This window comes from Populus euphratica, unplaced genomic scaffold, assembly GCF_000495115.2.
Source record: "Populus euphratica unplaced genomic scaffold, PopEup_1.0 scaffold197.1, whole genome shotgun sequence".
NCBI lineage: Eukaryota > Viridiplantae > Streptophyta > Magnoliopsida > Malpighiales > Salicaceae > Populus > Populus euphratica.
Genome location: NW_011500022.1, coordinates 391,819 through 456,924, shown reverse-complemented (window position 1 = coordinate 456,924; position 65,106 = coordinate 391,819). Strand labels below are relative to the sequence as shown.

At 32.0% G+C, this 65,106-nt stretch overlaps 7 protein-coding genes across 8 annotated transcripts; 2 read left to right on the top strand and 5 right to left on the bottom strand.

Moving 5' to 3' along the window:
- The first annotated feature begins 7,751 nt into the window (after positions 1 to 7,751).
- LOC105141981 (glutaredoxin-C9-like) lies at positions 7,752 to 8,709 on the top strand. The gene has a single exon (XM_011049407.1). It carries the CDS (start codon positions 7,877 to 7,879, stop codon positions 8,336 to 8,338), a length of 462 nt encoding a protein of 153 aa, XP_011047709.1. The 5' UTR covers positions 7,752 to 7,876; the 3' UTR covers positions 8,339 to 8,709.
- LOC105141982 (uncharacterized) lies at positions 8,487 to 13,096 on the bottom strand. Of its 2 annotated transcripts, XM_011049409.1 has the most exons (4): positions 12,712 to 13,096; positions 11,914 to 12,015; positions 10,693 to 10,797; positions 8,487 to 10,160 (listed from the first exon to the last, which is right to left on the bottom strand). In XM_011049409.1, the coding sequence occupies exons 1-4, from the start codon at positions 12,772 to 12,774 to the stop codon at positions 10,077 to 10,079; spliced, it is 354 nt and encodes a 117-aa protein (XP_011047711.1). In that variant the 5' UTR covers positions 12,775 to 13,096; the 3' UTR covers positions 8,487 to 10,076. The 2 variants fall into 2 exon arrangements, with proteins under 2 accessions (XP_011047711.1, XP_011047710.1); XM_011049408.1 differs by lacking the exon at positions 11,914 to 12,015 and having other exon boundaries at positions 10,693 to 10,760.
- Positions 13,097 to 21,133: 8,037 nt separating this feature from the next.
- Positions 21,134 to 24,066, top strand: LOC105141980 (zinc finger protein NUTCRACKER-like). The gene is made up of 3 exons (XM_011049406.1): positions 21,134 to 21,555; positions 21,754 to 22,150; positions 22,669 to 24,066. Exons 1-3 carry the CDS (start codon positions 21,429 to 21,431, stop codon positions 23,576 to 23,578), a joined length of 1,434 nt encoding a protein of 477 aa, XP_011047708.1. The 5' UTR covers positions 21,134 to 21,428; the 3' UTR covers positions 23,579 to 24,066.
- Positions 24,067 to 32,059: 7,993 nt separating this feature from the next.
- On the bottom strand, positions 32,060 to 32,939 carry LOC105141979 (homeobox-leucine zipper protein ATHB-52-like). The gene has a single exon (XM_011049405.1). The coding sequence runs from the start codon at positions 32,892 to 32,894 to the stop codon at positions 32,355 to 32,357; it is 540 nt and encodes a 179-aa protein (XP_011047707.1). The 5' UTR covers positions 32,895 to 32,939; the 3' UTR covers positions 32,060 to 32,354.
- Positions 32,940 to 39,788: 6,849 nt separating this feature from the next.
- LOC105141978 (NAC domain-containing protein 8-like) lies at positions 39,789 to 42,108 on the bottom strand. Its single transcript, XM_011049403.1, has 3 exons — positions 41,640 to 42,108; positions 41,360 to 41,549; positions 39,789 to 40,789 (listed from the first exon to the last, which is right to left on the bottom strand). The coding sequence occupies exons 1-3, from the start codon at positions 41,787 to 41,789 to the stop codon at positions 40,233 to 40,235; spliced, it is 897 nt and encodes a 298-aa protein (XP_011047705.1). The 5' UTR covers positions 41,790 to 42,108; the 3' UTR covers positions 39,789 to 40,232.
- Positions 42,109 to 50,738: 8,630 nt separating this feature from the next.
- LOC105141977 (NAC domain-containing protein 8-like) lies at positions 50,739 to 53,056 on the bottom strand. The gene is made up of 3 exons (XM_011049402.1): positions 52,590 to 53,056; positions 52,310 to 52,499; positions 50,739 to 51,739 (listed from the first exon to the last, which is right to left on the bottom strand). Exons 1-3 carry the CDS (start codon positions 52,737 to 52,739, stop codon positions 51,183 to 51,185), a joined length of 897 nt encoding a protein of 298 aa, XP_011047704.1. The 5' UTR covers positions 52,740 to 53,056; the 3' UTR covers positions 50,739 to 51,182.
- A 3,892-nt stretch (positions 53,057 to 56,948) lies between these two features.
- On the bottom strand, positions 56,949 to 60,705 carry LOC105141976 (receptor-like protein kinase HSL1). The gene is made up of 2 exons (XM_011049401.1): positions 57,820 to 60,705; positions 56,949 to 57,689 (listed from the first exon to the last, which is right to left on the bottom strand). Exons 1-2 carry the CDS (start codon positions 60,386 to 60,388, stop codon positions 57,298 to 57,300), a joined length of 2,961 nt encoding a protein of 986 aa, XP_011047703.1. The 5' UTR covers positions 60,389 to 60,705; the 3' UTR covers positions 56,949 to 57,297.
- Between the last annotated feature and the right edge of the window lie 4,401 nt (positions 60,706 to 65,106).

Below are 65,106 nucleotides of genomic sequence, written 5' to 3'. Positions count from 1 at the left end.
ATATATATATATATATATATATATATATATATATATATATAGATACAAGTATATTAAATACCATAAATAACATGCAGTTGAGGCCTTTAAATGTGAAATCAGTAACGTATTGTGATAACAAACTAATTATAATGTCTTATGTTCATGTGATGATGGGGTTCTTATGCGTTCTTGACTACTTATAATGTCTTGCTTACGGAGTTTGGTGCCCCAAAAAATAAAAACAAAGTAGATGTGTTTTTTGCGAGTTATCTCAATCTAACCGCACGCCTTTCATTATTCTCCCTGTGCGGAGTGCAAGGCTTGTGTAAATCTTTCCTTGTCGGGGGACAAAACATATAATAAACCCATCAGGATTGACTGATCTTAATCTAATTAACGTTTGATTTAATGCAAATGGTTTTAAGCAAACATAATTTAGTAGGAATTCTACTTGTTCAGCCGTGCTTCGTGGGTAACCCTCTAGTTCAACTTCTTGTCTAAACTGTAAAATTCTCTGCTTCTATTTCTTACCTATCTTATATTCAATATTAACAGTATGTTAATTGATTTGATATAATTTAGTTGATTTGACCATTTTAAAAGTAATTTGGTTGGCCAAAAAAAATAATAAAATTAATAGAAAAAACTTTTCAACCTAATTTCTTATTTAATGTAGGTTTAAGATTGATATATGTAAGTATTGTTATAATATAATCCAATTAATTTAACCGATCTAAAAATTAACTAAAAAAATTTATAAATTTTTTGAAAATGAAACTAAAAAATAAAAAATAATTTAACATGACTTTTCCTAGCCTGAATTTTAAAATAAACCATGTAAGAATTGTTCCAACATAATTTAATTGATTTAGTAAAAGATACTGATAAAATTAAAAAGTAAAATTAAAAAAGAAAAGAGAAGAGAAGGTGGCTAAATTAAAACTTGAAAAAAAAGGAGTTTTTCTAAGTTTTTTTAGTTGTATTAGGTAATTTATTCATTAATTTGGTCTTAAGTAAATTATTCTCATCCTCAATGATGTGAGATGGAAAGTACAAATTGTTGCATTGATTGTCCGTAATGTCTGTTATTTAAAAAGATGCAATTTCCTTTGCGTGCGTGGACACCTACTTGTAGCAACATTCATACTGTTGTTCTTCGATGGTTCAAAGTCCTGGCCCTTGAGAGGGGATTATCTTGTTTCAAATTTAAGCTGTGAATGAATAGTTCAGGATTGAAAATGTAGGTAGTGTTTTGCACAATGTTAGTAGCTGTTATTTTTTTGCATCAAAATAATCTTTTATTATTATTTTTTATTTTTTATATTAGCATATTAAATTGATCTAAAAATATTAGAAAAAAATTAATTGAATGTAAAAGTAAAAATTAATTTTTCAAATAAACATGGTATTTGGTTAAAGATTTGCTAAAATAAACGGGCTTTTAATTAAGTAAAGATTTTGTAATGCTGCTCCAGCTCAAGACTCGATTTGGTAGGTTGATATGTAAAATTTAGAGCTAAACTCAGGGGCTGAACATTTAATTAAATTGGATTAGACATTAACTCAGACAAATATATTGTACTTTGATTTGGTTTTTAATTAGATTTTTAGTGATTTAATTGAGCTGAGTTTATTTGTCTGAGTTTGGTGCCCCAAATAAAAAAAAATAAAGAAATAAAAACAAAATAGGTGTGTTTTTTGCGAGGCATCTCAATCTAACCACACGCCATTCATTATTCTCCCTGTGCGGAGTGCAAGGCTTGTGTAAATCTTTCCATGTCGGGGAACAAAACATATAATAAACCCGTCAGGATTGACTGATCTTAATCTAATTAAGATTTGATTTAATGCAAATGGTTTTGAGTCAACATAATTTAGTAGGAATTCTACTTGTTCAGCCATGCTTTGTGGGTAACCCTCTAGTTCAATTTCTTGTCTAAACTGTAAAATTCTCTGCTTCTATTTCTTACCTAACTTATATTCAATATTAACAGTATGTTAATTGATTTGATGTAATTTAGTTAATTTCATCATTTTAAAAGCAATTTAGCTAGCCAACAAAAAAAATAAAATTAATAGAAAAAACTTTTCAACCTAATTTCTTATCTAATATAGGTTTAAGATTAATACATGTAAGTATTGTTATAATATAATTCAATTAATTTAACGGATCTAAAAATTAACTCAACTAACTAATAAAAAAAATTTGAAAATGAAATTGATAAAAAAAAAATTTAACATGACTTTTTTCCTAGCTTGGATTTAAAAATAAAAATTGTTCCTTGGTAATTCAATTAATTTGGTAAAAAAACTGATAAAATAAAAAAAAGAAAAGAAAAGAGAAGGTGGCTAAATTAAAACTTGAAAAACAAAGAAGAGCTTTTCTAAGTTTTTTTAGTTGTATTAGATAATTTATTTATTAATTTGGTCTTAATTAAATTATTCACATCCTCAATGATGCATTCATGCATTGTTGTTTATTTTTAAATTTAAAATTAAATTTTATGCGCCAACTAGTTTCTTTCTCTCTTTTTTCCCCAACGAATTTAAAGATATGCAATCATATCAGCTGCATAGCCACCATGTTCAAACTTTAAAAAAAATAAAAAAATAAAAATAAGAACAAATCTTCTGAACTATCAAACCTAACTTTTAAAGCTTAGATAAGCTTAGATTATGGTATATTAGACAACAATTCCATTTATCACCTAATTAATCGCGTGAATGATGGATATATTCCTCTTACAATATGTTACGAATTTAATCATACCATATATACCATTTTATTAATTGAGATTAATTTATCTTAATCTTAGGTTAGATATTGAGGTAAGGATCCGATGTGAGGTGGTGGGAATCTCCCAAATCCTTGCGTGTTGACAATTATATCTTCTTGGTCAATTCTTGATGTTTCAGGTCTTGAATTAATGTTAGGCAGCTTGTTCATGCTCCTATAAAACTTCGCTACGTGGATATGCTGGCCAAATTTGGTTGCCACTGATGCATCTCAACAGCTATTTTGCTTTGCAATTAAAATACCAGTACACCTACAATTCCCATATTTCAACAAGATCAAAGATTATGTTATTGATTTAATTTCTAGTCTACCAATCTTTTTGATGATGATGTTAGAGTTATTAAACTTAACCTAACTAAATACCCGATCTAGATTATTGATAGGACAAGTAAATTAAGGTTGACCTGAATTAATTAATTGAGAATATTATTAGATTTTAAAAAATATATATTATTTTTTAATTTTACTTTTAAAAATAAAATTAGATGTCAATAGTAATGAAAGTTCACTTGATTAATTAACTAAATTAATTTTTTATTAAGTTTAATTTAAAAAATAATTCAAATTAAATTAATAAATCAATATATTAATTGGTCGAGACATGTTTGACTAGGCTTGTCTTGTAAGTGTATAATTTATCAAATATATCGGCCGTGTTTCTATTAAAAAGAAGAAAAACTGCAAGTGGCTTCCTGGAAACACCCCTCTGAAAATTGTAAACAAAAAAAGGGTTGGAAAGCTACCTGTGACAAGAGAAAAGGATAAGGTGATGTAGTTATTCCAACTTAAAGGTTGCCATTGAACAAACTGATAAAAAGCTCTCATGAACTCACTTATTGATCTAAGAATAATATTGTGAAAAACAGTGAATCTAATTATTCCAACTATGGTAGCGGTGTAGTGATTTATAACTCAACAACTTTGAGTTATAAAATTAAACTAATTAAATGTATACAAGTTATAATATTTTTTTAATTGATCTAAAACATTTGAATTTAGTGATTAAAGGCATTTAATTAGTTCAACTTTACAAAAAAAGTATGTGGTGATTTTTTTTTTATTAAAATTGTCATCTCTCTCTCTTTTTTCACAAATAAATTCATATTCATCTTATAAATAATAGATTTTCTTCTTACATCGCCACTGATTAAAGGATTTTTTTTTTTTAATAAAAACTGATCAACTGTATTGAGTTGGCAAGGTAGAACTTATGTAAATAAATTTTAGGAATCATACTTTATTTTTAGATAAAAAATATATCAATGTGTACATTTATATTTATTTAAGTATAATGGAGATTGGCTAATTTAATCATGATTCATGTTCTATATTTGATACAGATGGTAAATGAGAAAACCTCATGAAAATCAAGTTGTTTTTAAAACGGATAGATAGATTAAAGGTTGGAAATGTTATATATTTGAGTTGAGTAGCACAAATACATAGAGAACAAGGTTTTCAAAGGTTTAAGGGAGTCATATTCGAAGCTTAACATCCATGGTGGAGGAAAATAGTTTTTATTAAGGCTACGATGTGTATGTTTATACCGTCTAGTTTAAAGAGAAAGAAGAAGAATTTCTTGTCATTAAAAGAAGATCTCTTACCATGGATTTTAAGGTTGTTTATTTATATATCTTTTGAACTTATAAAGCATGTTTATATAAAAGTAGATATATTTAGAGTTTTTTAATTATTTAAAGAAGCGATTCGGAGTGAAAATAAGTCATTGTAAAAGTTGCACTAGTTATAGTTTTTGTGGGTTGTGTATTGTTAATAACAAGTAAAAAAGAAAATAATATTTATGATAATTTTTGGTTATTATCATAAAATAAAAACAATAAAAATAAAGAAGATGAGAACTATTTTGGTAGAAGACACACAAATATAAAAGTAAATATGTTATTGAGAAAATGATGGTGTAATTTTTTGTATTTTTAAATTTAGAGATATGGAAGGAATGTGTTTTTTAAGAGAATATTTATTATTTTATATTTTTAAAAAATCATTGTAAAATTCTTTTAATTATAAAATGATTGAACTAAAACATATAAGAAAAAAAAAAGTAGATTGGACTGGTTAACTATTGACTGAAGTCAGCGTAAAAATTAAAATTGTTATCATTATAATTTTAACACCTAATTTAAAAATCTAATCAAGACAAGTCATGTGTCTACCCAGATCATAATTTTAAAATCTGACTCAATATTTTGATATAGAATAAGGCCTGAGGCATGGATTCTAAAGGACAACCCTGGTTAACCCAAGTTAATATAAAAATAAAATAATTATTATCATAATTTTAAAATTTAACTTTGAGGTTAGTCAGGATTTTGACCGTATCAAGTCATATTAATTATTTTTTATAAACCTAGATTAGTTCAAGTATTAAGTTAACTGGTTAGATTAGTCAAGTTTTATAACTTGATTATTATAATATTATAAATCTCTACACTCAATATAAATTAAAATTAAAAATAAATAAATTTAATTTTTTTTAAATATACAAGTTAGATAATAATAAATATTAAAAGTAAAATAATTATTATTAAATATAATTTTGTTAGATAATAATACATATTAAAAATAAAATAATTATTATTAAATATGATTTTTTTTTAATCTTTATTATTTCCGTCTCATCTACAACTATCAGTAACGATCCATGTTGTTAACAGGTATGACTTAATTTAATGTATAAATGTTTTATGTGTTGGTTCGACTATATCAATCATGTTCAAGATTTTGTCTTCATAAATTATACCCAAATTATACCCAAGAGTATTATTGTTTTCATTAATTATTTATTTTAAATGGGATCAAAATGAATGGATTTAGTATTGACACAAAGTTTCATGAAAAAATAAAAACCCTAATTGTGTTAAGTGTCATCTAGATTTAATGCAATCTTGTTATGTCAATTCATGGTAACACAATTTGATAAATAAATTTAAGATCTTTTAAATAAATATTTTTTTATTTAAAGAAATCCCATTTTCTTTGCATATTTTGTAGGTTTGGATAAAAAAATAAAATCTCAGTTATTTCAAGTTATTTATATTTAATTATTTATTTAAATATATTATCTTTTAATTAATTTTTATTTTTTAAAAATTATTTTTTATATTAATATATCAAAATATTTGAAAATATTAAAAGAATATTAATTTAATATAAATAAAAAATAAAAAATTAATTTAAAAAAAAAACTTGTAAAACATAGAAAAAACATGGCCGTAATCCACTTGATACTTTTTATCTTTTTCTAGAAGCCACGGAGCAGCCGCGAAGCGCACAATCGTCATCCGTAAACTTGGAACACGTGGGCGTGTTTTTATGACGTGACCCCACGTCATAACCGCGGGAGAGGGCCGTCCGATCCACGTGGAGGGTCCCGGGTTTGGCGTCACGCGGACTCTTGATGATGCGTCTGTAAGGCTAAAGTTTGTCGCTTAGCTTTCGTCAGCTCTCGCGCCAGCGGCATTTTTCTTTCGCGTGTATGGTCAAATACGTGGCAAGAGATTAAGTAGTTAATTAATAATAATAATTAATGATTTTTAGATATAAGTATATTGGGAATAAATTATAGTGTGATCCAAACGTAATTGTTAATAATTATTTTGCATAGAAGAGAGACGAGAAGGACAAAGAAGAAACAAGAAAGAGAAAAAAAAATATTTTTAAACTTAGATAAAAATATTCTTAGATAAAGATTAATATATCATTTTTTAATATTCTTAGATAAAGATTAATATATCATTTATTTTTGTTTTTTTGTGTTTGAAATCGTATTTGAGCATGTTTATAAAGTATTTTTGTTTTTTTTCGTATTTGAGCATGTTTATAAAGTATTTTTTTTTTAAAAAAATAAAATAATGATTTTGTATTTTCGAATTATTTTGATATAATTATATAAAAAACAAAAATACTATAAAGTACTATATATTTAATACAAGTAAGATGGCGAAATAGGGAGAGAGAGACTTGAATTTTACTTAATTTACCTCAGTGTTCTTGATTCGATGTTTGGATTGAAACTCAAACAATAACTTAGAAAATAAATTTACTTAAAACTTAATCTAACAACTCATAATTATTAAAATTTGAATTAAAAAAATTGACGTTTACAATTTGTAAAGAAATCAATATTCACGCCTAACCCATAAATAAATCCAATCAAATAAAGCAGTGACTTTTAAGAAAGAGCAATGGGATGCTAAATAGTACTTCTATACATCATGCATGGAAACCAACCTAAATCTAGAGTAATTATCTCCCTTCAACCTAAAGAAACAGGAAGAAAATAAATAAATTCATTCATCATGTAAACCAAAGCACACTATAATGTTAGAAATCTTCCATGGTTTGCTACTATATATATATATATATATATAAACGTTATACATTCTATTCAATTTTGATTCTGCTTGGTAACACAATTTAATATTTTTTTAAATTATTTTTTATATGTAAAAACATTAAATATTATGGTTTGATGTGTTAATGTTGTATTTTTTTAAATAATATGAGAAAATATTATTTAAAAATATAAAAATATATTATTTTGATATATTTTTAATTAAAAATATTTTTATAAAAGTATATTACATTGTATTACTAAAAACACATTTCATAAATAATATTTAAAATAAATTTAAAATAATATTATTTTAGACTAATTCGAGTTAATTTAGTTATTTTATAATATAAATTTTAGACGACTAAATTATATATAAAAAGGGGTGATCAATTTACTAAGATCAAATCCAATAGAATAATTCGAGAACAAACACATTTATCATTGAGACAAGAAGATAAAAGATCATTCTTAATGATACGTAGCAACATTACATGCTCTTATTTAAAAAATAAATAAATGCAAATAGTGAAGGATGACACAAATCCAACGTAAGCCACAACCATCATGCAGCGTTTAACCAAAAAATAAGGCTAACTGCCGTTGACGCCTGACTCTTTCATATTTATCAAGTCATCCCCTCTCCATTTTCTTATATACCCTTCTCTTCTCGCCATTGCTAGGCACCTTAGTTCAACATACACAAAACCTTCTCCTCTCTCTGTCTCTCTGTGTCTTTAACCATGCAGCAGGCAATACCTTACAAGTCATGGCAACCTTTATACACCAACAACAAGCCTCTAATAAGCCCTTTTCAACTTATTTCCCACCATAACAATGGTGGGGTGGTTGCAACTGAAGAAGTGCTAAAAGGGTCAGGAAATATGAGCAAGATGGTACAAGAAAATGCAATCATAGTGTTTGCTAGACGTGGATGCTGCATGAGCCTTGTAGCGAAACGTTTGCTTCTAGGGCTTGGTGTGAATCCAGCAGTTTATGAGATTGATGAGGCTGATGAGATTAGTGCCTTAGAAGAATTGGAAATCATCTGCAATGATGGTGGAAAGGGGAGTAAGAAGAAAGTACAGTTTCCTGCTCTTTTTATTGGTGGAAAGTTGTTTGGTGGATTGGATAAACTTATGGCTGCTCATATTTCTGGAGAATTGGTTCCTATTTTGAAAGAAGCTGGAGCCTTATGGCTTTGATTTTTCTGCAATTTTGTGCTTGTCTAGCTAACTAATTGATTTCCTTTTTCTATCCTTTTCTTCTTCTTTTTCTTTTTTCCTGTTTTAGATTTGAAAGTATAATTTTGTTATAGAAAGAAAGAAATACACAGTGGATTTTTTTTTTTTTCTGTTTTCTTCTCCTTCCAATGATTTGTGGAACTTTAAGGAGATTGGAAGATCAAGTTCTACCTCTCTCTATTTGTGATGCCAGCCTGACTTCTGCTGGCAATTTTTGTCTTTCATAATGTTATGGAAGCAAAATGCTACAGAACTTGTCATGCCCTTGTTGACTTCTGCAAATTAAAGTGCACAGCTGGTTCTAGGTAGACATTTTTCTGCCGGGGTTGAGGGAAAAGACTTCTTTGCACCACATGGAACCACTTATTTACATCTCACCTCTCTTACATGACAGGCCACCTAACATTTTCCACTAGTACAAGGAAAGGTGGGAAATACGTTATTGAATATCTAAGGTGTCGAGAAAATGCATGGCAGAGTGGTTGAAAACCTTAGCAGCAGATGTAACATTCGAAATGCCTAAATATTTTTTTACTTGTAAAATATAGAATCCATGTAGCAGCTTGGAAGTATACATCCTTGTATTGCATTAAGCACAACAAATAAAGATACATGGTTGAGGTTTGGTAAAATTACAAGCAGTTAAATTGTATCCCACGATGAATCAAAGTCAATCCAAAACTTTCGACTTACTGACAGATGGAATGAAGAAGATTGAATTTCATAAGATGCAGCCTTCATTTCTAGAGGCTGATGCAAATTGTTTTGGTTTGACAAATTAGATGTTACCTCAAGTAAATCATCAAGTGCGTCATCTTGAGTGGCAGAAGTTGAAGTGGTTTTTGCCGAAGCGACAGACATTTCTTGCAAGTAGTGGCAGAGGCGTAGCAACCTCTTTCTCTTGTAAATTAGATGTTTCCTCAAAGTAAATCAGGTATGCTGTCATCAAGTACATCATATAGAGTGGCAGCAGTAGAATTGGTTTTTGCATAGGCAAGAGCATTTCTTGCAAGTAGTGGCAGAGGTGTAGCAGCCTCTTTCTCTTTGTAAATTAGATGTTTCCTCAAAGTAAATCAAGTATGTTGTCATCAAGTACATCTAGAGTGACAGCAGTAGAATTGGTTTTTGCATAGGCAAGAGCATTTCTTGCAAGTAGTGGCAGAGGTGTAGCAGCCTCTTTCTCTTTGTAAATTAGATGTTTTCTCAAAGTAAATCATCTAGCATGCTGTCCGGGGTGGCAGCAGTGTACGAGTTTTTTGCTGAACCAGTGGATTTCTTCTAACTTCTGGCAGTGGTGCCAGGAGCATCTTTCTCTAAAATGGGTAAAGTACCAGACCCAAAACAAGAAGAATCAAGTAGCTTGGTCTCACTAAGCGAGCCAGGAAGCATATACAGGTTAGACTCAGCAGCTTCTGCTTCAAACGTGGGCAGCCTGCTTCTAGAGACAACATAACTCACATTGAACTGTTCTGGGGGCTCAGGAGCTGTGCTTTGATTGGATTTCCCACACTGATTGCTATTCAAATTACCCTTGACATCCGATCCCTGAACAAATGAAAATGGGTCTGTATGGCCTACGGTCAAGCCTGATTCCAAAAACCTTGGTATTTTGATTGACAGCCTTATTCTTCTCAGAAAAATCTTCCAAAGCCGATTCTTCAGAGATTGTTAAGGTTGCTCTAGTTTGAGTTGTTGGTTTTCAGTCAGGTCCATGACTGCTGCTTGCCTCTGATCCTGTTGTTTGCAATTGGTCATATTCCTGGCTGCTGCTTTTATTTGATCCCTGACCAGATTGTCCAATAAACCATGTTACACGTAGCATAATATATCCTATCTAGAGAATAGACAAGCAATTTTCATCCTAACCTTATTTTATTACTATGCGACATACAGTGACAACTTTGGAAACAAGAAATGACCACACCAGTTAATAATCAGAGAGAAATTATTTAAAAGAACGCAAGCAAAACAAGAACCAAGGGTGATTAACCATTTGTGGAAGTGCCTTGTGAAACAAGAAACAGATTTGAGTGAAGAATATTTTCAAGCTGCTAGTTCTTGATCTAAATATTACTAGCAAGCAATCACTGAGATCTTCTTCTATATATCTTCTAACTGAATATTTTGTACATGTTTATGAAGTACAAGGTAAATAAAGGAAACATTTTCCGTGAAGCATCATAATGTTACTCATACACCCCAGTTCTGTGAGACCCTACACAATTGGACAAACTTTTCTTGACGTCAAAAGTGATAATAACTGATAAGCCATATAAAACACACATTCAAAGGTCATATCAGCATGTAGAGCATACCAATTCTGTTGCTAATAGATCTGCTTCAATGAAGAGCCTCCCTGATACATCTACTTTAGCTAGTTGTTCTGCAAGAGCATGCAAATTAAGGAAGAGAAATGATGCCTGATAAAAAATGGGTAAGGAAACTTTAGGAGAGTATATAAAGAACTTGGACAACCAATATGAAGGTAAAGAAAAGGAAAGTAGCATTCCAATAAGATAGTAACAGGAGTAACCGCATTAGCATGAAGATAATGCATTGTACTTGTACTACTATATGCAAGAATACCACTTTATTCTAAACTGTGGGTACTTCTGCACTTCCAAAATTTTAAATGTTTAAGCCTACAGAAATGGATAAATTTGACAACATTAAATCGCATTTTGGACAAGTGGCACACCTTTATACAAATATTCCAGGCAAGGATTGGACTCCAAATTTTTCTCACAATCTCCTATCAACAAGGATTGAGTTCCTTACTCTCCTTGTTAGATAAGGAAATGCGGACATAGCCCATACCAATAGCAAAGCACTTTAAACTTTTCTTTTCCAAGATGCTCATTGAACTTCACAAATACAGTAAGTGTCAATATAAAATAAATCACTCATCCATCAAAATAAAACCTAGGTTTGAGCATATGTTTTGGGTGTTAATATTTCCTGTAAAAATGATATTTTGTTTGTCCAACAAGCTATGAACAAACAGGAACCAGGATCAAGATACAATTTGTCTGACTTGCATTTAAGGAATGTGAAGTTGAAGAAAACTAAAGAAGAGAGCCCTACATAAAGTGTCCCAGTATAACATCTCTACCCTTACACTACTGCACATCAATTTTCAAATTTAAGATTATCGTTTGCTCTTGGAGTAACAGGGGAACCCAACACAAGCTAAATTACTTTTATCACCACAAAAGGCACTTTCAAAATTAGCACATAGCCTAATGGTAAGCCATGGTTTCGTTGGCATGAACTAGTGTCCGGGTTCTAACAGTTCTTCATCAGACCATTTTCAGGTGGGCAGAGAATGGAAAATAAAAACTAAAAAAGGTGATAGTAAATCTCTTTCTACAATTAATGGCATATCAAGAAGCTGCTTACGTTAAATATTAAATTATTAGATGAGTTAACACATTTGAATTGAATTGCTATACTCCTTTCGCTATCATTTTAATATCTTACTCTAAAAAAAAACGAGAGATAATATTTAATGAACAAAATGAAAAATAAGCAATTACCTCATGAGTTGAAGTAGTTTTATTCTCCACAGAAAAATTATCATCCCCGATCCATGATAGAATGCTTTCTCCCTGACTAAAATCAAGGGGTCTACTCCATGCCTAAATTCCTCTTTCATCAAGCACTTAAAGTCAATAATTTACCAACATCAAAATAAAAACAATCTCAAAAACAGTGTGCCTCATGCAACCATTTCTTCTACACAAAAACCAACTGTCTAAACCAGGCACCAGAAGGACCAGTAACCTTGCCAACAATACAGTCAGATTTATAAGTCAATAATCATCAGCAACAAGTAACAAATGGATTGTGCAGAGTCAAAATGCTAGCTAAGTGAGAAATTGGCAACAATTCAGACAAGAGTATAATCAATTTCCCAACTTTACAAAGTGATTGCAAAGTGCAAACGACATGCTACGGAAGCAAATCGAAATGGGAAATGTTCACAGCAAATAAACAAGAAATAAAAACCTGAAGCCTAAACTGAGAAGATGTTTCAAAATATACGAAAACTGCAACCAAACCTAAACAAATTACCATGTCAATTAACCTGTTGAATCCCCACCACACACAAATTTGAAAGCCTAGTCCAGTTACTGATCAAGAAAGAACCTTTATACTTGAAACAGATTAAAAAAAATAAAGAAAAAACTTCAACTTCAATTCCATACAAGTATCCATCCAAATTTCATTGCAAAACAATTCAAATTGCATTATCAATTGCACATTAATTACTATTGCTTATCATCATTCAAGTTTTTAATTCAAAAAACTTAGGTACATATTCTAAAACATACCAGCCAAGAAGTCCTCAAGAGAAGGAAAGCTGTCAACTTGGTGACATTTTGATAGAGCTTCATCTAGGAGGTGCTTCAAGGTCAGCATAAAGGTCAGCACCTTTTCTCTTTGGCAAAACAAGACCATCATCCTCAAAGTTTGGTTTTTTAAGGTTATCTCCATGTGGGTTTTCAAGATTGACTCCAAATTCATCTTCATCATCATCTCCACAACGATCCCAGTTTGAAGGAAGTCTTGATTTTCGGGGTTTTTGCTTCTTTTCAGTTGACGGGGCCTTGTTGGGTTTTGCTCTCTTTCATTTTGCTAAAGCCTTTGTGTCCATTTCACTTCTTTCAAGTTTCAACCAGATTTTGGAGAATTTTCTTTGCTTTGTTTCTTCTTTGGTTCAATAAACCGGCATGTCATCTCGTAAAGAGGGGTCTAAGCCCATGATACTCAATGTGGTAAGGGCCCACATGCAATTGATGCTCAAAATAAAAGCCCAGCTCATGATACACAGGCACGAAGAATTTAGTCACAAGGGCCCAAACCGGAACTGAGGATCAAAACAAAAGCCCATTGAGCAAGAGATATTGAAACTCACAACTTGACCACGCCATAAGAGTTTAAAACTCCTGTGATCAACGCCCAAAAGATTATTTATACACAGAACTGGCATATCGGCGCGTGCTACAGGGTTGGATCAGCTGTTTTTTAAAACAAAAAAATGTAAAAAAAAAATTAAAATATAAAAAAATTTGATAATATAATTAAACTTAGTCAAATGCATCAATCTTAAAATCTTCCAATTTAATTCTTCATTTAACTTGAATTTTTAATTAAACTATATAAAAATTAACCCAATTTAAATTGATCAATTTCATGGGTTGAAGCGGCTTAACTTTTAAAAAATATTTAAGATGAAATTTTTTTAAAAACAATGTTGAGACAATGACATATTAGATGAGTATTAATCTAAAAATAAATATTTATCTAAGATAATAATAACTTTATATAAAAAAATAAATATCAAGCATGCAATCTATTTTCAAACTAATTTAATATTAAAATAAAAAATAAAAAAATCAAGTAAAGGATAAAAAAAAACATATCTAGCTAATTTAATATTAAAAGATAAAATAAAAAAAATCAAATAAAGGATAAAAAAAACATATCTAATCGATGGGTAAAGTCATTAAACCAATGAATCAGATAACCTAAGCTAGTATGTCAAACTTATAAAGAAGGTTATTAACTCTAATGAGATTATAATTTATGTTTTCTTTAAACTACTTTTTATTTAATTATATAATAACAATAGATGATCATAAAATTAAATACCAATACAATATCAAGATTTTTTTGTTAAGACCGCAATAACTTTATAGAAAATGAAACAAAACCAATTATAAAATTGAATTTTGAAATTAAAAAAAAAATAAACTAGCTAAACCTGCAAACTAAGTCAACCAGTTAAACCTGGAAACAAAACCAATTATAAAATTGAATTTTTAATTAACCTAATATATAATAATGAAATTAAAAAAAAAATTAAACTAGTTAAACCTGCAAACTAGGTCAACCAGTTAAACCTATAAATAGATTCATGAACTTTATAAAATTTAATAATATGGATTTTCTCAAAAAAAAATAATTTAACTATATAAAAAAAAACTATAAAAAAATGAAGTTTAATTAAAAGAAAAAAGCACCTCCCCAAAATAACCTAAATTACCTTAACAACCTTGCAAAGCATATAAATATTATAAAAATAAAAAATAAAAATAAATAAATTATAAAGTTAAAATTTTAATTATTTTAATTTAAAAAAATAAAATAAAAATAAAAATTCAATAAAAAAATAAACAGATAAGGAGTATATTTATGCATCAAATAGGAATCAATTTGGAGGGAATCACAGACGATGATATTGAATATATATATGCCATTAATGAAATTTATTATCCAAAATTTGATTCAAATCAAATTTTAAACTAAATAAAAAAAGATATTAACAAGATAAAATCTAGCTGTCCAAACCTGATTTTTAGAGACATGATTTAATATCTAACCAAACATGGTTCAAACCTAATTGGATCAACTTCAATCTTTTTTAAATAAATAAATAAACAAAACAATATCATATTAATAAAAATAATTAATCTATGTTAATCCAATTTAGATTATGTTATGGGTCTATTCCACGATGGTGGTGATGCTTTTGACATCATTTCCACTCACCATTAATATTTACTAGTTGCAATTCTTGAAAAAACTCTGTTCACGCTGGATAGTATTAAGTAGATCATCTATTTAAACGGATGTTAAAAAAAATTACGTGTAGACATGGAATTAATATTATAAAATGAAGATATCTTACTAAAATTGGTCATATATATGCAATTAAATCGAGGTTAAAACCATATTTTTCTAAACTTTTTTAATAGATTTTGTTGATTTCTCCCATCATCTTAGTTAAGAGAAGGCCACAAAATCCAGGAATGAAATATTTTGAAGAGGATCATGAAGAACGAGTTCTTGAAAGTGAAAAACATCATGTCGGTAATGTTAAATGGAGATTAACGACATGAAATCTATGTCAGTAATTACTAACAGAGTCAGCAACGAGATTTTTATTATTTATGTGAGAAAAAAAATCAACTTTTTATTATTTTAATATGTGCTAAAACCCCATAAAATTATGAACAATGGATAATTTAGTACCAGTGGTGTAGTAAATAAAGATTATAGACCATCCATTCACAAGTTTCTGTGATAGGATTTGACGAACTTGTTTTATTTTCACGTTCAAGATTCATAGGATCCCCAGTCAATACACAACAAATCTGTAGTCTCTTTATGAGCACATCATGTTGCATGCAATTAAATCTTGCTCTATATAGCTAGTTAATTTGTACTCTGTAAATGTACCCTAGGGTTCTGTTTTTTTCATGGAGAGCACCATCAATTTGGGCACTAGCACTACTCAAGATGATAACAAAGACCACTTTCTGATCAATTTGCTCTGTCATCATTGCTTGCTTTTCTTCTTTGAATACCATATTCGTGGCAAACCGAGTGGAACCGTGTATATCCCTGCTGCATGCCTTTCTTTTGAATCATCCATGTTTGAATTCCTTTAGAGCAGATGGCTTTGAGTAAGTTCTTGTCTTTTCTTTGCTTCCTCCTTTTTCTCTGTGTGATATATGTTTGCTTATTGTATATATCAATGATTAACGATGGATATATACTCACCAACACAATTGTTATCATATTACATTCAAAGTCCTTTTTTCTTAGTGGGAATTTAGTGCCTGTCAAAAATTTGATGGCGACCTTGTTTCTCCTCAATTCATAATTCTAGATATGCTTTCACATGAATACTTAATTAATTACAGGTTTAGGCATTATATGGACCAGCAATCTCTCTCTTTTACTCATATCATATATATATTTCAAGGTTGAGGTTTTATATATTTGTCTGTGCCACTACATAACCAAACGACGAGCACTTAGCCAAGAGATAAGTGAGTTTGTTCTTCAAAAATTATCATTTAGAATTTAAATTTTCAAGAGAAAATTGATTTTTTTTCTTCATCTATTTACTCTGAGCATGGATGATTTGCTTAAGAATTGATGGGAGGAGGGATCAGGACTTGGTACAAGAAAGTTGATCCGAGTATATATCTCACCGTTAAGGCAAAGAAAAGGAACATAAAAGGTAAAACATGAATAGGTTGATTGGTTTCCTATTTAAGAGAAGAGAGGGGCCATCCATAGCATTTGTAGAGTGAGCAAGTGGGGTGCTTTAACTTTGCTTTCCCAGCCAAAAAGAGAATCTTCATGTTGTTATATATTGTGGAATTGAAATATTAATAAATACATTATCATCTGCTACGTTGAATGACTTCATAGTGGTGAGTTTATTCGTGCCAGTTACTTGTTTGAGAATAATATTATATATTAAGATTTTATTTAATAATTAATTTTTTTTTATTAAAATAATTTTTTAATATAATATCAGAGTTTTAAAAATCAAACGGTAATAAGTTTGAATTTTAATATCTTTATTTATTTGATAAAAATTAAATATAAAACAATTTAAGTTTATGTAAATTTGAAACTTAAAAAATTTTCATTAAAAAAATATATTTAAAAACAATATAAATTATTTATTAAAAACTTATCTAATAATTTAAATTTTTAAATAAAAATAATTCTTTAAAATATACTAGCAAATAAAAATGTTAATGACTTGGTAAATAAAAGTAAAACAATAATTGATTAACACATCAAAATAATTTAAAAATACTAAAATTATATTAATTTAAAATAAATAAAAAATAAAAAAAATTATTTTTAAAAAAAAATACTTTTCAGATCAAATAGGACAAGCTATTTATCTTCTTCCTTTGAAATCTTAAATTCTTTGATGCTATGATCACTAAAGCATTAGAAGACAAAATTGTTGTTCTTTTCTTTTACTGAACTTGTCCTCCAGGTGGAATGACCGTGTCTTGGTGCTTCTTTTTCCTAATCAAAGTTACGTGAGACATTCAATTAGTTATGTTCATAATAACTCGTTAACTTTCGGATCGTGAGATTAATCATGATACATGTAAACTAGTTCGAATATTTATATTAATTTAAAAAAAAAATTATATTCATAATAATACATATAATAATACATGCAAGCATTTCCTAATCAAAGTTACGTGAGACATTCAATTAATTATGTTCATAATAATTCATTAATTTTAGAGTCCATAAAATTAGTTGTAATGAACATAAACTAGCCTAGTCTAAACATTCACATTAATCTAAAAAAAGAAATTATATTCATAATAATACATGCAATGCAAGCATTTTTAAACTCGTGAAAGAAATAAAGTTAATCAATCTTCAGATTGCTCAAAATCTCTCCCATCACGCCTCTGTGAGACCAAGATTGGGTGTTTGTAATTTGTAATATTCTTTTTTAATTTGTTGACAAAATATATTCAGCATCATGACGACTGGGAATGATAATGTCGTGATGATTAGAGATGATAATGCCATCAATATTCAATCGACGGATATAAATCCAAACCGACTCGAATGAACAGCTTCCTTTAAAAGATAATTACCTTACAAACCTTCATTAATTGGAACTTTCAATTTTAGAAGAAACTAATTAAGGATTAACATTAAAGCTTGTTACCACCATGCTCGCTCAAAAAAGATACAGAAACACTGCAGAAGAATATTCATGTCAATATTATTTTATGTTTATAAAGCTAGCAGGATTAAATGTAATTAGCCTGATCTGTTACTGTGTCGCAACCAAGGAAAAGGAAAAAGGAGAGACCAAAAAATAAAAAAATAAAGAAAGATAATTGAGATAGGTTTGGAAAAGGGCATCTATTCTTCATCTTTTTATAAACCAAAGCATGTGGATTTCTGTATAGGATTCCTAGATCCAAATCTGCTCTCCTTTTGGGATATTGTTTTTCAAAAGCAACACTAACATTTGATGGTACCAAGCATACTATACTATATCAAGACTAAGAAGAAACAAACGCAATATAGTTATTATTTCATGGATTTTTTTTTTCGTGTAGTATTTGATTATTGTTTAGAGATAAAATAAATTAATGAAGATATATAATGGAGAAAAAAAGAATTGTTCTTTTATTTTTAAAATAATAAAAGTTTACTCAAAACCCGTCTTAGAGATAAATTTATTTTATGTTTATATTTTTGTTCCTCCAATTTAATACATTTCTGACCCTTTATATCTTCTTCTTTTTTTTTTAATCAAAACACTAATCCAACATAATATTTAAGTACAGCTACATGATTTCACGTGATCAGTATAGGATTTCTCAGGATTTTCCTTGAATTGGAACCAGCTAAGAACAAGTTCATCATGTCTTGTAATTAGAAAAGCTTGGGGCGGGGGGATATCCTAGAACTGCACAAACAATCAAATGTAAAATACCGTTGTCTATCCTAAATTTCAAACTAAAAGAGACAAGCAAAGGAACAAACATAACCTTGGTGACAACATTTTGCTTTTCCCTGAGCCCTTCTATTTTGAAATATTGCCTATGGTTTCTAACTCAGACAACTTCTCTTTTCAAATCTCTACCAGCAAAAATAGATGTGGGGTTTGTATAATTAAAAACCCCATTAAACCTTGAAAGTTGAAGCCTTTGGGAGTGTTGGAGGAGGAGAGAATATTCTGAGGCTGCCACAGTTCAACAGCTAAGTTCCAAAGATTATTTACTAAACAAAGTTAGAAAGCAAAAACATGATTAGATTATGATTAAGGGGTTAGCAGGAGAAGTCAGCCCACAAGGAGACGACCGCTAGCTCTCAGTTCTAAAAATTCACTGCCTTTGTCAGCTGGCTGTTTCTTAACCTCTTCCCTATACTTTGATTATTTATCTATTATCATAGCATAATTAATTAAGATTAAGAAATAAAGTTAAATCAGAATTAGCTAGGGCATCTCAATTATATTCCCATCTCAAATTTTCTATTGACTTGTTGTAGATCTGAAACAATGTTTACTATTCACATATGTGTGTCTCAACTTAAAAACTAATTAAATGGTGATGCAGTTGATCATGTTCCAAAGTTAATTTAATTTCACTCATGTAACAAAAGAAAGATTTTACTTAAATATATTCAATAGTAAGTGAGCTTCCTTTCAAAACATTCATTTCTAATTTGAATCCAAGAAAAGTACTCTATAAAAAAAAATCTCTCGTAAATATATATGAAATTATAATTATAAAACTTGGTCCGTATCATGAATAAAATAGATCAATTGAATCCAAATCAATTCAAAACAAAATTGTTTTAAGATTTATTTAAAAAATAAATTAAAACTATGTGTCTAATAAATTCTCAACTAAATTTTAGGATTTTAACCAGATTATATATATATTGATTGATCGAGCTAAACTTAATTTTAACAGATTGTGCATGGCAGATTTTGTTAAACACCCCAAAGATTACTAACCATTATTTGCACATTTAATTATATATGTAAATGAGGCATGACATGATCGATACCTTCTTTGAAGGAGAAGACTAAAATTTTGACTGGCAGCGGCCAAGAACGAGAAAAATATTTTACTTTTGTGGAAGATGAGGATGCATAAAGAACAGAGGGTGGCTAGTTGGGCGTCTCGAGTCTTATGATAGATAGTCACTCTCAAGGACATGTTAATTCATCTTTTTGACAAAAACAAAATATAGTACATGATACATTGCGTTTTTATGACTTGTAGTTTTTCAATTCATACTATGTTAATTGAGAAAAATGGATTTCTTTTGTGGATACAAGGAACCATACCTACCTTCAAACTTTTGAGGGCAAGAATGCTACTGGGTCTTTGAGTTATATATTTTTTTTTTTTAGGTTAATGTGGGTGTATAGGTTAGCTTACGAGCACCACGACTAATCCCACGGGTCCTGAAATTAACGACCATGTAAGCATCCAGTGACCATCATATGAACAATCAAGAACTCAAACCTGAAACTACATAGGGAGCAAATCTCTTTATCCCAATCTTTGAGCTATATTTGTTATGAGTAGTGCATGCATATATTGAGTACTTAGGTATGTAGCTAGTCTGTTTAGGAACACGAGCACGCCGACCATGTAAGCATCCAGTGACCATCATATGAACAATCAAGAACTCAAACCTGAAACTACATAGGGAGCAAATCTCTTTATCCCAATCTTTGAGCTATATTTGTTATGAGTAGTGCATGCATATATTGAGTACTTAGGTATGTAGCTAGTCTGTTTAGGAACACGAGCACGCATTTGTGCAACCTGCGTTCCTAAACTAAAAAGGCATCACTATGATGTTTTTAATTTTAGAATACGGGTTGTATTGTAATCATGTTCGTGTTTCTAAATAATCACTAAATTAATAAAGTTAATTGTTCTAGAGTTTACATATGACGATGTTGTAAAATGGGATATTCTTGATCATGCACCTCAATGAGGCAAAAGTCACTAATGAACATTTGTGAGTATAATTAATTGAAGTAAAATCTAATGTTTTCTTTGAGTTCTATTTGCATGGTTCCAAAATGGCTATGTATAGTAGCTAAAAAACAAAGAAAACAATCCAAACTATTTGCTTTGTGCAAACCTGTGGCTATGAATTAGGATAACCTAGGGTTCCATTCAAATGTTTGTGGGGTTCTTGGAAATAATCAACTCATATTTTATCATCCAATGCACAATATTTAAACATGATAGATTAGAAAAATGAGAGACACAAAAAGCAAACAAATTATGTGATAATCATTCCAAATGGAAAAGGGCATGGAGATTTGCTTTCTCACACACTCGTCATATGTGTCATCATGCACCTTTATGTGTTTTTCCCTTCACTCTTCAAGCATCCTTTCTCCCTCCCTCCCTCCCTCTATGTCCCAACTTTAACTTTTCACCACCTCCCAAAAACATTTTTGATTATTCTATCCTAGCCTTGGCTGAAAAGCAAGTACTAAATAAAATGACTGCAGCAAGTATATTAGAGTTAGAAAGAGAAGGGGGGAGAGATCAAATCATCCATATATCTTCTTATGTTGCTAGGGTTGAGACTTGAAACCTCATAAGAAAGAACTTTTTCTCCTGGTTCTTCTCTTAATCATAACTTTAGTTGCATAACTAGCTAGACTGAGTCATCTACGTTGGTAAGAGAAAGGAATAGAAAATCTTGAGATATGTCAGGGAACATCATGGCAGCAGAAGAAGCAATAACTAGTAGTTATAATGGTTCTGTCGAGAACCCTGTTGATGGATCCAATCTCCCTGTTCTAAAGAAGAAGAGAAACCTTCCAGGAACTCCAGGCAAGCTAGCTAGCTTGTGTATTTAATTTTCTTCCTTTTGAGTTTTTGTGTTAGTGTATTTATCATTGTTCTTTCTTTATGTCTGCCTTTCTCATTCCGTCTTTATGATCATGATCTTCTGTATATTCAAAGTTATTCATGTCTAATCAAATTTTAATGCCATAATATTTTTATGGGACTATCTGTTCTTCTATGCAGATCCAGAAGCAGAAGTCATAGCTTTATCGCCAAAAACTCTCATGGCCACCAACAGATTCTTGTGTGAAATATGTGGTAAAGGTTTTCAAAGGGATCAAAATCTACAACTCCATAGGAGAGGACACAACCTTCCATGGAAGCTGAAGCAAAGGACAAACAAAGAAGTAAGAAAGCGCGTTTACGTCTGCCCTGAAAAGACCTGTGTCCATAATCATCCCTCTAGGGCTCTTGGAGACTTAACAGGTATAAAGAAGCACTTTTGTAGGAAGCATGGTGAGAAGAAATGGAAGTGTGAAAAATGTTCGAAGAGATATGCTGTCCAGTCAGATTGGAAAGCACACTCAAAGACTTGTGGCACTAGGGAATACAAATGTGACTGTGGGACTCTATTTTCAAGGTATAATTTCTTTATTAGTAGAATTTACATTGATCGCGCTACTGAAATGATACTGTATGTTTGATATTATACTAGTAGACAAGGGTTTTAAAGAAGAAATTAATCAAGTAGGACTAGCTAATTAATAAAGCATAGATGATAGAGCATCACTTTTTTTTCTTGTCAGCAACAAGAACAACACTCAAACATGTCAATGTAGAAAATATGTGAAGCATGAAAGTGATTTTTGTGGTTGTGATATCTTTGTCTGTGCAGCCCCCTCACTTTCTATCTCTCAAGTTTGGAAAATAAAGAGAAAAAGGAGGTATAGTGAGGACAAAGAGATAGGTGGAAAGGCAATATCTTTCATTTCCATCATCAATTCTTACAATAGATGCCTATTCATCTTTGAATTTAGTGCCTAATTAACCTTTTTTAGTACCCTATTACTAGCTATGCAATACCAAGTTAATTTGTTTTTATTATTATATAGTTTTAATTATCATTTGAGTTGATGTTCCAAATTTTTGATTGAGCAGGAGAGATAGCTTCATCACTCATAGGGCCTTCTGTGATGCCTTAGCAGAGGAAACAGCAAGAGTAAATGCAGTATCCAGCATAAGAAACTCAACTGCTGGCAACATAAGTTATCATCTAACGGGGAACCCATTAGGGCCTAACATGGCACAACATTTCTCTTCAATTTTCAAGCCAATTCAAAGCAATGATCGCCACACAAGACAAGGAGGACTTTCCTTGTGGATGAGCCAAGGAGGCGTACCCCATGCCAGTGAAGCAATGGGCAATAATATTCAAGAGATTCATCAAATTGGCGCAATGACTAGTTCAGGAGCTTTATTTGGTGACCCCCATGCTGTTTCATGCTCAAGTACTCTACCGTCTGATCATTATCAGTTAAATTGGCCAGTGTTTGGAAACAAGATCTCTTCAAATAATGCGCACGAGGAGCTGACAAGCACTTTAGGACTTCCTTTAAGCAATGTTAAGGAAGCAGCTGCTGCAAGTCAGCTAGTAAGTGTTCCTTCATTGTACAGTACCCAACAACAACAATCCCATCAAACAACTTCAGCAAATATGTCAGCCACTGCTTTGCTGCAAAAAGCTACTCAGATTGGTGCAACCTCAACAGATCCATCATTCCTTGGGTGTTTTGGGCTAAAGAGCTTCAGTACTACAGCTCAAGATGGGAACAACAAGTTCTGTGGACTGTATGGTTCAAGCCCTATAAGCACTAACCCAGCAAGTGATATGGAAAACTCAGGAAATGATGAGATTCCCACTTTGAATCAGCTTCAAATGTATTCTGCTAAAAGGCAGAAAATATTTCAAAGTGATCAAGACAGTCCTGCAGGAGGGCAAACTAGAGACTTTCTTGGTGTTGGTGTACAAGCCATATGCCACCCATCGTCTATCAATGGATGGATTTAAATTTCACGGGGTTGCATATTTTGACAATAAAGTGGAGGAATCTAAAGAGAAATTAAAACATTTGATAATTTAGTATCGGGAAACTTTGCAGCAAGGAAAAGGTGGAATTCATGAGTGCTTGGTGGAGGGCTAAAAGGTTATGCTTAGAAAACTATTGAAGAGTACTAGTTGTTGAAGGATTTAGAGATCCATGCATATTCTGCTGAACCCTAAAAGCTGATCCCTCTTCAGTTTTTTGAGAAAAGGAAGGTGGGGTGTAGTAGTGGGAGCAAAGCATAGAGTACTACAGCACCTTTTGAGCTCCATTATTGCTTGGCACCACTGTTGTGAGGGTATCCAGTGGCAAAAGGCTTCATAATTTCTAGTAAAAGTCGGGTTTATTTAGCCTATTGTTTAAATAAATTAATATATAGCTTTTCTATCAACAATCTATGCATAAATATTGTATTATAGCATTACAAGATTAATTATCTATGATTTCAAGCAGAGATTAGAGGGAAGCACATTACAGTTTTCATATTGTCCCCACACAGTTAGTTCCCTCTTTGTTATTGTTTTCCTTTTTGATAGGATGATTTTCAATTACTTTGATCTATCTATTAGATAAATTTATAATTTTATAATCAGATTGATCTCCATCGTTACGTTAAATATTGTTGAAATAATTTGTAATTTAAATTAAAAGGATTTACCAATCCGACTGTAATTGTATTTATATTTTCTTATCTTTGAAAAAAAATAACCATGTTAATATTTATATTTTATTGGTAATTTTTCGAGTGACTATTTCCTAATAAAAACTAATTAACCAATAGAGGGCCCAAAACATCTTTTACTATAGATTAATTGATTAATGGATTACTATATTCTTAATCATTCGCTTAGCTTCCTTAATTGTGGTTCAAAAGAATTTAGGAGTACATGATAATGACATAAAAAAAGTCAAAAGAAAAGGGGGGAAAAGAGAGTTAAAGAGAAAAGAAAACATATTCTTACATCCCCCACCCCCTCTCCTTTGATTTTACTTACTTTATTACTAGATATGATGGAATGAACATGGCTTTCTGTGTCATTCATTCAAAATTATGAAATTCAGTTAAAGCCACAACTTACATGTTTTATAGGATAATTTAAGTTAATTTAAATTAATGTTATTTTAAGTTGTTATATAAAAAAATTAAAATAATTTCATTTTAATTTTTTTACATTAAACAAGATTTTAACCAAGTCAATTAAATCAGGAGTTAATTAGGTTACACCGAATTAACTCTCACCTATTTTAATTTGAAATATGATCTAAACTAATATTATATTATATGTTAAATAATTAAATCAAGTCTATTTTAAAAATATTTTACATACAAGTTATGCAAATTTAATGATAAAAGTATTTCTCAGCTTCAAATTTTAGCTTTTGATACAATAAACAGCTCTATATATGATTAAAAAATGGTTAAAATGTCAAAAATAAAGTGAAATACTGCCATCTATTATATATAAGATATGGAATATTTGATGTATGTGTTATAATTGTAGCCTTTTGTGCTAGCTAGTGCCAAAAACATAATGGAGTTTAATACTGCCATCTATTATATATAAGATATGAAATATTTGATATATGTGTTATAATTGTAGCCTTTTGTACTAGCTAGTGCCAAAAACATAATGAAGTTTTGCTTCTAGCCAGGCCAAAAAAAAAAAAAGGACTTGCAGTGGACCATAAGAGATAAGGTTTGATTTCTGGCTTATTATGTAGCAAGCAAGATAATTTGTATGGAGAAAATAACATTCTTCATATGTTCTGACTGTAATTTTGCCCCACCTCTTACAACTTTTTTTCCTAGAAAATGTAGATATTGTCTGTTTGAATTACAACCAGTTCTATATTTTGCTTTTCATTCACAAATATTATTTTATTTCATGGCCTAGTTGGCCGAGTAGAAACATGATGGCCTTAGTTTAGAAATCTAAAAACAATTTAAAATTAATATTGAGTTAATTTAAAAAAAAATCATAAAAGTATTATTTTAACTTAAAAAAATTAAAATAATTTTATTTTAGTTGATTTAATTTAACATGTTTAATTCATTTCGTTACCTGGGATCTATCTCTTACCTCAATTATTGTAAGGAAACAGAAAAGAAAAACACTGTCGATTCAATTTCAAAAAGGGAAGGTTATTGTTGAATTTCTTAAACGTTCTTCTTGTCTAAATGTTGTTCTTCTGTTAAAAGTTTATAATTATTAGCGTAATTAGACAAAGTAAAAATAATTCTCATCCACTCTGTAGCTATGTGCTTCCGTCGTGAGGAAGTTTTTTTTCACATGAATCTCATCAAATTATACACACGCACACATATAAATAAACCGTTTAGTTAGAGAAATAAAATAAAAATATAAAAATAAAAATAAAAATAAATTTAAAATCAATTTTTATTTAAAAAATAAAATAATATTTCCCCTTATTTTACCTTTCAAACCATCTCAAATTAAAAAAAATGATTAGAGTGTTGTAACAATCTTTTTTAAAATATTTTTTATTTTAAAATATATTAAAAAATTATTTTTATTATTAATTTTTTTAAATTATTTTTATCTTATCACATCAAAATAATTTCATTAAAACAAATTATTTTTAAGAAATATTGTTTCAAGCGGTCAGCTAAATATAAGGCAATTGGGCTAGACAACTCAAATTCTTGTACTAATAGCATAATCCAATCTTGTTCACGACACTTTACGTAGCCGAGGACTCGCCACAATTTTCAAACGCCTATCAACTCTAAGCCCAAAGCCAATCAACCACTCCCAAAAACCCAACAAGAACAACCGACCGCCTTATCTTGAAGCTATAGTTATAAAACCTAATCTGAAATCAATGCGAGACATGACTTGAATTATGAATCAAAATAGTCGATTTTAATTATTTTTTTAAAGTAAAATGATATTATTTAAAAAAAAAAAATTAAAAATTAACAATTTGATACTTGGCTTTTGATCAAGCCAATGAATCAACTTATTTTTTTAATTAAATCATATTAGATAAATGTCCGGTGCTACTCGTGACTTGGGCCAAACTTTTTTCAATACTAAAAAAATATATTTAGATGACAATAATTTAAGACAATTCAAATTAAATTAACTAAAAATATAATTCGGGATATAAGACTGGAAGAACCAGTAAAAAGAAAAATGAATAGTTTAAGGCTTGATGTTATAGATGAAAAAAAACATCCAAAAATATAATGACAAAAAAAAAATTCAAGTTAACTCAGATAAATTAACAACTTATGATGTGAGATCGGGATAAAAAAATATCAAAAGAATGACCTACTAAAAAAGACCAAAGTTTAATAGAAAAAAGATTATAAAAGCTCTAAGTCAACCTGCTCTCGGAATAATCAAACATAAAGAAAAGTGAAAAAATAAAAAAGCTCAAAGATTGATAATTTATTGTAAAATAATAAAATAAAAAAATAAAAAAAAATAGAGGAAAAAAAGATTTAAGTTAGCTTGACACTTCCCTCTTGAAATAATAAAGAAAAATGAAAAACAATCACATAGCTCAATGGTTAATAATTTAACATCAAAATATAAATTGTAAAAAATAAAATTAGATAAAAAATTTAGAGCAACCATAATTAACTTAACTAACTTATTATACAGGATATAAGATCTTGATAATTTAACAACAATGAAAAGAGCAACAAACAATAAAGTTAAGGTTTTAATAACCAAATGATAAATGAAGGATTTTCTTTTAAAAAAATCAATACTTAAAAAAAATTATCTTACTGAAAGGCAACTATAAAAAAAAATAAAAAAGTAAAATACTCAACCATAAAACTATTTAAAACCAAAATAATGCAAATCAGATATATATATATATATAGATATATATATATATAATTAGAGGTTAAATTGTAAAATAAAAAATAAAAAAAAGTTATTGAAAGAACAAAGACCAAAACCGAATATAAAATCAAATGAAATTAAATCTTGAGGGATAAAATTAAAAAAAAAAAAGATAAATCAAGAAAAGAATAAAAAATATAATAACAAAAAGAATAATAACAAAAAAATAAATTAAAAAAATGCAATAAAATAAAAAATAATGAAATTATAAAAAAAAAATCAAAAAAAGTATACAGTATATAAATAGAGTAATTAAAAGTAAAGAGACTAAACCAGTTAAAAAAATTAAATTGAATAAAATAAAATAAAAATCCAAACTCTAAAAAGTTCAAACATCTAATAAACAGTAAATAAATTAATGGAGACAAAAGTTGATAAGAGTACAAATAAGATAACATAATTGTTTTTTTGACAGTTCAGGCCTAATTTTTTAAGGGATAAGGAAAAAAAAAAACATTCACCGCACCCAACTGAATATCCTCTATAAGCACACGTCGCACCGTCAAAAAAAGAATGACACTTTGCTCCTGACACGGCAGCGGAAGCAGGATTTTGGTTGTTGTTAATGTTAGATTTTGCTTTCAATCAAATATTATTGCCAATGAATTCTGGAAAAGCCGGAGTTTTGTGTCTATGGAACACTTTCGTTGTTGGTATGGTTATTATTACTGTTGTTATTGGAGAGTTTTCGGTCGAGGAACTGGATCATGTAATCTAGGCGTTTAGTGGAGGCTTCCAGGGAGGGATTGGGATTGTAAGCCGGGTTGGATCATGTAATCACCTCTCTTGAGTAGATTTTTGTGTTTATGGTTTGAGTGTGACTTTTATATGTTGAAATGGGTGTGAATTCCCTAATGGTGAGCGGAGAAATTGAGGATTTTTGGAGTTACTTTGTTGCATTCTAAGTTGAGGCTTGAAACTTGATCTATATAGCTACTTTGTAAAGTTTGTTTCTTGGACTAAATGTTTTGATACTTTTGTGTAATCTTGGATGTGCTGGGATAGAATAGCCTATATATTATTGTCGGTATGCCAATTGGAGGATTGAAAAATTATAAAGCTCACATTTTTTGTATTTATGGGTTTATATGTGAAAGAGAGCTGGGAGACAGTGGATCATCTATCAATCCGGTTTCTTAATACTTTGGAGATTCAGCCTTCGATCTCTCTTTTTTCTGACAATATTTAGGTTCGGACAATTATTGATTGGTTTCCCCGCCACAGATCATTGTGTAAAGAGAAGTGAGGCGTACTAATAATTGCATGATTGTACGAGTGTAGCACCGCACCCTATATAGATCAGTTCGCAGGGGAAATGAATACTAAAACTTTCTAAGTAAGCTTTGCACTCTTAGTCAACAACTAGACCAGAATGCTGAGGAGAGCCTACTCCTAGATCCGAGTCTAATGTTTGGGGAGGATAATTGTGCTGAAGTTCTTTATTTGAACGTTCTGTGATTTGGTAAGTACTGAAGTGGACCATTCTTCAAAAATATGTTTGATCTCTAAGCACATTTACATATTGTTTACCCATAGTTTAGGAAGTCGGAGGTTCAGTTGCTCCATCTGAAGCGATTTTACTATTGATCTCTAAGCACATTTACATATTGTTTGCCCATAGTTTAGGAAGTCGGAGGCCATCTGAAGCGATTTTACTGATTGTTTTTTCTCATCTCTCTTTGGCGTGTTTGGCTGCATAGCGAAGAAATTTAAAAGTTAGTGCCTAAGCAGCAGAATTATGATGCAAAATAGGTGTTGTAAGTTTAAAGAGAAAAAACAATGAGACTAACAGCCCATCTCTTCATCTTTCAAAGTTTTCTCGTGATCGGGTTTGGTACTTATTAATTGGTGGCAGACCCTTTGAAACACTAGTTGTTACCTTACTGCTTTTATTCTTAAATCTTGAGGGGTGCTGCCTCTTGCTCTTGGGAGAAGCAATGCAGCCACGTGAAATTTGAGATTCCATGTGTCACTCGAGGCCCCTACCTCTTTATTACTCATATCTGTATCCTTGTCCCTCTATTTCTCCCATTCATAATGGAGCATTGTATTTAGTCAATTCCTGATGTCAAGAGGGACTTTTGGTTCTCATAGAACACACCATCTACAGCTCAGTGTCTAGCTGTTCCATTCTGTTTCTTTTCTTTCTTTCTTTTTCCAAAGAGAACAGGAATCAAGAACATGCATCCATATAATGCTTGAATTTTTACCCTCATGTTTGCTTTAGTTTAGTATTGATAACCAGTATGATTTAATCCTGCTTCGCAACGATTTTCAGAATGGTTAGTTCTTGGGACGTGTAAAATGTTCTGTGCTTTTAGAATTTTATTGCTTAGTTTTTAGTTTGACTTCGTCCCTCTTTCTTGATGGAAAAGGATTAAATTGTTACTTTCCTTTTGGCCTATTTCATATCAAATCAATTATTGGGTTTGATTTTTTGGTGGCGTGAAACTTGAAAGTAGGGCTGTAATATGTGAACTAATCTGTTTCTTGAATTGAAAGTTTCGGTATTTTTATCGAGGCTGTAAATGTTTTGTGTTTGGATTGTTGGTTTGTGGAGGTGTAAGAAGTTGTGTTTATTGTAGACGTTTTGTGTGTTAAAGCATTATGCTTTTGTGAATTAACTTGCTCTAAGTTGGAAACAATGAGTTATCGATTCTGGGGTCGGGATAAACAACTCTCAAGTGGTGAATATGAGCTTGTTATAGTTCAAGCTTGATCTGAGAGGGAAAGAATGATTTATTAATTCCCTGGCTGGGGTAAAACTCTTAAAGGGTCATCCTACAACCTTGTACATGCAGATGCTCACACATGCATATACCTGTCTGTGTGCTTGTGCATGAGCAAGCATGCATGTCATGTGAATTTGCAGTTCACAGTTAGCATCAGATTCTTTCGTTACTGTACAGGATGTTCACTCCATGTGTTCTGAATTGATTAGAATGTAACTGGTGGTGGGTACTTTGGTCTTGAAAGTTAGGATTTCAGACTTGGCACTCTAGAAGCACAGCTAAGACAAATTTAATTTATGGAGAATAAGGAGCATTAATAGCAAGATGACATGTTCTGCCCCACCGTCTATTTAATGCAAGAAAATGTTGTAAATGATGAACAACCCAAATGGACGATCTGTGTTTATCGTTGGGAATGTTAGAATAATTCAGAGTATCTTTTTTCTTCACGTGAAAACTAGTAGACTTATCTGACTATTATTAGTATTGAATTCTTCATATTGGCCATTGTTTTGCTACTTGAGCTAGCAATATCTTGAAAGTTTGAACTTCTAGTCTTACACGAGAATTGTGTACCCACAAGTGACGCCCGCCACTATGGACCAAATTATATTATTTGATTGGCAGTGTTTTATGGACGGTCATTGCTAATTAATTTGAGATTCTTGCTTGTATTTTATTATTCAGTACTACAGTACTAGGTGATATCAACCAGTCTTTTCAAGATCCTTTCGTGTCTGGGAATCAGGATATGTGTTGCTTTCTGCTAAGGGTTCTTGCCTTTGGTCTGGTATGATCCTTTTCCTGAACAACACGCAGCACCTTGAAATCTTGAGCTTCTAATATAACAGGAGAATTGTGTGTCTACACATAATGCCAAAAGCTGTTACAATATTTTCTCTGCGTCGCTTATTGATGGTCATTGCTAGTTGATCTGTGATTTCTGCATGTATAAATTATTCAGTGGTGGAATAGGATAATTTAGCATTAACCTGATGTTTTCAACGAGTCTTGTCAAGTCCCCTTCTTGTCTGATGACTGGGATATTTTCTTGTTTTTTAGTTCAGGGTTCATGCTCTGGTCACTTTTTGACTTTCAATGAATAACAGCGCGAAATAGGAGTGAGTGTTTGTCATCTGTGATCTTTTGCTTCCTCGGAAGTGGGCCTCTACTTCTTCAAATTTAGAATTCTGAGTAATTTTTTCTAGTTATTTTTGTTCGATACTTGTGTGTTCCTCTACACCTTATTAGAAGTTTGAGCTGGACTGGCCTTATTTAGGCCAGTTTACGACTTGCTTGAGCTGAATCTTGCTACAGATTTTTGTTTGTCAAGCTTGCCTTTGATTGGTGATGTAACTTAATTTCTTACTCAAATTGCAGAACAACTTGCTGCAGCCTGAAGCAAGTGCCCTGCTTATGTCAAACTGATTGGACTTTGTTATGTCTCTATGCAAGTGCTGAAGGAAGAAATTAAACATGCGGGACCCTATTTGACTCAGACAATTAGGCATTATGGACACCTCCAGTTGGCCAAGTTTTTCAATTCAAGATTCCAGGCCATCAGAATGTGAAGTGCATGCATATACCCAAATCCTGTCATGAAGGTAATAAGCCCGGCCACTAATCATGAAAGAAATGGGTGTTTTATATATATATATATATATATATATAAGTTGAAGAAAACGGGAACTTCAACCTGTACTTTCAGTTGAACTTGACGATTTTGTCTTGAACTGCAATCTGTGATGTGTTTGAAATCTTGTGCTTGCATTCTTAGTTCTGTAAAATTACAAAATTCCCACTTGGTCTCATCTGAATTGCCAGTCTGCATCCCTCAGGAAAAAAAAAATTGTTATTGCTTAATTCTCTGTTTTGTTTGCTTTTTGGCATGTCACTGGAGTAAAAATTGCATGGTTGGGAATCAAATTGTACTTGCTAGTGGAACAATTCATATTTTCTTACTGGTAATCTACTTGTCTTACTGGTAATCTACTTGTCTTAAGCTTCAACATTGAATAAAATTTCTTGACTTGACCATGAAATACAAACGACCTAATTTTAGCAGGAAGAACTTCGAAAGTTCTAAATTCTACTGCCATCATTTGTTTCATGATTGAGTATCCTCCGATTCAGCTAAGATGCCATAACTGAGTTCCAGAGCCTGTCAAACAAGTATATAGCTCTTCTACAGGAAAGATTTCATCCTTTCCAGCATCTCTCCAATTACAGATCATGTTTCCTGGAGAGGTTGAGTTGGCCTGCTCATCGCTACATCCTGAAACAGAAGCGAGAGCTGAAGCAGATGTGGTTGATCCAAAAGGTATCATTTGCTGAACCTTGCTCAGCTCATATTTAAGTGTGCTAACTTGCTTCTCGAGCCTGGTGTTTTCTGTCATTACATTACCTAGCTCTAGCTGGACATTCTTGTAGTCATGCTCAATGGCGTTATTTTTGTTTCTGGCTCTTCTATTTTGATACCATATTTCAACTTGTCTTGGTGTCAGGCCTAGTTGGCTGGCAAGCTCGATCTTGTGTTCTGCTTTCAGCGTCTGGATGGCATTGAAACTTGCTTCCAGGAGCCTAAGTTGATCTCTAGCAAGCCTTTTCTTTCTGGGTTTCTGAGCATGGTTGCCATGGCTTTGTGATTGGTGGTGTAAATGGGAATTCATGTCTTTAGGTGTTTCTGGACAGTGTAGCTGAAGAAAGGTACGTCGCAGGAGGCTAAGTGGATTGGAAGGACAGTATTCGAGTCCCTTTTATAGGCTTCTTGGGGACAGTGCGTCTTGTACATTTAAGGTGTTGGTCCCACAAGTGCAAGTACTGATTGGCCTTCTGCTCAGAGGGTCAAGTTTGATGGGCCAGAAACATAGCTGCTCCTGCTCTTGTGGGGAATGGATATTACTTTCTTTAGCGATAAGCATATAAAATTTAAAAATAAAAAAATAGGCGAAATTATATGGGAGTAATTTTTTTTCGTTGAAATATCACTATTTTACCATATTATCTAAATGATATTTATTAAATGTTATTATTTTTAAATATATAAAAAATAATTATTGTATTTTTTAAATATAAGATAAATAAATTATCTAATTTTTAGTTTAATTGGTTCATAATAATCCATAAAATCAGTTAATTAGTCTTGAAAATAACAAAAAAAATATAAAATTATCAAAATTAAAGGTTCAGTGAGATTTTTTATATTTAAAGATATGACAATTTAAATAGCAATGTATTAACTACTATAAAAAAAATAGTTTTTAGAAATTTTTATAGAATGTGATTTAGTGATCAAATCAAAAGTTATGAATTTTTTAAGTTATTATTCTGATTTGAATTAATTATACTTTCTCTTATATTTAAACAGGCTTATAATTATTCACTACTTTGCCAACAATAGCTTTTTTATATTTTAGTTAGAGTTTAATTTTTAATTTACAAGTTAGACTGAAAGAAAAATTCCATAAAATTATGATTTTTATATGAAACAATCGATTGGTTAATACAACTGAATTCAATAAATTAACTGATTGAACTAAGAAAATAAAGTTTGACTATGTTGCATTTTAAAAATACAATATAATTAAATTATATTATTTTACCAAATCATTTTTCAACCATATTATTCTATCAAATATTTACGTTTATACTATGCTAAATTTTTTATAAAAAAATCCAATCTCTTTATTCATCAGATCAATAGGAACTGCAACTGCTAGACAAAGAGAGCCTATGATCGCCTTACTAGTATTGACCTGTCAAAATTTTCTTCTTGAATAATTCTGCATTTAATAAAATTCTAATGTTAGGACTCGTTTGTCTACTAAGTGAAAACTGCTTTTCAAGCCAAAAGGCATAAAAAATTATGTTTTTTATTCTTGAAACTAGTTTGAAACACAACAAACTGCATAGACAAACGAGCACATGATATGAGTTCATATTTCTTACAATTTCCAGAAAATGATCTCTTCAATGGTCCGTGGAACAGCTTCTTTGAACAAGTGATAGGGACAAAACATCCCGTTTCACTTGACAACACATAGAGCGCTCTGTCTACAGCTTCATCACAAATTAGGAGTCTGGACTTGAGAGTATCTCTTCACTCCAACTTATTTTATAGGGTTAATGGCCAGCTCTCTACGTTTTATTACAAAAAAGAAGAGGAAATGCCATGTAATAATAGCCGCTATCTAGCCAACAGATGGTTGTCCTAGCCGTGAGTCACAGTCACCTTGTCCCACTTTCCAAAGAGTTTGGGTCTCTGCATCCTATGGCCTATTATCCTGAGTTTCGGTTCAACATAAGTTCGGGGAAAAAATCACCAAGAAAATGAATTATTTCTGGATATAGAAAATAAGCTAATGTTGATTATGGACTGGCAAATAATTTTTATTTTTATTTTATTTTTTTAATAATAAAATTAGTATAATCTAATATCTTTTCTATAACATAATTCTATATAATATCTTCAAGATTTTCTTAACTTCGAGTCCTACCTTTATATCAGTTCATGTAATTGATGCAGCTGCTAATCTTTAAAGTCGAGGGTTTTATATCTTAAGATTAAAAAAGAAAATTTATTTATAAAAATTTAATTTTTTATTTCTAAATTAATTATTTTAGTGCTTCTTTAATTATTAGAATTAAAGTAATATTTCACGGTATGAATATCTTTGTAAATCTTATCAAGTTAATACATAGAATCAAAATGAAAAAACAAAAAACTATATTTTTATAATAATAAAAACTTATCTATTTTCATATGAATTATGTTTTTTTATATGTAGTTTTCTGAGGCTCTCGCATATGCCAACTATTTCTCTAAACTATGGTCCACCTGCAGAACATTTTCATGTGTCTCAGCTTACATTTAGAGTTGTTGTGTCCACTTTGCATGGTCCTACACTCCATCATGTCAAGAAGTTGATTGATGAAGCCTTACCTTGAAATGCTGCTCGATTGAAAAGAAGATTCAAGTGCTTCATGAACAGTTGGAAACCAGTGAGAAATTCAAAACTGAACTCCAAATTTAATGAAGATGCTATAAATGATTTGAATAAGGTCTCTAAATATTACAAGATCCGTATAACTGATATGGGGAGGAAATGCTGCTCAATGGAGGGGAGTTATTCTAGTTCACTTGGAATGCTGGATTCTGCAGAGCAGGAATCTTGGAATGGAAACGAAAATATGAAGAGACATGGAATAGGGAAAAGATTTGAAGACCGGGTTAATGACGTGGCCTGAAACTAGATTAATTAGGATTGAAAGGAAAATCAAGAAAGGGTTGAACGAAAAAGGCTTGAGGAAAAAACCATAGACATCATAGAAAATCTAAGATGAGAAGAGAAGAAATCATAATACTTTGGTTGTAGAAACAGTAGTCTAGCTGTGTGTGGCTGCTAGTTTTATAAATATTTGGTAGCTGTGTATGAGTTTTCATTGGATACGAGCTGTGTTGTAATTGTTGCACTACATAACAGAAACAATCTGCTCTCTGATCTTAACTTTTCATTAAATCCAAATCATATTCACACACAACTAACATCTTGTAAAACTACAGAAGACGAAAGAGAGAAGAAGCCAAGGATTACGTACAGACACTTGTTCTAAGAATAGGAAAATGCTTAGGCTTAGCATGAGAGCAAAAACCAGGAACTTTGAGTTTGGACTTGAGGGTCTGTATGTATAACCTTCTGTGATTTGTTGATTACTATCATATAGTAGCCTTTAATTTCAAGAAGCTTGCAGAAAACATTTTTATGTCTTTTCACATGTATTTTGGATGCTTCATTTGAATATGCAGGCTGCTCAAGAAGAGATGGAGATATGATTTGGAATCATCAGCTCTGAGGATTAAAGTCAAGGACTTGGCCTATAAGTAGGAATCTGTCAAATGTGCTGCTCGAGCATTGGAGAGGGAGGCTGAGATACTGATACAGGACAGAACCCAATTGGAGCAGAAGTACCTCACTGAGTTAAAAAGGTTTGAGGAAGCACATGAAAGGTGTAAAGTCTCGGAAGAGGAAGTTAAGGTGGCAAATAAGTTTGTTGAACCAGCACAATTAGGAGTGCTGGCTGCTGAAATTGCAAAGAGGGATGCTTCTCAGTTCACAATAGAAAGACTTGTCGAGATTGAAAATGCACAAAAGCAGATTGAAGTCTTGCAGAGACAAAAGGTGGATCTTACCAGTGAAGTCGACAGGTTGCGTGCATCAGAAGTTGATGCTATTTCAAGAGTTGCTTTACTTGAAGCTATGGTTAAAGAGAGAGATCAAGAGGTAGAGTCATTGAAAATGAAATGTGGACAAAGATTAAGCTCAATGCAAGTGGCAAAAATAATGGGAAATGGGCCTTCTTTACAGGCAGAGCAGCAGCAGAGAAAGCTAATTTTGCCTCGGGTTGAGTTTTCTCCTGACCATTCAGATGAAACTCCGTTGAGTTCTGAGAAGAAAACCATTGCTTGTGGGAAACGTTCTAGGCAAGAAGTTCTGAATGTGGGCTCAGATTATGGACAGGATATAGATATTGCTGAAGCAACAGCCAGAGAACCAAAAAGATCCAAGAGCACCGTCGCCCTGCAAAAATGCACGGCAGAAGTTGAGAATTCTGATATCAAGTCTAACAAAGACTGTGAAGATTGAAAGGCTGGTTCAGAGGATTAATAATAACAAAATAATATGCATATGTTTTTTTTTTTTTTTACATTATGTTTAATGTGAACAGTGAGCTTATTGAAAGTAATTATTCTTACAAGTTTGGCATGATAAAAAAAAAAATGTGTTTTATGTTTTAGACCTTATTTCTTATAACACATATTTTATCGAGTTTTAATTTCTAAATCAAGCTTTCTAGGAAAGATTATCTAGCTTATGGGTAAAAATCTGAGTTTGTTTGGATCTCTAATTAGACTTGCAAAATTAAACTAAAATACTCTTTGCAACAGTATTCTCTACTTTTATATTATAAATTCAAATAAACATATCTTGAACCTCATACATTAAAATCATGCGATTCAAAAGCTTAAAATCATTTACACATCTAGAAATGCAATTTTTATGAAGGATTCTAGGTTAGATAAGATCGTTTTGAAAGTAAAAATTCAAATGCAATCTGAAAGACAAGATTAGTCTCCTACTTTATTGCGAAAAGTAATGGTATTTAGTATCGTCCTATTACTGAAAGTCTGACATAGAAACAATAAATCTTAGGACTTAAAAAATATGCAAATCAAGCTTCTAACATGCCATAAATGAAAGAATATAACAGAGATGGTTGGATATTACAAAAAACCAAGTTAGAAATAAAGTCTAAGTTGCAATAAAGTTGTGACAACAGCATAGTCCGTTGTCAACACAAATTATAACAGATTTAACCATCCTTCATAACCAGATAAAGAAGAAAGGAATTAAGTGGTGTAAAGACTTCTAATTAGTATAAGAATTCTAAAGAAATTTAGAAGCCAAATAAGAGAATAAATAAAGTAGAACACAACTGAAATAGGAGCATGCATCATTCTTTTCTTCTCTATTTTTATCAATTTTTCAGAAACTATAAACTAAGTTCTAATTTCGGTTCAAAAAGAATACGCATCATCTCCATTAGCAAATTGTAAGAAGTAATGTTATCATTGTAATTCTTTTAGATTCAAGTATTTATTTTTTCTTATTCGGAATTATGATATTGATTGTTATTCAAGTTTATTGAATTGTTTTGAGATGGCATGTATGCTTTCTAGTTTTTTTCAATCCATAATTATTGTTAGGGTTTCGAGTAAGAAGCAAAAGAATTAATTCAATTGCTATAACTTTTATCTTGATTTATTAGGAAAGAATAAACTAAATTAAATTGTCAAGTTTTTGTATATCTACTTAGAATAAATGCACAACTTTACTCCTAAAACTATTTTTTCCTAAAACTATTTTTGAGTAAATGAGAATTGATTTCAATGTTCAATGATGGTAAAAAAAATTAATTATAAATTTTTATCTAATTATTTTACTCGTAATCTCATTAATTTTCCTCAGTTTTAAGGGATATTGAATTTATTTGCTTACCGTGAAAGAATATTTATTTTACTTTGATGATCAACAAATTTATAGGAATGAATATATGGATTCTTGAATTGAATTAATGATACATCAATTTATTATTTTTATATTTAGAATTTTGTTTATTTAATTTTTTATTTACATCCCCTTTTCTTTTTTATTTTAGTATATTGTAGGAAAATTAAATAAAATTTCTCTTAAGTACGACATGGTTTTTATTACCATACTATAAATTTATTTTATTTATAATAGTTAAGTCAAGATTATATTTTAAAAATTTTAATAATTAATCAGGGTTTATGCCGGGTTAATTATGCTGAAGATGCTGCACCTGCTCATTGAACTTGGTTTTGGTGTAGATTTGCTTGATCTAAAAAGCTCCAAGCCAAAAATATCCATGCTTTATACAAAAAACTTATCCTAAAAAATTATTAAAAAATTATTTTAATTTAAAAATTTTAACTATTCGCATTAAAGCTTTAAGAATGATTTCATAGTACTCTTCAATGTATCTTTTTAAATAATTTTTTTTTAAATTTAAAATTTGTATGTATTGTCTATTATTATCATATTTAGTTTTATTAATTAAATTAAATTAAATTAAATAGTGAAATTTGAATTTTTGGTTGACTAGTTAAGATATTATATAAAAAAAACCATTAAAAATTTTAAAATTTAATTTATTAGATAAGTTATAGCAAGGAGTTACATCAATTGACTCTCTTAACTAAATTTTTCGCGGATTGACTTGACCATGTAAAACAACTGAGACAGTAGTTCATATTAGAAGAAATCACAAATCACTGGACACACTCCATGGTCATCTGTATATGGCACTGAGATGGACCAATTAATTTTGTTGAAGTTGGGCTGTTGAAGCCCTTTTACATGTGGTTTATGTATGTGTCTGTTAAAAGCCAGGAATGATGGGTGCCGATCAACTAATTAATTAAATTTACATGCTGGTGAAAACAGATCCCACTCGAAGCGTTCCTCCCTTGAGCAATTGGTGTAGGACAGTAAAGGTATAATGGATTAAGGTTTTTGTCTTTTTTACGCTCGTTAGATTCCGGGTTACACACGGTACCGATCAGCCTGTCTTCCTTGAAGCTCTCCCTTCGCTAGTGTTCAGCCTGTCTTCCTTGAAGCTCTCCCTTCGCTAGTGTAATCGAATTGAAACTTTAGAACACATGATAACCACAAAATTTTATCATCTAAGCTAGAGCCAGCACCGACCGGAAATTCGATCAATTTGGTAGAAGTTTTTCCATGATTTTCTCCTTGTTTCAAAATGGTGACTTGTAAAAACAACAGCATTTTGTTTTTTTCCCCTTTGTGTCGATATAAATGGGTTTAGATTATCGGGTTAATATCTTGAACGGAGCTCACCGTGTCAAAAACAAGCTAGAAATGCCTACTGTACTCTGCATAAGACTAATGCACTAGCTAGCTGTTCAACCAGTTACCATGACCAATCTAACAGTTTACATAATTTGTGAGGGCATAAACAAATAATCACAAGGCAGCATGGGAGAAAGGGAGCTGCATTCTTACTATGAGGAGTAATCATTGCGAAGATTTTACAAAACAAAGTGTGCGTGCGCGCGCGCGTGTGGTTGAAGAACCCTCGATCTTCGTACAGTTCCAAAGATCACATTCTCTCATAGAAAAAGTGTTAGGACCCATGTGCATTTTACATCAATGTCACGGTACAGTACAAAGCATGAATTACAAAAGAAGCTGTGGAAGAAGAAGAAGAAGAAAGGAATTAAAGTAGCCAAAAACTTCAATTCTCTAACCCCTGAAGAATCCAGCTCCTAGTTCTTAGCTAAAGAAACCTTATTCTTCTCAATGTGTCCTGCCTTTTGGCCTCTCCTACGTTTTTATATATGTATTTATTAATTTATTTCACCAAGGCTCAATGATTGCAGCCTTGCTTTCCCATTTCTTTATTTTTCAAGGGATAAGAGAAGATCCATCTTGAAGTGCAAAATGGGGAAGTAGTTGTTGAGGAGGGTTAGGGTTTGTTGATCTATTTTGTCCACTTTGGTCAAAGGATATAAAGGAAGGATTATAGTAGTCGACAAGAGGGGTACTGTTCTTAAGGTTAGAGCCCTCATGTCCACTACTTTGTACCTTCAATTTTGAAGGAACAGGAACAGAATCCTTGATGAGTGAACCACATTGTCTAGGTTGTGTTTGGTAGAAAACTTTTGAAACAACAAGCTCTCCATCTTTCTCTTCTTCATTGTTTCCAAGATGGTATTGATGCATTACCCAATTTGTTTTCTCTGGCTTCCTTTGCTTCCCATAGTTCGTGTAAAGCACTAGTATCTTCTTATACCCTCTCACTTTTCCAGCAACAACAACTGGCCTAGTCTTGCCTGTTTTGTGCCATCTAGTCTCACCACCTTCTGTGTCTGTGTGTACCTTTCTCCTCTTTCTTGTTCCAGTTGTGTATGCCTTTGATGGTCGATGGAAGAAGTGGCGAATTAGCCCATCTTTGCTCACTCCTGCATGGTGATCACAGTAGGCCAACAGGTCTTAATTCATACAACGTTAATACATGTTAAAAAAAAAAAAAAAAGATTTTCGTAAGCATGCATGAGGGAAAAGTCATTTTTGGGCCTAATAAGCTATAATATTACCATCATTGGAAAGCTAATCCTTCTAGCTAGGAATTATATATCTTGTATGTCGAGGGTTGGTTGGGGGGTTTCTTCATGTCTAAAAGCAAATGCTAACTAATATACAAACGTTAGGTGGTGGGTTTCTTCAAGGATCTAATGGCAAATGCTATACCATAAAGTTTTTGGTTGGCGCTTCAAAGGAGAAGAGCAGGTGAAAGAAGGAATGGTGATCCTCATTGAATCTAAGATCATGAAGAATTTCTTATCTTCAAAAATGGCAACCTCTACAATGTTTTTCCCTAAAGAATCGTGGGTTAGCTTCTCAAACAACGCAAGGCCTCATGATAAATGGCCTCTTAAGTTGCATGCAAACACTCAAGCATGTAAATCAAATTGGATGGTATTACGAACTAGCTAATTAAAACCGTTGTATTAGTATCCCTGGAATGTCACCTGGTAACTTTTCTGGGTGTGTATAGCAAATCCCATTCTCTCCATCAATTGTAGGGATGAACTCATCGATCAGAGGGTGAACCTTACACGTATCAGACTTCACCTTCCCCTCCAAATGCTCAAGCAGCTCTAGATCGGTCGGGTCAAACTTCACTCCGGCTGGTAGCCCAGGCAAGTCATGAATTCTTGCCTATGCAAACATTATATCATAAACTATTATAGTTAAGGTATTCCAAGCACACAAGTACTATACATGAAGCAAAAAAGGAAAAAGAAAAACCTGGTCTTGGCATTTCATTTGGTGCCCACATGAAGGGCAACTCCTGATCAAACATTCTTTGTGTCTTTGAGCAAAAACACTTGCGTTACAAGGTGGAGGTGAGCTTCTTTCAATTGTTTGCACATCGTTGCAGTCATTGCACCAAGTCATTTCCTTAGGTTTCCTCTCTTATGCCCACATATTCCACAACAGAAAGAAAGACCTCTCCTTGCTAGCCCTCTCCCTCCATTACTGCTACTCCAAAATAAACGAAGACCATGTATGATGTGAGAGAGAGAGACAAAGGGCTTAAAAGAAAAGAAGGAAAAAAGCAATTTGTCTCTTCTAAAGCATGTATTGTCTCTCTTCAAGACTTGGTACTTAATCTTTAGGGAAGGGAAGGAATTGAATTCTCCTCCACTTTTGCTTGAGAGAACACATGCACGTTGCACGCTCCCCCCTCCCGCTACCACCTCCTTGTCCTTTCTCAAGAGAGACAAAGGTACACCTAAAAAATCCAAATATAGTGTAATTTCTAAAAATGTAGTAGTAATTTGTTGCAAAGAAAGGGAAAATTTTAGGGATGCTTGGATCTTAAGTCTGGTTGTGTGTGCTCATGGAAATTAATGGGATGCGTATGAAAACTTGTAGGACAATAAATGTAGTTTTAGGGTCTTTTTTACTCTCTTTCTAAAGGCTCCATTGTTTTCTTGAAACAAGTTTAAGGATTAATAAAAATTAAAAAAGAAACAAAATCAAAAATTAATCATGGCTAGTTAGGGTTGAGTGGAGATGGGGCAATCTGATTTGTGAGTGCAATTTCACCACCTCTTGGAGAGGGAGAGATTTCAGCTCCAATGTCGACCTAGAGTGTGCACAAAGCTAATATATATACATATAAACTCCTTAAATATTGAGAAAATGAAGAAGAAAAGAGATAAAATGGAGTAACAATTAATAAATATATTATCAGTCAATATTATCCAACCAAATATAATTATATTACTTCACGTAGACTTCTCATGTAAAGCAAGAAACCTATCTATCACAGTAAATTGACAACCTCCCTCTCAGCTTCCATGGTTTTATTTAACCCTTACCTACATGTGCACGACTCAAGAACAGTGCTCCATGTTTGCCACTGCCCCTTCTTCCAGAAAAGGAAAATAAAAATGGGGTGTGCGTGTGTGTGTGTATGGCTGAAATAAGTTGCCCAGATCTAAAGAAATATATGTTATCAATGATCCCACGATTCTAAAGCATGGAAATCGGTTCAAGGTAAGGCTAGCTAGATCACGGACTAAGAAGGTTGAATTAAAAAAATCAAATAAAAAAATTAACAAGTTAAAAGATGAAAGTTGAGTTGTAAAAAAATCAAGTCCAGGTTAACTGGGTCATCAATACAGGTCTTTTACTTAGATTAAATAGGTTTTTTTATTTATTTTTTTAATCTGTATTGATTTAGATTTTAAAGTTTTAATAGGTTTGCTTCGTTAGCTTACATGAATGAGTTTTTTTATTTATTTTAATGGTATGCACAAAACACAAAGGGGTGATATGTGGAATTTAACTACCACCTTTATCAATATTTCATAAGAAGATATATAATATTTAAAACAATAATTGATTCCTTGAAAATGCATGGGTTTTTTTTTTCACGAGCCAAATATATGCAAATATTCTTTTTGTAATCATATATAAATATCTATAATTAACTTCGAATCAATATATTAATTAATAATTTCTTAAAGAAACTATATAACTATGTAATTACTACATCCTTCGTTGAAAAATGCATCATATTAAAAAAGAAAAAAAAAATCTAGCTGTATATCCATTAATTCAATAATATATTTCCCCTTAATTGATTTGAAGAACAAAACGTGCATGCATCACGAGCTTGAGAGGTCATGGGAATTTGGTCAGGACCCTTTAAGATAGTTTTAATTCTCTTTTAGCAATATTCATTGATTTTTTTTATTGTTTTTTTTTTTTTTTTTGGGAGGGGGGGTGTTAAAAGGTAACACCTACCTTCATCTGGGAAGAGGAAACAAAGCATAAAGACCACTGTACTGATATATCATTGTCAGTGGGAAATATAATAAAGTAAAAGAGGTGCACAAGTAGTAAGAATCCAGCAATATATATTTAATTTCTCCTTTGAATATACTTAGTCCAAGTATCAAGGAATTGTGCTGCCCCACTCCGACCCACACTCTGTCTTTCTTAGTTTTATCTTATTTAAATTGATCGAGTTGTTCTTCAAATGATGGGTTTTTATTTAGTTTAACGTTGAATCTTGAACTTCCCTTTTAATTATCAGCATTCAAATCTTAAGTCAGTTTAAGAAATATAACTTTTTTATGAATCTTTTTTGTATTTTATCGAATCATAAGAACATATCTAATTAATCTTAATCCATAAAAGCGTTTGAGATGGATAGCGGGGCTATTTGTTTTTGTAATGTGTTGTGGTTTTTTAAAAATATATATTTTTAAATAAAAATATTTTAAAAATAATTAGCATTATAATTTTAAATAATACCATCATGCAAGCTATCATAAAAAAAATTATTTATTTTTTATTTGAAAATTAAAAAGCCATATTTGTTAATCTAGTTGTATTTGGATGTGATGAAAAAGGGAAAATTATAGGTTTTCTCCCATTAAATTGAGAAATGTTCTACTTTTGGCTTCATAGTTAAGACAAGACTTTCAATGGTGCTCCTACAGTTTTTAAAACTTCCAATATTATGTTTTATGTTTATGTAGCTAATATAATTTAACAAAAAAAACCTGTTTTTTTAGTTTATTATTATTATTATGAATTTATATTCTTAAGATCTTTATGAGATATTAATTATCACTTGTACGAGGGTCTTCTATTACTCTTTTTTAATTATTTAATGGCCAGAGATCATCTTAAAAGTTTTTCAAAACTATAATGATAAAATGAAAAATTATCATATTATAAAAGTAGAAGTATAGAAATGTAGATTATATAAAAGTTATTAAACCTAATTGACAGGTTGATTTAACATAAAATTAGTGTTGTAAATAAGATAATTTTAAAAAAATAATAAAGGTCAAAACTACACTGTTTAAAAAAAATTAAAAGGTTTTGACTAGATTATGAGTTAGATTGGGTTTTTTATTAGCTTAAGTTAGGGTATGTTTGGAGTGTAGTTGTGATTAAAAAAAAAATTATGCTAAAATACATTAAAATAATATTTTTAAATTTTTTTTTAAAATATTTTTTAATCAACAAATCAAAATAATTCAAAACATAAAAAAAATTATTTTTTAACAAAAATAAATTTAAAGTTTTTAAAAACACAAATTAACTTATATTTTTAAATGCTACCTTAATCTTGGACCAACCTATTGAACTAGTTCGGGTTCGCAATGGTTTATAACCTAAAAATATTATGTTGGGTAAGCTAGCTAGAACTATTCAAAGGCCCAAAACAAATAAACGGCCTAAGAAAACAGAATGAAAACAAAATAAGATTCAACGTTAGAGTCCTCATGCAGTCCAAACACACTTTTTTTTTGTGTCTTGTCATTTTCCTCAGAAACACATGCATCGCCCTCAGTCCTTCACCCCCGTCGTGCCTCTTGCTTTTACGGAGAAAAGGACCCAATTCTCCTAAAAGAGGGACGGCCGAGGAAGACAAGGACATGCACACACCTATCTCCATTAAATTAGCTCAGGTGTCTCTTGCTACTTGGAACCTTTCCAGGTGATTTCACCAGGCACTGTTTGCAGGCATGGCAGTAGAGAACCTTCAAGATTGACCTGGTTTGCAACTAAAATGACATGGTATTATAGAGCCTCGGCTCGAGATTTGATACAAAAAATAATGTAGATCTCTGAATTGTTGAGTAACTTGACTGCATTATTCTTATCTACAAAACATCATTTTAATTTATTTAAAAATAAAATCATTGATTTTAACCCAACTCTGTGAGTTTAGCTATCATTCCAAGTCAATCAAGTGTTTAATCAATTTACTTGGTTTAACCAAATCAATACTACAACTAATTCAAATTATAGCTAGTCCGGCCAAGTTCAATAACTTAACCCAGCTCATTCAGTATATATTGTGTTTCAAATAAAAATTAGATAAAATTTTAATGTTTTTTTATATATGATTAAAAAATATAGTTATTTTTTAATAATTTCTTTAATAATTTAAATCAGATCCATCAATCATGAGCAAAACTAACCCGATAACCAACCATGCCTTTTCATGCTGATAAGCTATGTAGTTTTCTGAGGCTCTCGCATATGCCAACTATTTCTCTAAACTATGGTCCACCTGCAGAACATTTTCATGTGTCTCAGCTTACATTTAGAGTTGTTGTGTCCACTTTGCAAGGTCCTACACTCCATCATGTCAAGAAGTTGATTGATGAAGCCTTACCTTGAAATGCTGCTCGATTGAAAAGAAGATTCAAGTGCTTCATGAACAGTTGGAAACCAGTGAGAAATTCAAAACTGAACTCCAAAATTAATGAAGATGCTATAAATGACTTGAATAAGGTCTCTAAATATTACAAGATCCGTATAACTGATATGGGGAGGAAATGCTGCTCAATGGAGGGGAGTTATTCTAGTTCACTTGGAATGCTGGATTCTGCAGAGCAGGAATCTTGGAATGGAAACGAAAATATGAAGAGACATGGAATAGGGAAAAGAGTTGAAGGCCGGGTTAATGACGTGGCCTGAAACTAGATTAATTAGGATTGAAAGGAAAATCAAGAAAGGGTTGAACGAAAAAGGCTTGAGGAAAAAACCATAGACATCATAGAAAATCTAAGATGAGAAGAGAAGAAATCATAATACTTTGGTTGTAGAAACAGTAGTCTAGCTGTGTGTGGCTGCTAGTTTTATAAATATTTGGTAGCTGTGTATGAGTTTTCATTGGATACGAGCTGTGTTGTAATTGTTGCACTACATAACAGAAACAATCTGCTCTCTGATCTTAACTTTTCATTAAATCCAAATCATATTCACACACAACTAACATCTTGTAAAACTACAGAAGACGAAAGAGAGAAGAAGCCAAGGATTACGTACAGACACTTGTTCTAAGAATAGGAAAATGCTTAGGCTTAGCATGAGAGCAAAAACCAGGAACTTTGAGTTTGGACTTGAGGGTCTGTATGTATAACCTTCTGTGATTTGTTGATTACTATCATATAGTAGCCTTTAATTTCAAGAAGCTTGCAGAAAACATTTTTATGTCTTTTCACATGTATTTTGGATGCTTCATTTGAATATGCAGGCTGCTCAAGAAGAGATGGAGATATGATTTGGAATCATCAGCTCTGAGGATTAAAGTCAAGGACTTGGCCTATAAGTAGGAATCTGTCAAATGTGCTGCTCGAGCATTGGAGAGGGAGGCTGAGATACTGATACAGGACAGAACCCAATTGGAGCAGAAGTACCTCACTGAGTTAAAAAGGTTTGAGGAAGCACATGAAAGGTGTAAAGTCTCGGAAGAGGAAGTTAAGGTGGCAAATAAGTTTGTTGAACCAGCACAATTAGGAGTGCTGGCTGCTGAAATTGCAAAGAGGGATGCTTCTCAGTTCACAATAGAAAGACTTGTCGAGATTGAAAATGCACAAAAGCAGATTGAAGTCTTGCAGAGACAAAAGGTGGATCTTACCAGTGAAGTCGACAGGTTGCGTGCATCAGAAGTTGATGCTATTTCAAGAGTTGCTTTGCTTGAAGCTATGGTTAAAGAGAGAGATCAAGAGGTAGAGTCATTGAAAATGAAATGTGGACAAAGATTAAGCTCAATGCAAGTGGCAAAAATAATGGGAAATGGGCCTTCTTTACAGGCAGAGCAGCAGCAGAGAAAGCTAATTTTGCCTCGGGTTGAGTTTTCTCCTGACCATTCAGATGAAACTCCGTTGAGTTCTGAGAAGAAAACCATTGCTTGTGGGAAACGTTCTAGGCAAGAAGTTCTGAATGTGGGCTCAGATTATGGACAGGATATAGATATTGCTGAAGCAACAGCCAGAGAACCAAAAAGATCCAAGAGCACCGTCGCCCTGCAAAAATGCACGGCAGAAGTTGAGAATTCTGATATCAAGTCTAACAAAGACTGTGAAGATTGAAAGGCTGGTTCAGAGGATTAATAATAACAAAATAATATGCATATGTTTTTTTTTTTTTTTACATTATGTTTAATGTGAACAGTGAGCTTATTGAAAGTAATTATTCTTACAAGTTTGGTATGATAAAAATAAAATGTGTTTTATGTTTTAGACCTTATTTCTTATAACACATATTTTATCGAGTTTTAATTTCTAAATCAAGCTTTCTAGAAAAGATTATCTAGAAAGCTTATGGGTAAAAATATGAGTTTGTTTGGATCTCTAATTAGACTTGCAAAATTAAACTAAAATACTCTTTGCAACAGTATTCTCTACTTTTATATTATAAATTCAAATAAACATATCTTGAACCTCATACATTAAAATCATGCGATTCAAAAGCTTAAAATCATTTACACATCTAGAAATGCAATTTTTATAAAGTATTCTAGGTTAGATAAGATCGTTTTGAAAGTAAATATTCAAATGCAATCTGAAAGACAAGATTAGTCTCCTACTTTATTGCGAAAAGTAATGGTATTTAGTATCGTCCTATTACTGAAAGTCTGACATAGAAACAATAAGTCTTAGGACTTAAAAAATATGCAAATCAAGCTTCTAACATGCCATAAATGAAAGAATATAACAGAGATGGTTGGATATTACAAAAAACCAAGTTTAACATGCCATAAATGAAAGAATATAACAGGGATGGTTGGATATTACAAAATATTACAAAAAACCAAGTTAGAAATAAAGTCTAAGTTGCAATAAAGTTGTGACAACAGCATAGTCCGTTGTCAACACAAATTATAACAGATTTAACCATCCTTCATAACCAGATAAAGAAGAAAGGAATTAAGTGGTGTAAAGACTTCTAATTAGTATAAGAATTCTAAAGAAATTTAGAAGCCAAATGAGAGAATAAATAAAGTAGAACACAGCTGAAATAGGAGCTTGCATCATTCTTTTCTTCTCTATTTTTATCAATTTTTCAGAAACTATAAACTAAGTTCTAATTTCGGTTCAAAAAGAATACGCATCATCTCCATTAGCAAATTGTAAGAAGTAATGTTATCATTGTAATTCTTTTAGATTCAAGTATTTATTTTTTCTTATTCGGAATTATGATATTGATTGTTATTCAAGTTTATTGAATTGTTTTGAGATGGCATGTATGCTTTCTAGTTTTTTTCAATCCATAATTATTGTTAGGGTTTCGAGTAAGAAGCAAAAGAATTAATTCAATTGCTATAACTTTTATCTTGATTTATTAGGAAAGAATAAACTAAATTAAATTGTCAAGTTTTTGTATATCTACTTAGAATAAATGCACAACTTTACTCCTAAAACTATTTTTTCCTAAAACTATTTTTGAGTAAATGAGAATTGATTTCAATGTTCAATGATGGTAAAAAAAATTAATTATAAATTTTTATCTAATTATTTTACTCGTAATCTCATTAATTTTCCTCAGTTTTAAGGGATATTGAATTTATTTGCTTACCGTGAAAGAATATTTATTTTACTTTGATGATCAACAAATTTATAGGAATGAATATATGGATTCTTGAATTGAATTAATGATACATCAATTTATTATTTTTATATTTAGAATTTTGTTTATTTAATTTTTTATTTACATCCCCTTTTCTTTTTTATTTTAGTATATTGTAGGAAAATTAAATAAAATTTCTCTTAAGTACGACATGGTTTTTATTACCATACTATAAATTTATTTTATTTATAATAGTTAAGTCAAGATTATATTTTAAAAAATTTAATAATTAATCAGGGTTTATGCCGGGTTAATTATGCTGAAGATGCTGCACCTGCTCATTGAACTTGGTTTTGGTGTAGATTTGCTTGATCTAAAAAGCTCCAAGCCAAAAATATCCATGCTTTATACAAAAAACTTATCCTAAAAAATTATTAAAAAATTATTTTAATTTAAAAATTTTAACTATTCGCATTAAAGCTTTAAGAATGATTTCATAGTACTCTTCAATGTATCTTTTTAAATAATTTTTTTTTAAATTTAAAATTTGTATGTATTGTCTATTATTATCATATTTAGTTTTATTAATTAAATTAAATTAAATTAAATAGTGAAATTTGAATTTTTGGTTGACTAGTTAAGATATTATATAAAAAAAACCATTAAAAATTTTAAAATTTAATTTATTAGATAAGTTATAGCAAGGAGTTACATCAATTGACTCTCTTAACTAAATTTTTCGCGGATTGACTTGACCATGTAAAACAACTGAGACAGTAGTTCATATTAGAAGAAATCACAAATCACTGGACACACTCCATGGTCATCTGTATATGGCACTGAGATGGACCAATTAATTTTGTTGAAGTTGGGCTGTTGAAGCCCTTTTACATGTGGTTTATGTATGTGTCTGTTAAAAGCCAGGAATGATGGGTGCCGATCAACTAATTAATTAAATTTACATGCTGGTGAAAACAGATCCCACTCGAAGCGTTCCTCCCTTGAGCAATTGGTGTAGGACAGTAAAGGTATAATGGATTAAGGTTTTTGTCTTTTTTACGCTCGTTAGATTCCGGGTTACACACGGTACCGATCAGCCTGTCTTCCTTGAAGCTCTCCCTTCGCTAGTGTTCAGCCTGTCTTCCTTGAAGCTCTCCCTTCGCTAGTGTAATCGAATTGAAACTTTAGAACACATGATAACCACAAAATTTTATCATCTAAGCTAGAGCCAGCACCGACCGGAAATTCGATCAATTTGGTAGAAGTTTTTCCATGATTTTCTCCTTGTTTCAAAATGGTGACTTGTAAAAACAACAGCATTTTGTTTTTTTCCCCTTTGTGTCGATATAAATGGGTTTAGATTATCGGGTTAATATCTTGAACGGAGCTCACCGTGTCAAAAACAAGCTAGAAATGCCTACTGTACTCTGCATAAGACTAATGCACTAGCTAGCTGTTCAACCAGTTACCATGACCAATCTAACAGTTTACATAATTTGTGAGGGCATAAACAAATAATCACAAGGCAGCATGGGAGAAAGGGAGCTGCATTCTTACTATGAGGAGTAATCATTGCGAAGATTTTACAAAACAAAGTGTGCGTGCGCGCGCGCGTGTGGTTGAAGAACCCTCGATCTTCGTACAGTTCCAAAGATCACATTCTCTCATAGAAAAAGTGTTAGGACCCATGTGCATTTTACATCAATGTCACGGTACAGTACAAAGCATGAATTACAAAAGAAGCTGTGGAAGAAGAAGAAGAAGAAAGGAATTAAAGTAGCCAAAAACTTCAATTCTCTAACCCCTGAAGAATCCAGCTCCTAGTTCTTAGCTAAAGAAACCTTATTCTTCTCAATGTGTCCTGCCTTTTGGCCTCTCCTACGTTTTTATATATGTATTTATTAATTTATTTCACCAAGGCTCAATGATTGCAGCCTTGCTTTCCCATTTCTTTATTTTTCAAGGGATAAGAGAAGATCCATCTTGAAGTGCAAAATGGGGAAGTAGTTGTTGAGGAGGGTTAGGGTTTGTTGATCTATTTTGTCCACTTTGGTCAAAGGATATAAAGGAAGGATTATAGTACTCGACAAGAGGGGTACTGTTCTTAAGGTTAGAGCCCTCATGTCCACTACTTTGTACCTTCAATTTTGAAGGAACAGGAACAGAATCCTTGATGAGTGAACCACATTGTCTAGGTTGTGTTTGGTAGAAAACTTTTGAAACAACAAGCTCTCCATCTTTCTCTTCTTCATTGTTTCCAAGATGGTATTGATGCATTACCCAATTTGTTTTCTCTGGCTTCCTTTGCTTCCCATAGTTCGTGTAAAGCACTAGTATCTTCTTATACCCTCTCACTTTTCCAGCAACAACAACTGGCCTAGTCTTGCCTGTTTTGTGCCATCTAGTCTCACCACCTTCTGTGTCTGTGTGTACCTTTCTCCTCTTTCTTGTTCCAGTTGTGTATGCCTTTGATGGTCGATGGAAGAAGTGGCGAATTAGCCCATCTTTGCTCACTCCTGCATGGTGATCACAGTAGGCCAACAGGTCTTAATTCATACAACGTTAATACATGTTAAAAAAAAAAAAAAAAGATTTTCGTAAGCATGCATGAGGGAAAAGTCATTTTTGGGCCTAATAAGCTATAATATTACCATCATTGGAAAGCTAATCCTTCTAGCTAGGAATTATATATCTTGTATGTCGAGGGTTGGTTGGGGGGTTTCTTCATGTCTAAAAGCAAATGCTAACTAATATACAAACGTTAGGTGGTGGGTTTCTTCAAGGATCTAATGGCAAATGCTATACCATAAAGTTTTTGGTTGGCGCTTCAAAGGAGAAGAGTGGGTGAAAGAAGGAATGGTGATCCTCATTGAATCTAAGATCATGAAGAATTTCTTATCTTCAAAAATGGCAACCTCTACAATGTTTTTCCCTACAGCATCGTGGGTTAGCTTCTCAAACAACGCAAGGCCTCATGATAAATGGCCTCTTAAGTTGCATGCAAACACTCAAGCATGTAAATCAAATTGGATGGTATTACGAACTAGCTAATTAAAACCGTTGTATTAGTATCCCTGGAATGTCACCTGGTAACTTTTCTGGGTGTGTATAGCAAATCCCATTCTCTCCATCAATTGTAGGGATGAACTCATCGATCAGAGGGTGAACCTTACACGTATCAGACTTCACCTTCCCCTCCAAATGCTCAAGCAGCTCTAGATCGGTCGGGTCAAACTTCACTCCGGCTGGTAGCCCAGGCAAGTCATGAATTCTTGCCTATGCAAACATTATATCATAAACTATTATAGTTAAGGTATTCCAAGCACACAAGTACTATACATGAAGCAAAAAAGGAAAAAGAAAAACCTGGTCTTGGCATTTCATTTGGTGCCCACATGAAGGGCAACTCCTGATCAAACATTCTTTGTGTCTTTGAGCAAAAACACTTGCGTTACAAGGTGGAGGTGAGCTTCTTTCAATTGTTTGCACATCGTTGCAGTCATTGCACCAAGTCATTTCCTTAGGTTTCCTCTCTTATGCCCACATATTCCACAACAGAAAGAAAGACCTCTCCTTGCTAGCCCTCTCCCTCCATTACTGCTACTCCAAAATAAACGAAGACCATGTATGATGTGAGAGAGAGAGACAAAGGGCTTAAAAGAAAAGAAGGAAAAAAGCAATTTGTCTCTTCTAAAGCATGTATTGTCTCTCTTCAAGACTTGGTACTTAATCTTTAGGGAAGGGAAGGAATTGAATTCTCCTCCACTTTTGCTTGAGAGAACACATGCACGTTGCACGCTCCCCCCTCCCGCTACCACCTCCTTGTCCTTTCTCAAGAGAGACAAAGGTACACCTAAAAAATCCAAATATAGTGTAATTTCTAAAAATGTAGTAGTAATTTGTTGCAAAGAAAGGGAAAATTTTAGGGATGCTTGGATCTTAAGTCTGGTTGTGTGTGCTCATGGAAATTAATGGGATGCGTATGAAAACTTGTAGGACAATAAATGTAGTTTTAGGGTCTTTTTTACTCTCTTTCTAAAGGCTCCATTGTTTTCTTGAAACAAGTTTAAGGATTAATAAAAATTAAAAAAGAAACAAAATCAAAAATTAATCATGGCTAGTTAGGGTTGAGTGGAGATGGGGCAATCTGATTTGTTAGTGCAATTTCACCACCTCTTGGAGAGGGAGAGATTTCAGCTCCAATGTCGACCTAGAGTGTGCACAAAGCTAATATATATACATATAAACTCCTTAAATATTGAGAAAATGAAGAAGAAAAGAGATAAAATGGAGTAACAATTAATAAATATATTATCACTCAATATTATCCAACCAAATATAATTATATTTCTTCACGTAGACTTCTCATGTAAAGCAAGAAACCTATCTATCACAGTAAATTGACAACCTCCCTCTCAGCTTCCTTGGTTTTATTTAACCCTTACCTACATGTGCACGACTCAAGAACAGTGCTCCATGTTTGCCACTGCCCCTTCTTCCAGAAAAGGAAAATAAAAATGGGGTGTGCGTGTGTGTGTGTATGGCTGAAATAAGTTGCCCAAATCTAAAGAAATATATGTTATCAATGATCCCACGATTCTAAAGCATGGAAATCGGTTCAAGGTAAGGCTAGCTAGATCACGGACTAAGAAGGTTGAATTAAAAAAATCAAATAAAAAAATTAACAAGTTAAAAGATGAAAGTTGAGTTGTAAAAAAATCAAGTCCAGGTTAACTGGGTCATCAATACAGGTCTTTTACTTAGATTAAATAGGTTTTTTTATTTATTTTTTTAATCTGTATTGATTTAGATTTTAAAGTTTTAATAGGTTTGCTTCGGTAGCTTACATGAATGAGTTTTTTTATTTATTTTAATGGTATGCACAAAACACAAAGGGGTGATATGTGGAATTTAACTACCACCTTTATCAATATTTCATAAGAAGATATATAATATTTAAAACAATAATTGATTCCTTGAAAATGTATGGGTTTTTTTTTCACGAGCCAAATATATGCAAATATTCTTTTTGTAATCATATATAAATATCTATAATTAACTTCGAATCAATATATTAATTAATAATTTCTTAAAGAAACTATATAACTATGTAATTACTACATCCTTCGTTGAAAAATGCATCATATTAAAAAAGAAAAAAAAATCTAGCTGTATATCCATTAATTCAATAATATATTTCCCCTTAATTGATTTGAAGAACAAAACGTGCATGCATCACGAGCTTGAGAGGTCATGGGAATTTGGTCAGGACCCTTTAAGATAGTTTTAATTCTCTTTTAGCAATATTCATTGATTTTTTTTATTTTTTTATTTTTTTTTTGGGGGTGGGGGGTGTTAAAAGGCAACACCTACCTTCATCTGGGAAGAGGAAACAAAGCATAAAGACCACTGTACTGATATATCATTTTCAGTGGGAAATATAATAAAGTAAAAGAGAGGTGCACAAGTAGTAAGAATCCAGCAAAATATATTTAATTTCTCCTTTGAATATACTTAGTCCAAGTATCAAGGAATTGTGCTGCCCCACTCCGACCCACACTCTGTCTTTGTTAGTTTTATCTTATTTAAATTGATTAAATTGATCGAGTTGTTCTTCAAATGATGGGTTTTTATTTAGTTTAACGTTGAATCTTGAACTTCCCTTTTAATTATCAGCATTCAAATCTTAAGTCAGTTTAAGAAATATAACTTTTTTTATGAATCTTTTTCGTATTTTATCGAATCAGAAGAACATATTTAATTAATCTTAATCCATAGAAGCGTTTGAGATGGATACCGGGGCTATTTGTTTTTGTGATGTGTCGTACTTTTTAAAAAATATATATTTTTAAATAAAAAATATTTTAAAAAACAATTAGCATTATAATTTTAAATAATACCATCATGCAAGCAGTCATAAAAAAAATTATTTATTTTTTATTTGAAAATTAAAAAGCCATATTTGTTAATCTAGTCGTATTTGGATGTGATGAAAAAGGAAAAATTATAGGTTTTCTCCCATTAAATTGAGAAATGTTCTACTTTTGGCTTTATAGTTAAGACAAGACTTTCAATGGTACTCCTATAGTTTTTAAAACTTCCAATATTATGCTTTATGTTTATATAGCTAATATAATTTAACAAAAAACCTGTTTTTTTTAGTTTATTATTATTATTATTATTATTATGAATTTATATTCTTAAGATCTTTATGAGATATTAGTTATCACATGTACGAGGGTCTGAAAATTAAGGATAAAAAAATGAGAAAATAAGAAATATCTTTTTTAAAAAATGAAAAAAAGTGAGCCCTCTATTACTCTTTTTTTAATTATTTAACAACTAGGAATCATCTTAAAAGTTTTTCAAAACTATAATGATAAAATGAAAAATTATCATATTATAAAAGTAGAAGTATAGAAATGTAGATTATATAAAAGTTATTAAACCTAATTGACAAGTTGATTTAATATAAGACTAATATTGTAAATAAGGTGAGTTTAAAAAAATAAAGGTGAAAACTATATTGTTTTTAAAAAAATAAAGGGTTTTGACTACATTATGGGTTAGCTTGGGTTTTTTATTTGTTGGAGTTAGGGTATGTTCGGGAGTATAGTTGCGGTTATTTTTTAAAGTGTTTTTCATGCCGAAATATATCAAAATAATATTTTTTTTAATTTTTTAAAAATTATTTTTTAAATAAATGAATCAAAAAAATTTAAAATAAAAAATAAAAAATTAATTTTTAACAAAAATAAATTTAAAGATTTTAAAAACACAAATTAACTTATATTTTTAAATGCTACCTTAATCTTGGACCAACCTATTGAACTAGTTCGGGTTCGCAATGGTTTACAACCTAAAAATATTGTGTTGGGTAAGCTAGCTAGAACTATTCAAAGGCCCAAAACAAATAAACGGCCTAAGAAAACAGAATGAAAACAAAATAAGATTCAACGTTAGAGTGCTCATGCAGTCCAAACACACTTTTTTTTTGTGTCTTGTCATTTTCCTCAGAAACACATGCATCGCCCTCAGTCCTTCACCCCCGTCGTGCCTCTTGCTTTTACGGAGAAAAGGACCCAATTCTCCTAAAAGAGGGACGGCCGAGGAAGACAAGGACATGCACACACCTATCTCCATTAAATTAGCTCAGGTGTCTCTTGCTACTTGGAACCTTTCCAGGTGATTTCACCAGGCACTGTTTGCAGGCATGGCAGTAGAGAACCTTCAAGATTGACCTGGTTTGCAACTAAAATGACATGGTATTATAGAGCCTCGGCTCGAGATTTGATACAAAAAATAATGTAGATCTCTGAATTGTTGAGTAACTTGACTGCATTATTCTTATCTACAAAACATCATTTTAATTTATTTAAAAAAAAAATTGACCTTAACCCAACTCCGTGAGTTTAGCTATCAATCCAAGTCAATCAAGTTTTTAATTAATTTACTTCGTTTAACCAAATCAATATTAAAATTAATTAAAATTCTAGCTAGTCCGGCCGAGTTCAATAACTTAACCCAGCTCATTCGGTATATATTGTGTTTCAAATAAAAATTAGATAAAATTTTATAAATATATGTATTTAAAATTAATTTTTCAATATTTTTAGATTATTTATTAATTTAAAAAATATAATAAGAAATATTATTTTTAAATATTTCGATAAAAAAAAATCTTCTTATAAAAAAAAAAGAAGAAGATTCGAAATGCAATCAAGATCCACTAAAAATTGTACAATTGCATAACAGCTGTTACTGATGGAAAGAAAAGTTTCAATCTTGACAGCTCTCATGTGTTTTCGGGTTACAGTTACCTAACCAAAGTGGATAACTCCAGTAAAAGTAGCAGTGCAAGATGATAGAAACATATAGTTACAATCTATCTGCTATATCTAAATATGTGGTCTTAATACAGCTACTACTTTTCAAGGGCGGCATGCGGCAATCTACCTCAGGTCATTACCTCAATCGTTTTCCCTCCGGCCCCCATGAAATCAAACACATCTTGAGGCAATTCACTAGAAGAAGTGGTATCTAGCTACTTCAATCACGTCTAAACTCAAAATTCTTAAACTATCCTTGCTTGATCGGAGACGACTTCGTAGTAAAAACGAGAGAGCTTCCCGTCACTCTTGTTGGCTTCAGGCTTGTTTCCCATGCCGGCTTCCTGCAGCATTTTCACCACCCTTCGCATTGAGGGCCGGTCGATGGGAAGTGAGCTTGTGCACCGGAGACCGACATCAAGAACCTCGGAGATTTCATCCTTGTAACGTGAATCGAGCTTGGGGTCAATTACATGATCCATGCCATTCTGGTCCAAGGTTGTGCAGACCCATTTGACCAAGTCTTTTTCTCCGAATTCTGGATCTACGGGGAGTCTGCCTGTTACCAGCTCTAATAGGACCACCCCAAAGCTGTAGATGTCGCTCTTTTCATTCACTCTAAGAGTATATGCATATTCTGCACCAAAGCAAGTTCAAACTAATTCAATTACAGTAATGATTTGGAGCTTAAGCGAGTAGATATAGCGAGAAAAAACAAAGCTTAAATCGACCAAACTGTAATAATCCAATAGACAGAAGTGAAATACCTGGTGCAATATAACCACAGGAGCCTGCAATAACAGACATGGATTCAGTCCCCTTGTTAACTCCTTGAACAACCTTAGCAACCCCGAAATCCGCAACTCTAGCACCAAATTCTGCGTCTAACAGTATGTTGTTCGATTTCACATCCCGGTGAACTATCGGAGGAACACAATCGTGATGCAAATAAGATAAGCCCTCAGCTGCATCCAAAGCTATCTTATACCTTGTAGGCCAGTCCAACAAGCCTCCCTTGCTACCATGCAACAAATCCCCCAAGCTCCCATTTGGCATATATTCATAAACCAGAAGCTTGCAATCTCCAGCATTGCAACAACACCACAATCTCACAATGTTTTTGTGCCTGATGTTTCCCAAAGTTTCCACTTCTGCTTCAAATTCATCTTTGTTGGAACTGTGACTTGTATCCTTTTTCTTGCTCTCTCCACTTAGTTTCTTCACTGCTACAGTCTCACCATTGCTAAGCACAGCTTTGTAGACTTTCCCAGAACCTCCACTTCCAATCACATTATCTTCTTTAAGATAATCGAGGATCTCAAATTCACTGAAACCAATCTTATGGAAGGATCTCCACTTCGATGCAGTAACAACTCTCTTTGCTTTCTTGAAATTCTGGTACTTGAAGTAGAACCAAACAACACCAACAACAAACACTATACCAGCAAGTATAAAAATCGATCGAAGAATCCACAAGTAACTCTGCTTCTTCGGATCACCCTCCTGCGGACAAAGATCCTCCAAATCACCACACAAACCTGGATTTCCCACAAAGCTACTCCGATACATCTCTTTAGCATAAAGTGGAGGGAGCGCCCCGGAGAGCATATTGTTCGACAAGTTCAACAGATTGAGCTTCAAATCGTCCAATTGTATCGGAATCTTCCCAGAGAAGCGATTCCCAGAAAGATCAAGATAATTAAGCAAATGCAAGCTCCCTATCTCATCTGGGATTGAACCAGATAACCTATTATTCGCCAAACTAAGCTCATTCAAGCTCTTCCAACCCTGAATTCCGGATGGGATCCCACCAGACAATTCATTGTCATCTAGCACAAGCGTACTCAAGCTACTCAAGTTAACCAAACTCCCTGGAATTGAACCCGTAAACAAGTTATCACTAGCCGAGAACTCAATCAGCTTGTTTAAAAAACCAATCTCCGCAGGTAAATTACCCGAAAACTGATTTTTTGAAATCTTCAAAACAGAGAGATTATAAGCAGAGGCAATCCTGTTAGAAACTTTCCCAGAAAATGAATTACCTTCAAGCTCAAACAAGTAAACTCGTGGTAGCCCCCAGAATTCCCCAGGAACAATGCCATTGAACCTATTATTCCTTAACCGAACCCGGCCTAAACTGTTGCATTTTCCCAGACTTTCTGGGATTTTTCCGGAAAATGAATTGTAAATCAAAATCAAGTCCTCCAACTCACCTTTTGCACACAAGCTCTCTGGTATCGCACCGGAGAATCCGTTGTATGAAACATCTAACCACTTCAACGATGAGTTAAGCCCAAGCTGACTCGGTAACTCGCCAGTAAATTTATTGTTGAACAATTTGAGATCGTATAAATTTGGTGACTTTGCTATGCTCTCCGGCAAAGTCCCTTCAAATCTGTTCTCAAACAAGTGCAGCGACTCGAGCTCCAACTCAGTCAACTCATTCGGGATTGTCCCAGTTAACTCATTCGTTGAGACATCAAATCTTCTTAGCAGGGTCAAGTTCGAAAAACCCAGAGGCAATTCACCTGATAAGGTGTTATTATAAAGCTCAATTTGCTCAACGCTCTTCAACCAAGTGAGCGAACTCGGTATCGACCCCGTAAGTCGATTCAGTGACAAATCAAGATTAGTCAACCGAGATAGCTTGCCTAAACTCTCGGGAATCGAACCCACGAGATTACATCCGGCAAGCCAGAGCTCTACCAGGTTAGTCAGGTTACTGAGTTGGCTCGGTATCTGACCCGGGGCAAAGGGGTTATAACTCAGTAGAAGATACTGGAGTGTGGAAATGTTACCAAGCACACTGGGTACTGTCCCAGTTAGCAAGTTCCCAGCAAGTGAAATCCACTCCAGCTTCTGGAACTCCCCGAACTTCGCCGGAATACTGCCGGAAAAATTGTTCATCGCCAAATTGAGTGTCTTAAGGTTTTTTAACTCGGACAGTGACTCGGGAAGGGACCCCACAAGAAGATTTGCACTCAACTCAAGAACCTCAAGACTCTGACACGCGGCAATGTCAGAGGTGAGAGACGAGTTGATGGAATTGTTCAGCAGATTAATCGACGTGAGATTGGTCAGGCGGCAAAGGAAGTAGGGGAAGGGTCCCATGAGCCCCAAGTTAGAAAGATCGATGGAGGTGACTCGTTGAGTCGACTTGTCGCAGGTAACACCATTCCACCCGCACGGGGTGTCGTCCCTGTCGTTCCAAGAGGAGAGGGCGCGAGATGGATCGGAGAGACCGAGCTTGACTTGCTGGAGAAACAGGCCATCCTGATTCAGCGAGTTGGACGTGAATAGTAGAGAGAGAAAGAGAAGGGAAAGGTGAAAAAACATGTTTTCTAGAGAGAGAAAGAGAGGGGAAGTGGGGGGAAGTGTTTGAGTGTTTGGTTTTTCTGGGATGAGGGTTTTGAAGGGTACAGAAGTGGGGGCCAGTTACTGCAGTCCTGGAAAAACTTGGGTGGTGTGGGTAGATAAAAAGACATGGGATTTGCAATCCAAAGGTGGTGGAAACTCTGGGGAGTCAATGGGAGTCAGTATAGAGTTGATAAAGAAACAATCTTGGAAGTTTCTATGCTTAGATTTTGGGAGTTCAATTAGAAGTTGGGTTCGTTTCATTAGGTTTGTAGTTAACCAAGAAACTGTGTGCGTCACATGGCCAAATAGTGCTGCAAAATCCTATCGCGCAGTGGTTTATAATGTTGGGGGAGTAATAGTTATTTTTTAAATTATTTTTTATTTTAAATTATAAGTACTTCATTACAAAGCAATTTATTCTAGGTGTAATATTTCAGGATAAAGAGTTTTTCCTCTGCTATGTACGACTAGCCCTAACCTAGGAATATCTGAAGCCGTAGGAATTGGCGCTGGCGATAATCCCGCAAATGGTTTATCTAAGAATAGAATTCATTTGAGCACGTTTGGTGCTGAAAAAAGAGTATTCAATCGCAGACCAAGATACTGTACAGGCAAGCCAAACAAAATCCAAGACGAAGATGATGAGATCACATCACTTTGGAATCTCTCCTGGGCTTGAAAGTGGGTGTGCACAGTGCCACTTTAACTTGTAGAAAAGACATTTCTTGGATAAAAACTCTCCTTTTTGCTGTAAATTATTGCAGACCTGCTGAAGAGTCAATGTGAACGGGAGAAAACAACGAAAAGCTTGCATGCGTTGATATGTGTTCCTCGGAAAGTAAAGTAGAAGGCACTGTGGTGTTTGAACGTTGAAAATAAAGGGATTTTTTAACCATGACGGATGGCACTGTTTTCGTCTTGGTCTCATGTAATGAAATAATGCAGCTGCAGCATCATCAACCTGCAAGTCACTATCCTTTCCCTGTTTAACTATTTTTTTAAATTTTGTCCTTGAAAACCAGACGGTAGAGAGCTGCAACCCACTTCCAGTAATCGTCCATGGATTTAGAGGGTGGTTTGAAGTATGATAGGTGATTTCTTTTTTAATTTTTTTTTATTTTTAATATTAGTATATTAAAATAATATGAAAATATTAAAAATATATTAATTTAAAACCAACTAAAAAAATTAAATTATTTTTAAAAATACTTTCAAAACACAATCTCAAAAGTCCCGTTTGTCTAAGCTTTTCAACCCACTTCTTGCTTTGCAGATAAAGGAAAGGTTTTAAAAGGCTATCCAAACGAACTCTAAGAATTATAGAAGCTAGCTAGCCAGCGATTCATGATTTTAATATTGACAAACCCATAATGCAAAGACAAGTTGTTGCTCCAATCGCCAACCAACACGCAAAATTGGATTGCCTTCCCAGCAAAGAAAGGAAAATCCTTGCATTGATTGATCTTAGGGCTTTGTACAACACCGGATTTTCAATCTTTCATAGTTTGTTTCGATAAAAAGTGATTGTTTAGAAGCTATTTTTTTTAGATTTTGTAGGTTTGTTTATGGTTATTGATAAAAAAAATTTAATTAAAAAAAATTTAATTTTATTTTCAGAAAAAAAATTTTATTTTAAACGTAAAATATTTTTTAGAATTATAAAAAATTTAAAAATATTATATTATTTGCGATCATATTAAATTTAATTTTTAATTTTTTAATTGTTGCATGTTTATTTGACTCTTTTTTAATTTTTTTAGAAATTAATTTTTATATCAATTTTAGTTTTTATTTTTATAATTTTTATTTGTTTTTGTCTTTATATTTTTAAATTGAAATTTTTTATTTCTCAGATTTGGTCTTTATTCTTGTAAATATTTAATTATTTTATTTAAAATAATTTATGAAATTTTTTGTAATTTCATCATTTCCAAGCTTTTATCTATTAAATTTGATCTTTATTATTTTTATTTTATTTGAAATAATTTATGAAATTAGATTTTGGTTTTGCAATTTCATTCTCATTCAACCCCTTGATTTATAAGATTTATTCCTCGTTATTTTAATAAAAAAATTTAAATAAATTATTTTTTAACTTATTTTTCATGATATAGTCAAATACTAAGAAAAATTTCTAACTTATTTTTCATTATACTACTAAATATAAAAAAATAATTCATTTTTTAAAAATTTATTTTTCAAGAAAATCACTTTTTAAAAAAATTATTTTTCAACAAACAAACAAGAGCTTGGAAATTATAATTATTTTTCAACAAACAAACAAGAGCTTAAAAATTGTTTTCTCTTCAAGTGGTGAGCTACTTTGTTTCTAGTAATTAGTTCATTTTGATTAATTTTAAAACTTAAAATCATAATTTCACAAAATTTTATCTAAGTTTTTAGCGATTTTTATAGCTTCAGTCTAAAATTATATCTAAATATTTACTTTAAACCATAAATATTTTTATGAACATAGTTATAAAATCTAATTTTAAAGTTAATTGAGGGTTTAGGTTATGAACAAAGAGAGTTAATTTAGATCAATAAAAAATTATAAAAATAATCAAATAAAAGTTTGATCAGGATTTTTTAAAAATATTAATAGGCTGAGAGTTAGCTTTTTTTCTAAGTGGAGCTGGGTTTTTGATAGAATCACTCTTTCTTCGACATATATTAATCCAAGTCCTGAGTATAGTGAATTCTAGAACAACCAATTAAGCCAGTCTGAATTTTAATAGATATATACTCAAGAATAACTTAATCATTAAAGTGAAAAAAAAACAGAAGAAGAAGAAGAAAGAAAGAAGAAAGTTGTCAATGATCTGGATTTCTTAATTGTAGAATGTACAGGGATGTATGATGTAGTAGTTGATTCCTAGCAAAGCTAGATGGGTTAGTGGGAGTAATTAGCAAAAGGGAGAGGTGGGATAATGATTATACAGACAATATATGAACTTGAACATGTGAATTCGGCAGATCTGCTTCAAAAAAGAATGGTTGCACCTTGCAATCGTTGAAAATTATGCTCCTCCTCCATGAATATAGTTTTTTATTACAAAGTAGATCTTACTTTTTTTTCCTTTTTCGCGGACTAATTGTTCTTGATGTACACTTGGTACCGCAAGCCAGTCATGATTCAAACGCCTGGTCTCCCTCTTCTCCTCTTTTTGACCAGTGATGCTCGCAAATGGCATCAGTTGATTATATTAAATGTAAGTAAGACTTAACTAGATTAATTTTAATAATTTATTTTAAAAAGTATTCAAAATAACATTGTTTTAAATTCTTAAAAACAATTATCTAACATGACTTTATTTTATCTATAAAAAAAATTACAATAAAATTATTTTAAACTAACCTGAATTCACCGTACAGGCTCGCAACCTTATCTCGAGCAAGTTGTGATGTCGAACTGATTCTTTCTTCTAGAATGGAAAAGAAAACGATTATATATCTCTCTAGACGTCTGGAAAATGACCATTCTTGAAAGTCTACAATAGCTCCTGAAGGTGGGAATTTGGTATAAAGCAACTTAAAGTCTGAAACGTGACATGATGATGCTCCATAACATGGGTCTCGTAGTGCTATAAAATATGTATCGATCAATCTTCATTACATTTAAATTTTGATTTACACAATAACGATAACATCTTGCATGATCCAAATCATATTATTTCTAATTTATCCAGCATCCTATTTAAAAGAAAATAGAGAAATATTCACGCTTGGTTGTGGTAGAGGAACCAAGTTTTCTCTGTACAAGAGGTGAATTGCTTTCTCTAGTGGTAGAGGAACCAAGTTTTCTCTGTACAAAAGGTGAATTGCTTTCTCTAGAAAAAGACGAGGAATTGTATTCCTGATAAGGTTTACGTACAAGCTCAAGAATGTTTCGTATCCAGGGAAAAAATGCAAGAATTCGAATACCTAGAAATCTTTTACAATACTGCTCCGTTCCCTTCTACTCCAATTTGATCATAAAGGTTATTGATTGGATCTAAAATGGCATCTTTGATCTCTCTCTTTCTCTAAATTCCTCCCATTGGAAATAAATAAAAATGTTTTATGTGTTCTTGTGTTGGAATTCTAGATGATGGAGTTATGATGATGTGTTTGTGGAGGGCATCGCGCAATGCTGTGTTAATAAATAGGATTTAAAATTACAAAATATCAGCTGTAATTCAAAGCTTTTTACATGGAAAATACATATTAATTTTCCCCCCTCCATCAATTATTACTCATTTATGAACCATTATTGTTAGTTTACTTGATTTCAGAAGTACCATAATAGTAAAAAAAAAACCCTTGTATTTGGATAAACACCACCTAAAAGCTCTTTTTCTGTGAAAATCCCCTTGTATTCTCAGGAATCTGAGAAAGTTAATGCAGCAGCCATTTTAACGAATATCTCCTAGCACTCAAAGATCCCTTTTCCTTCCTTCCATGGTCACACTTCTCTCCATAGTTCTAGCACTCAAAGATCCCTTTTCCTTCCTTTCATGATCACACTTCTCTCCATAGTTGTGCCGGTTCAAAGATTGATACAAAAAAGAAAAAAAAAAGCCAAGAGTATTTTTAAAATTTTTTAGAGTTCATTGCACTGGTTTTGAATTAAATTTAATTAAAAAATTAGTTTAATCAACCAAGTTCCATCGACTTAATATTCTTCCCTATCCAACTCAAAACCTAATATAAATCAA

Excerpts from the sequence above, each read along its gene's own strand:
- LOC105141980 (XM_011049406.1), top strand. The coding sequence starts at position 21,429 with ATGTCAGGGAACATCATGGCAGCAGAAGAAGCAATAACTAGTAGTTAT. Across the intron at positions 21,556-21,753 it reads AAACCTTCCAGGAACTCCAG|ATCCAGAAGCAGAAGTCATA; the intron begins GCAAGCTAGCTA and ends TCTTCTATGCAG. Across the intron at positions 22,151-22,668 it reads TGTGGGACTCTATTTTCAAG|GAGAGATAGCTTCATCACTC; the intron begins GTATAATTTCTT and ends TTGATTGAGCAG.
- LOC105141979 (XM_011049405.1), bottom strand. The coding sequence starts at position 32,894 with ATGAATTCCCATTTACACCACCAATCACAAAGCCATGGCAACCATGCT.
- LOC105141981 (XM_011049407.1), top strand. The coding sequence starts at position 7,877 with ATGCAGCAGGCAATACCTTACAAGTCATGGCAACCTTTATACACCAAC.
- LOC105141976 (XM_011049401.1), bottom strand. The coding sequence starts at position 60,388 with ATGTTTTTTCACCTTTCCCTTCTCTTTCTCTCTCTACTATTCACGTCC. Across the intron at positions 57,690-57,819 it reads CTGTGGTTATATTGCACCAG|AATATGCATATACTCTTAGA; the intron begins GTATTTCACTTC and ends GCTTTGGTGCAG.
- LOC105141978 (XM_011049403.1), bottom strand. The coding sequence starts at position 41,789 with ATGACTTGGTGCAATGACTGCAACGATGTGCAAACAATTGAAAGAAGC. Across the intron at positions 41,550-41,639 it reads AAATGAAATGCCAAGACCAG|GCAAGAATTCATGACTTGCC; the intron begins GTTTTTCTTTTT and ends ATGTTTGCATAG. Across the intron at positions 40,790-41,359 it reads ACACCCAGAAAAGTTACCAG|GAGTGAGCAAAGATGGGCTA; the intron begins GTGACATTCCAG and ends ATCACCATGCAG.
- LOC105141977 (XM_011049402.1), bottom strand. The coding sequence starts at position 52,739 with ATGACTTGGTGCAATGACTGCAACGATGTGCAAACAATTGAAAGAAGC. Across the intron at positions 52,500-52,589 it reads AAATGAAATGCCAAGACCAG|GCAAGAATTCATGACTTGCC; the intron begins GTTTTTCTTTTT and ends ATGTTTGCATAG. Across the intron at positions 51,740-52,309 it reads ACACCCAGAAAAGTTACCAG|GAGTGAGCAAAGATGGGCTA; the intron begins GTGACATTCCAG and ends ATCACCATGCAG.
- LOC105141982 (XM_011049408.1), bottom strand. The coding sequence starts at position 12,916 with ATGATGATGAAGATGAATTTGGAGTCAATCTTGAAAACCCACATGGAG. Across the intron at positions 10,761-12,711 it reads TCTTGAGGACTTCTTGGCTG|AACAACTAGCTAAAGTAGAT; the intron begins GTATGTTTTAGA and ends ATGCTCTTGCAG. Across the intron at positions 10,161-10,692 it reads ATCTATTAGCAACAGAATTG|GGATCAAATAAAAGCAGCAG; the intron begins GTATGCTCTACA and ends CAATCTGGTCAG.